Below are 72,089 nucleotides of genomic sequence, written 5' to 3'. Positions count from 1 at the left end.
GTTTTGCGTGACGACGTCGGTTGCGCGTAGCTAGGTCTGCTCAATGTGACCGTCGGTGCCAGGCGTGACCCAAAGAGCGATGTCGTCCGCGTACAGGTTGTGTTGGAGATCAGGGATGTGGTCGAGCTTGTCGGGAAGCCAGCGCGAGGCGAGACTAGAGACAAAAGGTGACAAGGTGGCACCGTGAGTGGTACTGCAAGATACGAGCGCGTACGTCGGAGACGGAGGTCTCGTACGACAATTTCGGCCGTACGGGCGCTGTACGTGGCCGGGAAATAGTGAACCAAAGCACCGGCAAGCGAACATCTGGCCAATAATAGCTGCTCATTGCAATGTACAAAGATCATAGGTTTATAAATAAGCACACGTAGACGAAGCTGATATTGTACCAGCGCATAAGTGGGGTGGGGCTCAGAAACAGACAAGCGTTTACAATATTACTTGCATGAGGATAACATTCAAGGAAGACACGTGCTGCAATATCGCCGCTTGTAAACATGTATTCAAGAGGCTTCTCATTCATATGTGCTCATTTCTCAAGAGTGGGTGGTCACTGAGTTACTTAAGGTGATTGTGAATTGACGCAATTGCACCTGAATTCCAATATGTGTAAGGTCCATAAATGAGTGCCCCTGGGTGGCCGCTGACAACGTGGACCGATTAGTCATTTCCGGCAATTTGCGGAAATGTGACTGTGACATGAAACATAAGCCCGAACAGGTTGAGTTGATTTTGAAGGGGCCATGTAAATTTGAAATGTGTTTGTGCATAACATAGAAGGCCCAATTGAACGTACTTTGCTCCAGTAAGATCTCGATGAGGGCTAGTTGGTTCATATATAGAACTGAGGTTGAACAGCACGAATAAAACGAAGACACCAGGAAACAACTACCACAGACAAGCTCTTACTGCCCACTTGAAGTTTATTTGACACAGGGGTGACCTAAATAATGGCTATGGGAGTTATTTAGCAGGACATTGTAACAAGTGTCCCTGCACTCCCATATTTAAAAAATGAAATTCACAGAGAAAGGAAAACGTAACAGGGAAAGCGAAATAACAGATGATCATTACATTAGAAAGGAAGGAGATAAATTTTTAACTGCTCCCTGTCCTGCCTTGTCTGAAAAAGAAATCGCTTTTCTGCATGAAAGATTATGCTGTTGCTCATTTGCAGATGCATTTGCGACTGGTGTACGCATGCCTATGCTGAAAAAGGTATGGAATGGCTGGAGAACTTAAAATAGACTTCCAGTTGGCAGCCAGCGCTTCTCTCTGGTATTTGATTCCTCGTGTCCTTGTTATATTCGAGCTGTTCAACCTCAGTTCTAATTATTTTGCTCGCTTTGGAAGCTTGCCCAGAGCATTACGTCATTTTGTCTTTATTGTCATGGTTCGATTACTTTGGGTGCACTACGTATGTCCTTATTGTATTAAGATCAAGGAAGGATAGACTATAACGCCAATAAATTGAATATACAAGGGTGTAAGTTCAAGGGTTAGATATCATTGCGTGCCTTTCACTATCTCCTATTAGTTACACACATGTGAAGTGGATGGGCAGAACGAGAACAAGGTAAAAGCGGGAGCCAACGTTTTGACAAGTGGATTTGTCATTTCTAAGGCAACATATGCTTTCCTCGGCGCAAGGCATATGTCGCCTTGAATAACACAAGGAGGGAGAGGAGGAAAAACATTTAGTAAAAGAAGAACGACAAGCAGGGGTTATTCCGCTTGTGTGGGTAGGCGCCATCAGTCAAGTGCTCCTGCGGCTCCTGTTGTCTCCCGGGCCCGCCGCTCCAGTTGCTGCTGGTGACGAGGGTTCCCGCTAGTCAGCACGGCCTCCCACGGCTCGGGTGTAGGATAGAATATGTTCAGGGCTGCTTTAACGTTGGGGTGCGCCCATGTGGTGTCATATAGGGAGGCGTAGTCGTTACAAAGGGGTCATTTGTATGAGTACAGTCTAGGCTCTATTGCTTAAATGGGGATATATGTTAACTGCTGTTGACTGTTGACTGTATATGTAGACTGCTTCAATGGGGGTATATGTTGGTTTGTAGTTGTCGCCATGTTAGGGCGTCTTCACGTGAGAGGGTCTTGTGCTGAGGGGAGTATTGTCGGCTTTCCAATCTGTGGTGTCACAATATCGCGTTGTATTGTGAAGGTACGGGGTCCATAGATGCGGCCGTATCCCTCTCTTGTGGCCCCCGGGAGGCATGAGCTCGGGCTACAGCGCACTCACGCTGATTTCCACGGAGGAACTCGTGTCCTGCAGTCCGTACTACTTCAACATCAGACATTTGGCAGGCTTGTTTGAGGAGTCGGTGGGCGATGGAGTGTAGTCTGCTTCTCGCGTAACTACGGCAAACTACATGGGAGTCCGCATTAATTGTGACGTGCTCGTTGGTTAGAGTAGAGGTGATGGCCAAGGCGATTGCCGTCTCCTCCGCTTTGAGGGCGCCGGCACGGCGCACTGTCATCGTGACCACCTCTTTAAGATTATGGTTCACAACGCTGGCTGTCATGGCTCCTTTTGAGGGCTACTGTGCAGCGTCTGTGTATATTGTGGTGGAGAGACTGTTATATGCTGTATGGAAGGTCTTTGTGCGAGCTTGGCAATGACAGCCATGATGTTCCGCGTGCATGGGTCTGGGGATAGGGGCTACCCTAATGTACTCCCGGATATTGCGGGTTGGATAGACTGCTTGTTCGTGGCCTTTGCTGCGTGTGGGGTAGCCTAGGCACGCTAGAACTACCCACTTGTCGAAATGGTTGTCTCCACCTTTTACCTTGTTCTCTTTTTATGAATCATCTTGAATTTCCATCTCCCGCCTTCCCCGTGTTTTGCACACATGTGACGTGTGTGATATGCCATCGTCTGCTTTCTCGAAGAAATAATCGGCGCCCAGTTTTATAACGCTGAGACGTGCCCATAGAGGAAGGAGAAAGAAAGAAAAGAAGACAAGCGGGATAGCTCATGTAAATAAACTTGACCTACTAGGCAAGAGGGATGAAGGGAAAGAAAGGAAGCAGGAGAGCTAAGTTTAAAAAAAACGAAAGGAATGTGAGCACGTCAATCTGATTAAGTGCACATCAATGTATGTTGAGTAGCCGGGAACGCAAAGCAGTTGATTTCAGTCTGGGTTATGGTTCTCCCCCCAACAAACTGCAATTCAGCGCAGTCGAGATTGGCTTTCAGGTCACACTACAATGAGCACATCACATAAGAGATCTCGGATCGTTATCTCGCAGCCTCAGAAGTTTACAGTTAACATTTAGACAGGTTTTGTGAAATTTATTTTTCCTTCGAGGTATTGGCCATTGCGCAACCATCCACCTATGTATTTCGGCTTAATAAACACCGAACCACTAACTACAAGGGAGCCGCATAAAACATATGCTTTGAGAGCATTTTTCTTCTGAATTTCTCATACTCACAAAAATTCTATATGTTATTCTTATGGACAGGGAATCACTGATGCCATCAGTGGAAGTTAACAGAAATATTTGTCGGTTGAACAAACTTAGCCGTGTGGGCCACATCTCGTCCGCTTATTCGACGTTTCAGGATAGCGGAGTCGTATTTCCATCAACGTCGAGGCAGCTCAACTTTGCAGCAGCGGTGCACTTACCAGTAATTCCAGGTGTGCATCTTCGCGGCGAACCATTTTTACCTGAACCTTGCGAACGGGGTTGACAGTTTATTAGACAAAGCCAAGTTCCCGGTCAAAGCGTGATTGCTGCGAACAATCGGCAGAGTAGCGAATAAAGAGCAAAACATTTATGCATAAGAATCGCCTAACGAAGCAGCTTTTAATTTTGCACAGCTGCCATGCTCCATATTCTTACCCGCTTTAACATTTCTGGCACACATGTCAGCTGTTTAAAGCGGTAGTCGTACACTGCTACTCACTTCAATACATCTTTTTACATACTAATACATACATACATCATATCATACATACATCATACATACATACTCACTTCAATACAGCCGACAACATAAGCATCGGCAACAGTTACACGTACTACGTGTAACGCACACGCTGACCTACGGTGAACAATCGACATAAAATGAACCTCGGAAGCATAAATGCATTACAAATAGCACTGCAAATTCTGTGTGCGAACGTGGCAATCTGGTGCAGTGGTTAGAGGGCTTGGTTACCACGCAATGTACCCGGGTTCGATTCCGAGGTTTTCTATGGTTGTGTGATGTATGTTATCAATATCTTTATGTGGCTCTCTGGTGTACGCGATTTTTTCCAATGAAAAACGTCTCATTGCGCCGCATAATGTTTGATCCCCTTAGTCAAGCAGGAAAGGCTTGATGGGAAATAGCTCATAAAAACTTGGTGCTATGCGGGCCATTTCCTAAGCAGCCCTGCTCTGCAACGGATGGGGCTATTGCATAAGAGAAAATTGGATGGGGCCGCATAAAGTAGGCTGCAGACGCAGTAGCCCACCTGCGGTGAGCCATTTATAAGCGTGAAAGTGTTGATCGACTTTCGGCCTTCTATGGGCTGGTTCAATACCCGTGTCACACAGGCAACTCGGATCTCCTTCAAACTTCCTTCCCTTAAAGGACCGCAAGGGAGTTTCACCTAAAAGGAGTTAGCTCCCTGTCACACGGCCTAGAAGCAAGCTTTTGAAAGCTGCCGCTGGGGGCCCATTAGGCGCTGCTCACCTCGTACGCAGTAATGAAAGAAACAGGTTATATATTGCTAAAAAGACAAAAATTCTGAGAACGCCCGGTTCGAGAGTCGAATGTTGCTGCTCAACACAAATACCTCCGTCAGTGCTCAAATACTATATTATATGCAATAAGAACACTTATAATTGCTGGTAAAAGTGAAATTATTAAAAATGAGGGTGCTTTCTTGACTCGAAATCCCGGAACGCTGGGAACAAGACTACTCCCTCCAGTCTCCAAGGGAGATCTTCCATATCCTTTCGCTAGGAACTTCCTTAAACTTCCCTTGCTAAAGCACTGCCGTGTGACACGGCGCGCACCTCCCTCGAGATAAAGACTCCTTGGTTGAAGGGAGTTGAAAGGACTTTAGCCGCGTCCATGCGACAGGGGTATAAGCGTGTATTGACTAAAGGGACACGCTTGCATGGGCGCAGACGACCCTCCCGCGGAGTTTCCAAGTTTCCTGCTCAGCTGCCATCTTGCTTGGGCAGTAAAAGTAACCTGCTTCCTTCGTTATTATCGTTGTCTTCACGAAGCTGTTTTCCTTCACGGAATCGGCAGAATTGAACTCAGGCTTTTAAAGGCCAGCGCCCGCTTAGTCTACTACTTCGCCGCCAATACGGCAAGTAGTGGAACACAACCATTAGTCTCCAATAACTAAAACACTTGCTATTACACCTGCAGGCGTATAATCATCTCATAACCCCACTTCAATTTGTACAAAGTTGAAGACCTCCTCATTTGGAACTTGTTCAAGCCAGATGCAAGAAAGAAGCAATACGAAAGGCATTTATTTTTTCCAAGGATAACGTAACTTCAGAGTGTGACAATGGACATGGTTCTAATTTGCTATCTTACATGTGCTTCAGGATAGCTTCGTGCAGTGGGCTTGCGTACTTTTGCGTAATCGAGGCACGGCGTCCCGGTCACGATGATTTGAGGAGACATACATCAAGAGCATATATGTAAGTGTTCGGTTCAGGCATTAATTGAGGCCGTTCGTTTGAGGGTGGTATGCTGTCATGAACTTGTGTTTCATGGCAAAACAGCGAAGTAGGTCTTCAATAACCGGAAATAAAATGTAGCGGCCCCTGTCTGTGAGGCGCTGGCGACGAGCTTCGTGGTGTAAGATTGCGTCTTTGAGCAGGAAGTCTGCGAAATCGGTAGCACAACTGGTCGGGATGACTCGCGTGACGGCCTAGCGGGTTCAATAATCCGTTGTGACGGCGATATATTTATTGCCAGCTCGGGAAGTAGGGAAAGGGCCCAACAGGTAGAGGCCAACGCAATAAAACGGTTAGGCGGGTGTATCAAGTGGCTGGAGGGTTCCAGCAGGATGAAAAGCAGGCTGCTTGTGACGTTGGCATGGTTCGCAAGCAGCGACAGAACGCCGCACGGTATGGTAGAGTCCTGGCAAGAAAAATCGTCGCCGGACTCTGTCATAGGTCCTAGAAGCACCCAGAAGATCAGCGATGGGGACATCATGAAGCTGCGCCAGCATAGTTGCCCGGAGATGAGAAGGAACGACTATCAGCAGTTCATGCCCTTCTGTCCGCATATTTCGGCGGTATAAGATGCCGTCCAAAACGAGGAATAAGCTAAGCGAGGGGTCTCATGGGTCTGGACGGAGGTGGCTGATGAGCTCGCGCAAGGATGTATCACGTGCCTGCTCCTCGCCGATGGGGTGGAAGGCAGAGAGTGCACTCTAGCGATTACATCACTGAATCCAGGCGCATCGACGGGGTGTCAAGACAAACAATCGGCATCCTGGTGTAGGCTACCGGACTTGTACACCACTGTGTGGGTGAATTCTTGAAGACGTAGTGCCCAGCGACCTAGACGACCCGTAGGATCCTTAATGTTCGAGAGCCAAGAGAGAGCGTGATGGTCTGTAGTAACAGTAAAAGTTTGACCTTATAAGTACCGGCGGAATTTGCTCAGTGCCCATACGAGTGCAAGACACTCGCGCTCTGTAATGCAGTAATTGCGTTCCGCGTGTAAAAGCAGGTGACTTACATACGCAATAACTTTGTCACGCCCCACTTTGACAGTGAGCTAAAAGGGCGCCAATCCCAAAGCCACTAGCGCATCTGTAAGGGCCTCTGTTGCGGCAGGTGGGTCGAAGTGAGCAAGAATTGGCGGAGTAGTGACCAGGGGGATAAGGCGATGGAAGGCAGCAACTTCGTTTGGCCCCCATGAAAAAAAGGGGGGGGTTCCTCAAAAGTTCAGTCAGAGGTCGTGCAATGTACGCAAAATTTCCGACAAATCGACGGGAATAAGAGCATAAGCCTACAAAGCTGCGGACGTCTTTGTTAAAGGTCGGCACAGGAAAATCGAGAACAGCACGAACTTTTGCGGGATCAGGGTGGAGGCCAGATGAGTCGATGAGATGACCGAGGATAGTAATTTGGCGGCGGCAAAGTGGCGCTTCGAAGAATTTAATTGTGGCCCAGCAGCACGGAAGACGGAAAGAATAGCCGAAAGGCATTCCAGATGTGTTGCAAAGGTCGCCGAGAACACGACCACTTCGTCGAGGTAACAAAGGCATATAGAGCACTTAAAGCTATGCAAGAGATGGTCCATCACACGCTTGAAGGTGGCTGGAGCTTTGCACAAGCTGAATGGCATGACTCGAAACTGGTAAAGGCCATCTGGCGTAACAAAGGCCATCTCATGGTCCATGCCATCGATGTCAATCTGCTAGTAACCGGAGCGCAGGTCTATGGATGAAAAATACGTCGCACCATGTAGGCAATCCAATGCGTCGTCTATGCATGGCAGTGGACAGAAATCCTTTTTTTGTTATATTGTTTAGATGACGGTAATCTATGCAGAATCACCAGGTGTTGTCCTTCCATTTTACCAAGACAACAGGAGAAGCCCACAGGGTCAACAATGGTTGAAAAATGCGCTTGATAAGAATCTTATCAACCTGCTGTTGTATTACTTGGCCCTCGGCCTGTGGCACGTCGTGGGTTGTCTGTGAATAAGCGGTGCATCGCCGGTATGTATGTGATGCTGAACTAGGGAGGTTGGTCCCAAAGGCCGACTGTCAACGTCAAAAATGTCGGAATAAGTTGTGAGCATATGACGAAGATCGTTGGTTTGTGTGGGGGAAGGCCCAAGGCTATTATCTTGGTAATGGTGTCATGCGCTGTAGGCGACGTGGCGGAATGAGAATTGTAGGCGGCGCAAGAGTTGGGGGAAGACGGAATAGGCGAGTAGGAAGAAAGGTCTTACTCGTGCAACGGCGACAGTGTGGCGAGAGAGATCCTTCGGGGAGTACCTGAGGGCAGAAGCCGAAATTCAGGAGCGGAAGTTAAGTTTTGTTAGCCGATACGATTACTACGGTGTGAGGAAACAATGCGCTGTGCGAAAGTAAGGCACTGACACAGGGAATGACGACATAGTCACCATCCACTACACAAGGGTTGAGCACAGCAGTGATACAGGTCAGTTCCTGTGGAGATAGGCGAACAAAGTCGGCACAACAGGGCTGGATTGGTACGGTATCCGTAAGTTTGGTAACATCAAGGAAAGCAAGTTTGACTACACCATCCGGGCAGTCAGTTATACTTGAGTGGGGAGATAAAAAATCAAGGCCAAGGGTCGCATAGGGAGGGCAGTAGCCCAGTACATGGAATAATACAGATTTGTGGTGACCGGCGATGCTGACACGCGCGGTAGACATTCCCAGCACAGCAAAAGTTCCCCCCATCAGCGACGCGTACAACGTGGCACGCGGCAAGAGTGAGCACCTTCTTGTGCCGCTTCCAGAGATCAGCGAGCATTACCGAGATGTGTGCGCTAGTGTCGATCAGAGCAGTGACAGGTATGGCATCAACTTCCACTGCGATCAGGTTCTGACCTATCAGCAAGGTAAGGAGACGATTTGCAGGTCAACAGTCCAATGCAGCGTCACCTCTGGGAGCTGCATCCATCAATTCTACGGGGATGAGCGTACAGAATGGTGAGGTGATAAAAAACGATGGGGCAGGTAGAAGCGGCACCGACGATCGTGCGGTGACGGCGAAAGACACGAGCGTCTGAAGGACGCAGAAGGGCCGTAGTCATGGTATGACGGATCATTTCAAGCATGAAATGGCTGGTGCGGGTTGTCATTGTGGCGGTGGGAGCGTGGAACGAGGAGGAGCGTGGAAACGAGGGCTGACAATAACGGCAATTGCGAGAAATGCGCCCCACGGCGCTACTATGGCAACATATGGACTTGTCGTTTGCTATTCCCCATTGGGCCGGATCGTGATAGCTTGGAAAGGTCGGTGGAGGTCGATGAAGAGATGCCGGGCTAACTGGAGGGCGTGTCATGGAGCACATGGGTTGTATTCCTGCGTTGGCCAGTTCATCGCGCACAACTTCGTGGATAAGGGACATCGTCAATTGCGTATTCTCAGAAGGGCACGCTAAAGAACGTGGCAACGCAGCCTCGATTTCGCGCTGTACCATTCGGACAGCGCTATCTATAGTGGACGATTGAAGAGCCAAATGAACATCTTCGAACGACGACGTAGCGGCGGTGCTGGCAAGCCACGCGAACTGTTCGACAATGCGACGGCTCTTTGGGTCTTTGAAACGTCTGTGCTCACGGATAATTTCCTCTAACGTCGAGCACTCTTTAAAACTGAGCAAGTTAAATGCATCATCCGCGATGCCTTTCAGAATGTGCCTCACTTTGTCAGTCCCGGGCATACTAGCACTGACGCAGCGGCAACAAGCTAGGACATCAAGGATGTGCGCAACGTACGACTCCGTAGCTGTCTGATCCCGACAGGATAGATCTTTTGCTGCGACGCACTTGCGACCAGCGAGCTTGACGAAGAGGTGCTTGCATACGTCCCAGCTGGTCAGCTCTTCTTCATGTGTTTTATACTAGGTGCGTGCTGGTCGCTGGAGGTAGAAGAGAAGATTTGCGAGCATCAATGTCGGGTCCCTCGGTTGTGTGCAGCGACGTGTTCGTATATACCGAGCCATTCGTACATGTCGACTTTGTCGGTGGCATTACCACAGAAGTTGCCGGGGTCGAGCGGATTGGTCAAGAGGACTGACGGTTGCGGTGTGCGTATGCTGAGGCCCGGGTGCTCCGCGTGCTGACGCTGTGCTTAACCCTGCGGCCTGGTCATCTATCAGCATGGTAGGACGCCCGAGGACAAGCTCGCTGCGGAGTTCTCTCTTGTGCAATACCCAGCGCCTCCACCAAAAATGAAACAGGAAAAGATATAAGGTTAAATGGGACGGCGTGTGCTCTGCAGAACATATTGGCGGTACAACCAGTCTGGCCGAACGTTAGGTTAACCCCACTACGTCGCCTCTTTTGTCTTGTTGGTGATCGTCATCTTTGTGCCTCACGTGAAACCGCGGCAATACCTACTCCTCAAGAGCAGGTATCTTTCGATAAGCAACACAGCGAGCAGAACAGGGAATGAGCTCGTCTACGTTATGACAACGTTGCAGCCTTAGTATAAGGAGACGCTCTTGCAGCCGAGTGCAGCCAGGAACTGCATACCGATCATCTGGCAGCCTACCAAGCAGTCGATAAATGAAGCGTCGGGATTAACCCAGTGATAAACGCTGGGACCACACTTTTCTCTTTTGCTGGTTACCCATTTGTACGGAGTGCTTGAGCGGTGATATTATATATCATGTTTTTATTACGTTCAATGCTGTATGCGAGAACTGCACGAGCGATATGCAGCACATCACTTATTGATGACCTTTAAAGCAGCTCTAATGCACAACGTGTGCATTTTCAACAAAGGAAAGCTAGAGGGATGTTTCCCTATGAAGAGGAGCAATGACTAGCACCTGGTCAAGAGGTGGTACCAGCACAGTATAAACTCTACTAAGTCGTACGTATCTTACACGTGAGCAATCATTTGAGCAAACTCAAATTCAGAAGAAACAACACACTGTGCGTTTCGGTCCAACATGAGTCTCTCCGCAAAGCTGTGAGGCCAAATAAGAAAAGCATGCCACATGGCAGGTCATTTTCATGGAACGCATTTGAGTATTGAAATTTTTGCTCATTCAAAACAAAGCTGTTGTTCAGAGTCCTTTGAAATATATGCCAGAGCACTATTTCACCTTGGGAGCCTATGAAGCAATGCTCTATAGTTTGAGGCACATCACCATGGTGACAGTTTGCAGTAGGTACAAGGATACCTTTTCTATGCAGCCAGGTTTTCACACGCAGCCTTTAACTGTGCAATTCATGAAAAAAAAAACGCTTCTTTAAATGGGGATCAAGACATCTTGCGGGCTCGCTGAAGCACGTGTGGCCCTTACAGACTGGAGAACGTACAGCGGTAAAGGGGTGGTTGGAAAATCATTGTTATTACATCTTTGGACAGTCACTTTTTCTAAACTGTCCATGGATACTCATGAGAAATGAGAAGCAAAATAAGTGCACCGTCAAATCTACTTCAAACATAAAATGTCACACACGAAGATGCTCTAAATATTGGGATGAAACCACTCGGCTGGCCACAGCATTGACTAAATTAATTTGTGTGTATGATGGTACTGTATAGCATGAAATATCAAGAAAACGTTATAAACGAGCAAACTGACTGTCGCACACATAGACCGTTGCTACAGGAGTGGGGAACTCCTGTAGCAACGGTCTGCCATATGCTTTTCTAACTCCCGCTCAATATCTGTTTACTGCACAGAGATGCCATCCACGCCATTTTTGTGTTCTAGCATGTCGCCTTTCCAGTTGCTGAGGCCATCCTAAATTATGTTTTATTGTTTTACATGTAATGAAAACTGCTGAGCACGTCTCATTTGCTTTCATTAGTCTTCTTCTGGCGCTCAGCCTCTCATGTTTTCTCCGTAGTGTTTACTTCGTCTCAATTTCATATAAGATAACGTGGGACCTAATAACGAGGAATCCACGCCTACCCCCCCCCCCCCAAAAAAAAAGAAAGAAAACATTAGACAAAGCTGGACGAATCCAGCAGTAACAAATTAAACAGTTGCTTTATTGGGATAAGCGGTAATTCTGTATAGGTAATACAATAAAAAGACAAAAGTACTTGCACTTCACGGCCGCATGGCGCTACTTCTACAACCAAATTACACTCACACTTCACCCTCTTCGCAAAAGGAGGTTGCTTACTTGCACTTCCGAATCGATCGCTCCAATAAACACCGCACGAAGCAGTCCATGCTAAACTGCCAATTTTACTTCCCCAGTTATCACCTCACTACTTCGTAATTGAGTAAAACTGTAATTACAGGAAAATCGATCAGCGAAATAGACAAAATGAAGTGAAGACTACAGATAGTGATGTGTCAGTGGTTTCACCAGTAACTCGAAACCGACAGCTAGCAATGTAAATGCTCCCGAGGGCTAAGACTGCTTAGCGCCGCGTTTGTTGGGCTGATCATTGGCAACTGCGAGGAAACACCATACCATTTTGTTACAGCGGGTATATTGACACAGATTCCTGATCATGCATAGACAAAATCCACGGAACTATGCATTTCCGATGAGTACTGAAACCGAAAGCATTACTGCCCACTATAACGTCGCTGTGCGGTCCTTCGAGTTATGAACTCCTCGTGGGCAAGCGAGCGCACTGGAACGCTTGTCGAACGCCTCCTATATAGCACAATGCCGCTGCACTTCGATCCGTGACGCCGTGCTTCTTTTCCCAATTGCCCGATGCGGAAGCAGCGCTGGAGTTTTCACGACGCCTGCAGCGCGCCCCTGGCGGTCAGAACGTGCACAATGCAGCCGCTTCCGCGGACGAAAATCGCTACTGGTAAAGGCGTTGTGTGCCCTGAAAGTCGAAGGAAAACAAAAGGACGCCGACGACACTGTTGCGTATAAAAGTGCCGCAACTACGTCGGGATGAGGCAGGATGTATCCTTCTACGTCTTTCCATCTAAACTCTACGAATAAGAACGGAGGTGGCGTTGGATCCAAGCAGTCAGACGAGCGGAGTAAGTTCCCGTCTTGTCACCCTGTCAAGCGGTGTCGGGCTGGTTTCTAAGTCGAATTTCGTGTGTGTGCTAATAGCACTAATACTTCCGAAACCATAGCGCAGCGCGACGGGAGCCATAGTTGCTAGATATGCGAGGCAGGCTACCACGCAAGCATGGCAACGGCACATGGCGCATCCGTTAAAGAAACACACGTGCTCGCCGCGACACACTGCAAAAAATATATAAAGCTTAAAAAGCTTCTTTCATCATTTCTTCACGTGATGCGCTAGCTTCTTTACGAAAAATGTCCACTTGAAGTGGCGCGACAACGGAAATATACGAACTATAATACGGCCGCGCACGTGTCTGTCGTCTGGTCGAGCGGCTGCAATATTTTGCGATTTGTCGCCAGGGCAGCGTGCAACGCACTTTTTTCGACGCGCCGCCTATCCAGCGCTGGTTCCCCATAGTGTAATGGGGACGCACCCGAGTAAGCTGCGGTGATTTTTACGTCATCGCTTTCATCACGCCGGGCTCGGCAATGGATATATAGGTACAAGTAGCATTGCATCATAAAGCATAGTGCACTAGCTTGTTATCCTGAAAGCGCTGATTTAGGCTAGCCGGCAAGACACTTGACGTATTAACATGTAATCGTAGGTTCAAGATGCACTAGAGCCAGCATTTTACCTCTATTTAGTTACTTATTCAGTTACGTCATAGGCTGCCGAAGGAGTATTGCGTGAGGGGAGGATACAGGGAATTAGCAGAAAGAAAGGAGTACAAGGAAATTATACATTGTGGGCGAGTAAACATGAAAGAACCAATATTTACCAATATAGATAACGTAATAAATAAAACAAAACGACTGTGTGAAGGAGCAACAAAGGAGTACCAAAAAATATTATAAATGGTAGAAGGTGAAAATGACAGAACTAGTTTCTACTAATGTTAACGCAATACAATACAAACAAACAAATATATAAACTACCCAACTTCGCTAAAGGTAATTACTTAGGTAAGCAGTAAGGTTAGTTGTGATCAATTATGGAAGTATTATGTGTAACCATGCTTGGAAGGGTGCAGGGTGAAGAATGTCAACTGTATTGTTCGGTACGTTATTCTAATGCTTAATGGTACGTGGTAACGCGGAAGAATTGAAGGCATTGGTTCGACCGAAGATACGCTGGAAACTGAGATGATTATGCAAATGTCGAAATGTACGAGATGGACGAGTGAACTGCAGGGTGGACAGGTGCGTGCTATGGACTATTTTGCGAAACAGACAAAGCAATGCTATGGTTCCTGGTGATTCAAAAGATGAGAGGGATAAAGATGAGTTAATGATAGTCACGCTACAGTCGCGGTGATCATCTCCCCTAAAGAAGTGGGTAGCACAGTCTTGGACTCACTCGAGAGTCGCCTTTAGGTAAGCTTGATGAGGTTACCAGAGAGGGGCTGCAAATTCCAGTTGTGGCCTTACGTATGTCTGATAGGCCATTTGTGGGGTGAGATCAGGAGCATCGCGCAGGTTACGTTTAAGATAACCGAGCATACGTGAGGCTTTAGCAGTATTTTTTTTTCGATGTGCGCAGACCATGACAGGTTAGGTTTAAGGAGGATGCCGAGGTACTTGTATGGGTTATTAGTTAGAGTTAATGTTATTAGTTTAGAGTCATTTGCAAATACGAGCACCAGTGAGTAATACGGTGAAGATCCTCTTGAAAAGCGACGTGGTCGGAAGGTGAGCAAATTTGATGATGGATAACACATTCGTCTGTGAACAAGAGAATGGATGACGTTGTTTCGTATATAGATAAAAAAAGTGATGGTGCGAGTACGCTTCCTTGTGGTAAGATTCAGTTAATGTAGATCAGAAAAATAATGGTGCCAGTACGGTTCCTTGTGGTATAGCAGATGTTACATCGCCGATAATGCAAGTAAAGTAAGTTGGTCGGCTCGGTAGCTGTGCCATGACAAAGCCTCCTCATCCACTGACTTTGGCAATGCAGGTACTCGTGCCTACTTTCGCCCACGTCTTGCCAGCACTCTTCAACGTTTCTTGGGTCGTCCTACCACAGATGGAAATGCCGTTCTACAACGGGAACTACGGAGCCTTTGGTTTGGGCGCCTTGGAAGCGTCGATGAAAGCCGCGCTCCCTCACAGGATCCTCGATACCAGATGGAAAGCGCAAGCGGTAGCGACAACATCGTTCCTGCCAGCGTATAAAGAGCACCGCCTCCCAACTGCGCTTTGTGGGCTCGGTAGCTGTGCCATGACACAGCTCCCTCATCCACTGACTTTCGCACTGTAGGTCAGTAAACCATGCTACCTTTTTGCTAAAAAAACTATCTACTGTCTCGTACAGCTGCCGAGCCTGCAGTGTTGCATTTTTGTCGCGGGTGAATGTTTTGGCGTTATAAAATCCCTCCTGCTCTTGTCGGGCGATATAGAGACGAACCCTGGTCCTGACAAATTGGACTGTATTCTTGCTAAGCTGGAGACGCTGTGAACCGGTCAGGACGTTATTATCACCGATGTAAAGGACCTTAAACGTCAGGTGCGTTTTCTTTATATAACCATTTCTGATCTGATCAAGCGCGTAGCAGACCTAGAAAGTGTTTTCCAAGGTGTCGCTACTCTTAAAACCGATCTACAGTCTGCCCAATCTGTATTCGCTAAGACTGCTGCTCTTGTTACTAACCTTGAAGCTCGGTTAGATGACGCCGAAAATAGGTCATGCCGCAACAATTTGATATTCTATGGCCTTTGGGATTCTAATTTGCGCGAAACGTTCGTTGAATCGGAAGAATTGCTAATCCGCCATTGTCGTGACAGATTACGGATAACCTTGGACCCATGTCAAATTGAGCGTGCACATCATTTGGACCGCTACAAGGAAGGCCGTCAGTCACCGATTATGGTGAAATTTTTTTCCTCTAAAACAAAAGAAACTGTCCACTGAAACGACCTCAAGTTAAAGTGCCCCGATTTTAGCATCGGAGAAGACTTTTCCCTTCCTGTTCGTAAAGCACGCAAACACCTTGTCGCGTTTGCAAAAGCAAAAACCAGACCGTTCTCCCTGCGGTACAAGACATTGTTTCCCGGGAAGAAACGCTACACCTTTGATGCTGCCACAGAAACGCTTACAGGAATAGCATAGCGCTTACCTCACTATCATCACGATCCTAATCTTTGCGATACCGCCCGTCGAGATAATATTTGCCTCTCGGTTATCTGTACTAACATACGCAGCCTGGTTTCAATGAGCGATCTTGTGTCCAGCCTCGTGTCTTTAACGGGCAGGAACCTGCTCATCTTGAGAGACCTGGCTGACTGATAATATAAGCGACGCTGAAGTTCGTTGCAACCTACCAAACTTTAATCTTTTCCGTGCTGATCGCACAAACTCTCGAGAGGGTGGCATCCTTATTGCTACAAGCCATCAGCTACAGTCTTCCCACATCAACATCTCATCAGACCTTAAAACATTATGGCTCCTTTGTCGTGCCAGTCCAGTATCTATATTAATTGGCGTTTGTTATAGACCCCCTCATAATAGCCCCGAATTCCCCCGTACACTGCACAACATTTTAGAGGAACTTAAAACTAGACACCCTAAGGCACACATCCTTCTTTTGGGGGATTTCGACTATCCTGGCATAAATTGGGGTGCCCCTATTTTAGACCCTATCTTTGCCCCTATTGTGACCTATTTTTAGACAGAGTGAATCCCGTGAATGCATGGATGTCTGCTTAAATTTCAACCTAGCCCAACCAGTAACCCAGCGTACACGCATCGCCGGAGATACTGCTGACATTCTTGACCACATACCATCTAGCCAGCCCGGCAGCCTCAATGCTATTACTTATGTTCGTGAAATCAGCGATCATAAAGTCGTTCATGCATGCTTTAACTTCCCCCCAATAACAAAAGCAACTTGCCAAAAAACAATTTCTTTTTACAACAAAGGAAACTATGAGGCCCTTAACGCGGAATTGGAGGCCTTTTTTCCATCATATCACGAGTGATTTGACGAACAAGACATCCGCACAAACTGGTCAATGTTTAAACATAAAATGAATGAATTGACAAATAAACATAGCCCCAAATGGAGCTTCCGCGCTAACCACCACAAGCCATGGTTCACCAAGGCTCTGGGAAGATTATAAAATAAAAGAAACGCCTTTTCTGTAGTGCTAAACTGAGCAGAACAAACTGCGCATGGGAAAACTCTTACGCTGCTGAAAAGGCGTATTTGGTCACAATAAAAAACGCTAAACGTTGCTTTTATCACTTCTATTTGTCAAACATACCTACAGATAACCCGACTAAATTCTGGCAGCTTTTAGACCCCCAATCGTTGCGCATTTTTACCCTGACTGACTATTCTGGACGTGTTATTTCGGGCCTGGAGTGCGCTAACATATTTAATCCTGCCTTCGCATCTGCATTCACTAAAGAACAAAAAACCACCACTGCTAATGACAGCCAGTGACTCCACAAATGCAATGCCAACCTTTACGTTCTCAGAAACCGGCATATCCCTTCTTATAGATAAATTAAAACTTTCTTCATCGACCGGCATTGATGAAATCAACAAAAAGGTCTTGAAAAACACTCGCCATATGTCTGCCAAGTTTTTATGCTTGCTATTCTCGCAGTCCATTTCAACAGGTATCATCCCCTCGACTGGAAAGTGGGGAACCTCGTCCCAGTCCAGAAGTCAGGTAAAAAAGATTCACCATTTAACTGCCACCCCATATCGCTTACCAGCATACCCTGAAAGCTCATGGAACACGTCATTTACTCTTTAACAATGCAGTTTCTGGACTCAAATAATTTCTTTTGTTAATCAGAGCATGGATTTCGTAAAGGTTACTGCTGTGAGACTCAACTAGCCATTTTCGTTCACGACCTGCATGCCAACTATTACGCTAACCTCCAAACTGACGCATTCTTCCTCGACTTTGCTAAGGCATTTGACAAGGTACCCCATAACCACCTATTTCTGAAACTTTCCGGCCTAAACTTGCATTGTGACATATTAGCATGGGTAAAATATTTCTTGACTCACCTCTCCCAATCAGTCGTCATTAATAAACAAATGTCTAACCTATTACCAGTTTCCTCAGGGGTGCCCCAAGGATTCGTCCTAGGGCCACTTTTCTTTTAATTTATATTAACGACCAAACTCAGAATTTATACTGCCACATTCGGATGTTTGCCGACGATTGCGTTATTTACAAAACTGCTACTGACACCTTTGACCAGCAATCCCTACAAAATAACCTAAATCTGGTACAATGGTGCAACGACGGGCTAATCACACTTAATATAAACAAATGCAAATATACGTCTTTCCACCGTCGCAGTAATCACAGTAATCCGTTTCCCTACACTACCTCTAACGTTCCTATCCGACCCTGTCCAATCATATGAATATCTCGGTGTTCATCTTAGTCATGATTTTACGTGGAATAGCCATATCACGAATATTATTTGATCTGCTAACACAACGCTTGGCTTCTTAAAGACTCATCTCCACTCTGCCCCCCAGCATGTTTAGGTACTCGCATACAAATCACTAATTCGATCAAAATTAGAATACGCATCGCCCATCTGGTCTTCAAGACAAGTATACCTTGCTACTTCACTTGAATCAGTTCAACACAGGGCAACTAGATTGATTAATTCCTCGTAATCTTTTGATATCAGCATATAATCTCTGAAATCGCAGTCCAACGTACCTACTCTTGCGCTTCGTCGCCACATTGCTAGTTTATGCTTATTTCATAAATTATTTTATTCCGAGCTATTACAGGAACCCTACATCTGCCCTCCGTCACCACGTTTCTCTCTTCGCACCAGACATCAGCAACAGGTACTTCGACCACAAGCACGCACAAAAACCTTGTCTTCGTCATTCTTTCCCCGGACTGCTAGCGACTGGAACAGCCTTCCCCAAGAGCTTGCTGCCATCACATGCCAATCCATGTTCCTTAACCAAATTACGCGTGCACTTGCATCACAATAATCATTCTTCTTTGTATAACTCGTTCAAACTTTTTCTGTATGCTGTTGTTAACCGATACGACTTATATGACCTTATCTAATACCCTCACATGAGTGTCTTTAAGGAAATAAAGTGGAGTGAAGTGAAGTTGTCAACGAAGGTGAATTTCTTAAGGAATGACAAGAAATTTCTTATTAAGTATACTGTTAGGGAATCGATGTTTAATCATGAAAGTTTAGCTAAAAGACGGCAATGAGAAACGCGATCTAAAGCCTTAGAGAAATCTATGAAAATGGAATTTCTCTGTAGGCCCGTATCCATGTTTAGGAAAATATCTGTAATCAATTCGATTAGTTGCGTTTCACACGATAGTCCTGTTCTAAAACCATGCTGATGTTTAAAGAACTTGTTAGTTTCCTAATGATTTGCTATGTTTGAAAAGATTATGTGTTCTAGTAGCTTACCAGGAGCGGTTGTTAGTGATATTGGGCGGTAATTGTTAACAGCGCTTTTATTGCCAGACTGAAAAAAAGGGTACAACTTTACCGACCTTCCTGCCATACGGAACTTCCCCTGTTGAGAGGGACTGTTGAAACAAGCGTGAAAGGACTGTGCTAGAGGGTACGAATGCATATTCAAAAAGTTTTGAGCTTATAATGTTCATGCCGGAAGAAGTTAGCATCTTGATGTTGTTGATCCGCTCAGCAACACCAGTGGGTGTTATATTGATAGGGGCCATGTATGGATAATCCATATCGATAGCTGTTAGTATTTTCAAATGGTCTTCTTTTGGAAATATGGCCGTGAAGTAATTGTTAGAGAAGGATGCTGAAAGCTACCATGCAATTTGCAAGCTAGAACTATCAAGTAGTTGGGAAATGTCGAAATTTTTACGGGGAGAGATTGTTTTCCAATTTTGGGGGGGGTTGTTTTGAAACAGTGATTGCAGATTGGAAGAGAAATACTTTTGCTTCGCTTGACGCAAGGCATTGCAGTAGGCTACATCACAACACTTATATTTGCTCCAAGTTACAGGTGTGTCCACACGTTTGGCAGTCCTGTAGAGAAGCTTCTTTTTATTTTTTAGAGTAAGAACAGCTTTACTGAACCATGGTTTCGAAAGGTTAACGCGAAGTGAAAACTTTTGTATATGCTATGCACATGGGCTAATTCCATTAGCTTTTGTTTGTACATCCACCTATTCTCGTTCACTGCCTGCTCAGAAAAAGTTGCCATGAATGACGACGTGAAGCTTTACAAACCATTGTCATAGCGCTGACGTTTGCTTTTTTTGTAATCAAATACTTGTTTACTTTATAGGTGACGTGAGCATGAAGGTGTGTGAGCTGTGAATTGTAATTACCGGTGGTCGCTCAACCCATCCGCAAAAGTGAGTGTTAACCTTCTCGGGAGTGGACGATAGAACAAAATCCTAAATATTATTGACAAGAGTTGGTTGTTAGATTAATTTCGCAAGTGAAAAATCAAGTGTTAGCTGAACGAACTCACAAGGTGCACGCGATTGGCCACGCAAGTTTTTCCAGTCAATGTTTGGAAAGTTAAATTCACCAAGAGGAAAAATGTCAGCTTTCTTATATTTGGATCGAATAGAGATAATGTTATCGTGTATTTCGGAAATTAAACTGTAGGAGCTATCGCGTGGTCCGTAGCATATACCATAAATTGTATTCAACTGCGGAAATAATACACACTCACAGAATTTCGAGACTCGAAGGCATCGGCACAAGAAATCATGTGATATGTTTTTTTTTATGACTAGCAATACCACACCACCTCTTCCGTCATCCCTGTCTCCGCAATAGATAATGTAAACGTTAAAATCGGACAGAACTTCGTCATCCGTTATTTCAGAGCTGAGCCAAGTTTCCGTGAGTACCCATATGATGCATTCACAGTCATCTAAGTAGGAGGAAATTTCGTTGCGTTAGGAAGAATGGTACGAATGTTAGTTAATGCTATGGATAGGTGCAAGGGCACGAGATACTCGTGTCAAGAGGCTCACGCAACACCTGGAGCGCCAGCATGGCCGGAGGTGTTCCCTTTCCCCCGCTCCTTTCCGTCGGGGCAAACACGTGCCGTGACGTCCAGTGAAGGGAAAATTTAGGAGCCGTTTTTTGCCACATACGCCGGCTTTGTGCTGAATGGGCCATTTGATGATTTCACATCAACAAGTGCAATAAGAGCAGAGACATCATTTAACGAATAGTGACCACTGCCGAATCAATAGGAGGCCAATTACCAATGGTGCATAAAAGAGCTCGGTCCCTCGGTATTTGTGCTTACCTTTAGGGGGAGGTCTCTAAATTTCTTTGATGAAATTCCTTCAGAGGTGGTCCTGAAACAGAAAGACAACATTAATGCAGGTAAATATTTGCAATCATAACTGAATCGGCGCATCTTTAGATGCTCAACCGTTCAGCGCTGTGGAGAACGTGCGAGTGACTACACAGCCCATCTCTTCTGCATGGCGCAGGTACGGATGAAGTCTCCGCTCGCCACAAGTTACGCACACAGTGTTGCATTTCTATGTGGCCGATGATGCACCCAAGCTGGCTATCTGAAAGACAGCTGTGCGTCACTCTCGTACATCTTGCAGGCATTATACCCAGCAGCGAACCAGTCCGCACACTCCTACTCAACGCACGTGTCTACGAGCAAATAAGGAGCGTTTCAGAGGCGAAAGAATTGCAAATGTATGGTCATCCTTCCCGGTGAACATAATTCAGCTCGCTATTCTAGAAGCTTGGTCAACATTTGGTAAATAGAGGCAGAAAAGTGCAAAGTGACTAAGGGTAATGCTGCCATTGCGTCGTCCGCATCTTTCTTCGTTGTCAGTGGTCCTCGTCGGCATTCACACTCTGGGAATCATTAAAATTCTAGCCCAGCTTCCCGCTCTATTAGCGTCCCAGCCCTAAACAAACACTCAAAAAAACTGAATGCATAAAGCACATCGTAAAGCTGTTGTTTGTTCAACGCAAACAATAAATTCTTCGCTTTTAAAGTATATGGGACATAACGCATATACAGCGTGTCCCAACTATCACGAACCAAGATTTCAAAATATGCCAATGCAATGTACCTGGGTACAACCAAGGTAGTCTTGTTTGCCGTGGCTTGGAGAAATTCAGATTTGTTTTTGCATTCCGCCTAATTACATAATTACTTTTCATTATTTATTCAACTTCTCAAATATTACAATTGCATCAAAAGTGTCAATGACAAATGTGCAGAGCAAGATGAATATACCTGATACAGCTTTCTGTTGCTCAATACGTGCGACTAGAAGCACGACCAAGCGTGAAAGACGCTCGCGAATAAACGCAAAGCGCCTCGAGCGCACAGCCGCGTGCTAATATGCACATGCAAAATAAGTTATCCCTGAAAATATGACGATATTTCCAGGAACAGTTTTTAGGAAGCCCATGCATATCTATACATTTACAATTCCAAGTCAGAAGTAATTCCTCAATCAAAAATGTGCATGCAGTCAAATATTGTTCTTTACTTACGCTCTCATGTCGCGTGACTAATATTGTGACATATACTTTGGCTAACTCTAGTATTTAGTAAAAAGAAATGTATAATAACACTCTGAATTACGCTCCCTCCTCAAGTTGTCGAAAGCCCAGGAATAGACATTGTCTTCCCAGCGTCACTTATTGAAAATAATGAAAGCCGCAAGCGCTTTTTGAGGTCACCAACCTCGACGGCAAAATTAAACATACAGCGACTCAATAAAAGTGCCGTAATTCACCTACTGTGATGAAAGACAGCCTCTACCGGGACGTACTGCACGATACGGAGCCGAGCGCGCGGGAAAGCAATAAGAGATGCAGTCCATTGACTGAGATGGAAAGGATTTCCCCACGGAGTCTACACTCCTTGCGATCTCTTCGGGAAAGCGGCAGTGCGCCATTTTATGCTTGAGCTGTCGGATAAGGCAACGCCAGGTTCGTAGAGGACGGCGATTCTCGGTGAATGCACTCGGAAGTAGAGTTCTGGGGCGGTGGCCAGCCACGGCCTCCTTCATCAGTGCACTTCCCTCTTCCCACCTCTACCCACCTGTTCAAGTTCATTTCGTGCGGATGATCACAATGGAGAAAGGGCTCTAAGAATACTTGTATAGGATGGGCAGGACCAGTGGTGCGGGTGGAGCGATGTCGTTCTTGTCGCCATCGCTGCCAGTACATCCATCCGGCTGGGTGATCACTGTCAGTGCAGCCCACTGGACAGGGTCGCGTGGCCATCCATTTTGCGGCAATTATCTTTTCGACCTATCACGAGAGGGAAGCTGCCCGCGATTATCTTGTCTTTATTGTCTTGTCTTTATCTTGTCTTGATCTTCATGCGGAGATGTTTAGTACCTAAACTGCAATCGGAAGGCTAATACCTCACCTATAAGTAGTTTTGGACGATCGCGAATTGATGCGGTTGAGAGTAAATAAATAAATAAATAAATAAAATGCAGGAAATGAGGCTGCACCGCTAACCAAAATTAAACTATTGATGCAGTAAAATCAGAAGCAAAAGAATATATCACGCATATTCATATTAGAATTATGTGATAATGCCGGATACCGCTTAAACGACCCCTTACCAGGTCAGGCCATGTTGAGCTGACAAGCGCAGAGCATACATTGCTCGATAACGATAGTGTCTGCAAAGTATTACATCGCTACGTGCCGCGGAAAGATCTGAAATTTCAAATGGAACACCGCAGCCGGAGGATGACCTACTCGCGTCCCTGCGCCTACGTACTGGTGTCCGCAGTGTGACATCGTTCGTGGTGACACGTGACTTCGATAACTTTTCAACACATCTGTCATCTATGTAATGTGTTGCTTGAATTGACGAATTGAACTGTAGCAACACACCAACGGAATGTCTGCGTGGTGTTGTTTTGCTTCACACCGAAGCGAGAAGCCCGGACTGCTTCTCCCACGGTCGTGCGGTAACGTGAGTAGGTGCCAAAACTATGCCATTTTATACCGTGTTCCAGTGCGTGATCACGCTATGCAATCCGCTTGTGCAGCCTGAGTATTTGTGTAGTACTTAATTATACTGCTAGTCATGTGTCCTAGTGCAAAGCGCGCAAAATCGTGCATTGCGCGAAACGATAACAGCTCGCGCGCAACGCCACCAGCGGAAATGCGCATCGTCGGAAAAACGAAAAAGGCGAGGAGAAAAAAAAAAGGTTAGGGTAAAGCCCGTGACGTTTGCGTCACGAGATCCTCGAGATCCGGCATGGGAGAACGCAGCCAAGGAATTTCGGTTGCGAAAGCTAGACGGGGCGAGTGGAAAGACAGTCGCACTGTGCAGTGGAGCTCGCCTGCTGAAATCATGGGTTTTCGGTACTGAAATGTTTCTATCTCGGCTATTAATGAGCCGATTTGAAAAATGTTTGATCTAGAACGCTCCCTAGAGGACACGTAACAACTTCCAGCGTATAACCAATTTTTTTATGGGGCCTAGTGAGGGACCCTTAAAGAGGAAGCTTTAGCTGGGGCCCAATTCCGACGGGGCCTATTAAAATACACGTAAAACGGAGAAACGCTATTCCGAGACAACCAGTGGGCCGATTTTAATGAAATTTGTTGAATTTGAGAGAGAAAGCTACATTATAGTAACTGTTTCAACGGGAATTTCAATTAAGGCCTGAATTTTGTTACAGATATTTTGAAATATTTACAAGTTAGAAAAGTTTGAAGAACGAGATTTACAAATTAAAAGCTCTGTACCAAGACCAGAAATCGCGGTTTTGTGAACGGAATCTATTGTAACATTCAAAGTGCACAAATTCGATATGTCGATTTATATCCTACGTGAAATCATTACGTTGTGTACAGGTGTTCTGCAAAAGTTGTATTCCTATCGTATTAATTTTTTTTTAGATTCGTGTGTAATCTGACAATTTTGTCCGCTTTAGGTGTACTATTAGGCGCAATTAACAGAATTGGGATATCAATTTCCATTGCTGAGTTACATAGTTGTCAACTTGACAGTTTTGTTTACTAAAAATTTGCGATTTTCGCCAATTTTAATAAAAAAATTGGCAGCCTAAATGAGAAATTCGAAGCCAACACTTACTAGAAGTTCTTACAACAAACCTTGTAAATTTGGTGTAGTGGTTGCCGAGAAAAATGAATTCTATTTCACTTCGGGCAGCAGAGGCAACGGCAGAAACAATCGTGTATCGCCTGACCATCATCTTTGCTTTGCGCAGAACCAGCATTGCGCCGACTATCTAGTGACTAACATCGACTATCTACACTGCTGCATCTCTCGCCCTGCTGGTATTCTTGATGGACATAAGACAACACCCCCTTCAAGCCTGTTATAAAAGCCCAGCCTGCCGACGGATGCTTCCCACTTGGGGCAGCAGAGGCAGCGGCAGGAACAAACGTGTAGCGCCTGACCATCATGTTTGCTTTACGCAGGTTGGTTGATTTTCACTGTATTTAACAAGTAACCAACTGTAACCACCGCACGCTAAGGGGAAGCGCACCAATCGCACACGCCGACACCACCCTCCTCATCCGGTTATCTACTTCACTGTGCTGGCTCGGCACTATCGAAACTTTCTCCATGTGAGCGTGCTCCTCGCCTCTTCTCTGCCAACTAGATAAGGAAAATTTCTCAAAGTAGTCAATGCTATTCGCGTTGAAAGCAAAAGAGAGGGACATTCTACAATTGAGATGCGCGTTGCAAACAATGCTGCTGGTTACCGCTCGATGCATGCGTCGATGGTTATGTAAATTTGACGTAAGGAGATTAGAATAAAAACAGATTGGCATATTTTTACGTTATAGGGCTCCAAGACGAGGCATGTGTACGCTGCGGAAAATATCCAGAAGCCACTCAGCACATCTTTATGCAATGAGAAGGAATTCCCCTAGGGAAACCCGCGAGGAACATGCACCTTCTAGGAGCGCCTGCACTTGAAGAGAACAGTAGCGTGAACATTTATTCAATAATTTACTCATTCCTAATTGTAGTAATTGCAGTGCTTCGGTGCGATAGCCTAGCCACCGTCTACTGGTTGCGTCAGGGTGTTCGCAATGAAAAAGAACAATGGCAGTTTTCACGTGAAATCAGACAAACCTTTGTCTTCAGTTCTACATTGCGCCACCGACAAGTAGTGTATAAACCCTGACGCGGTACCTACTTTAAAAGGGCTTCGTATACAGGGTGTGCAAAATTCTGCTTCATGGTTTTGTTTAAATTAGGCACTGCGAGGCACGCGAAGATCACCAGTTATCAGTCCAGGTGGATACAAAGTGAGATGTAATTATCCCTGTTAGCAGCCCAATTATTTGAATATTGAACTTTTTATTGACAGCAGTCTGTGTGTGTGTTTGTATTCAAAAGTTAGAGGCAGTCGTGTTTCTAAAGAGGTTAACTTGGAAGAATTCTTCTAGCATGTCTGTGCTCCGAGATATACGACTCTACATTTTAATTGTCGTTTGCATGACTGCACATGCAAGAGAGTAAGGATCGTCGCAAAGCTCATCCCTGATGTGACACGGCTGTTCCAAGCGGCGTTTAGTCTAAACACAGGACGGAGGCAAGGGCAAAGATGATACCTGTTCTCCAGCTCTCGGCTGGCGAAATAAAGGTATTACGGCGCGGTGTCCCGCCTAGTTGATGCTCTTGATTTCAATAAAATTTAAATACTTGGAAATCAGCAGTCACTTTATTTGCGTAGTCCAGGAAAGAAGCATACCTGCTCGTCTAGTCACCATTACGCACTCGCACTGCCCCCCTGCTTCGCCGCTCGCGCTATTATCTCGGCATGGCAGCGGCCGCCGTCGTTACAGGCTGCGTGGTCGTGTGTTACGACAGCGGTAGCGGGTTCTTCGATTTTTCTAGTCAGCCAGTCGAGAGGGCAAGCGGGACAGTTATCATATGTGCCAATTCAGGCCCCCCGTTGTCAGACTATTGGCTACACGCAAGAGGCGCTACCCATCAGGAAGGAGCTTTGTGCCGATCCTAACTCCGTTGCATGAGTACTCGCGCGAACGACAATAAAAATTTGGAGTCAGATGTCTCGGAGCATAGACACGCCAGAAGAACCCTTCCAGCTGATACTGTGTTGAAACACAACTGCTTCGAAGTTTTTGATACAAACATACCCAATTACCGCAGTCAAGAAAAAACTAATAATTCAATTATAGTTAACTGGGCTGCTGACAGCGATAATTATCACCTCACTTTGTGTCCACCTGGCTACATAAGTTACTTGCACAGGTGTTCTTCGCGCGCCTCCCGGTACCTAACTATGAGAATACCACAACCCTAATTTTTAACACTCTGTAAATCGCTTAGCATTAAAATGGCTAAAGTTGCGAAATAACAAGTAGCTGACGGCAAAATTAAAGGACATCAACATATATCTTGTGGTGCTTATGGTGCGCATATATCTTGTGGTGCGCAAACGGTGGTTTGTCTTAGGGGAACCTTCGCACTGTTAAGTTTCGTAGTGCAAATGATAGACATTTTTGCATCATATACCAACTGCCCCCGGGCCACGTGAATCCGAACATGGTTAAAACCGTAAACATCCAAGGGAGAAGAGAATGACATAATTGCACCTTGGAGGGAAGCGCATAATAGAGTGCTTGGGTGTTTTACAATCGTCCCAAAGCTTAGAATTGTGTGGGCAGTACTAGTAACGTTACAGCAGTATTGTGTTACGCTAATCTACTCTATTACACGAGGCAATAAAGAAAACGTAGCACAGAAGGATCATAAAGTGCTTGAAATAAGGGACTTCGACTATGGATTTTGCATTTAATGTGCGGTGCCATTTGGAGCGTGCAGGTTTAGTGATGTAGGCGAGGTGCTGTCTTCTCCGCTCGCTGCAACAGAACCGTGCGCCGGTAGTTCGCACGACAACTCCAGAGATCTGAATCATTCCAGCACAGAAATCATACGGGCGGGTGTAAAATTACGCTATGACAAAAGCTCCACAAACGCCACCCATCTTCTCTGCAAGTCATTGACCTTGGCATAAAACCAGTTCCTGCCATGGCAGGGTTCATGCTTAGCCGTGAGTCCTTTGACTGGGTTTATACTGAACAGAACTTAGTTGTTCTCGCTTGTGGCTCTCTTACTAACTGTTTACAATGTTATTTTGCTCTTGTTTACTTTTTTTCAATCCCCTTGTGGGTGAATGTGCAATTTGGTGCTATAGGCCTAGTCAGGCGACGTTTGTAGTCTCCCGCATAACGGCAATCAGGTATTGCAAATACAAAAGATGAAGACGAAGATGAAATGTGATATGCTTAAAGGCGTTATGACACCACCGTCCGGACAGCCTCTTTTTTTAAAGTCTAACTGAGAGGTAGACGGGACAATATATGTATACATGCTAAAAAAAGGGACTTTCGGAGCACACTTCGTCACCGTACTTTAGCTTCAAGCTCCCCCCCCCCCCCCTAGCTACACATACCGGCATTTTGGCAAATGCGATGTGGCGTCAATAATTGTCGGCCCACTACGGCATAGCCTGCTGCGAAACATTTAGAGACACCAACGGACTTTACCCAGCGCACGCTGCGGCTTTTTATGGAGCAACCCGGGCGCCGTCGTTCACTTGCGCGAGCATTTCCTTCGCTTGAGCGGTGAAAAGCAGCACTAGACCAACGAGACACATAATATTTAAAAACAAAAATATGCATGGCGGTCCTGACGTACTTCCAACTACTGCAGTCGCTGTCGATGGCCTTTCATATCGGCTCCTGTTACTTCGAGAAGGGCGTTTACTGGGGTGTGTTTCTGTTCGTTCCCACTGCGTTTCACTCGACTGCTGTGTGGTTCAACTGAGATATAAAAGAAAAATTGCAACTTTGCCTGCACTAAATGCCCTCAAATTCATCTAGCTTTTTGTGCAACGTGCATGGGTTAACATGCAATGCATGGTTCAAGCTCCCAAATTTGTTGATGATGATGATGATGTGTGGTTTTTTGTGGCGCAAGGGCCAGGTTTGGCCAAAGAGCGCCATGACAACTGGTAATGTTGACGATGTATTATGGAAGATGTGACTTGGCTGTAAAGTTGCCTAAAAATATCTGCTGTAAAGTGCGTAAACTTAACTTGTTATAAAATTATGGCGATGACAAATGGCGAATACTATGAACATTAAAATCCATCGTAGAAGAATGATGCAAAGTGGAAAAATATAGGATGTTAAAATTACTTGGAGCACTGCTGCCTCGCCAGAGCCCTTGAAACACAAGGGCCTAGAGGCATGTGCGATACGAAAAAGCTATCGCAGCGGCATCCTCTGAAGAGAGGACCCGCTACGAACATGTGGGGCTAAAAACATGCAAGACAACATCTTTCAAAAAGCTTAGTACTGCGTTAGTGTCAAAGGTTCTGGGCCGAGTAACATAACAGGATGAAGGGGGTTGTGCTGTCGGTATGCCAAGGGAAAATGTTTCTTTCTTTCATATTCGGCTTCCCACACTCCAGGACGACGTGGAGGACGGTCAGCCTCTCCCCGCATCTACCGCAGGTTGGAGGCTCGTTTCCCGTGAGTAAGAAGTTATGTGTGCCAAAAGTGTGTCCTATTCTTAGACGACAGAATAGGACATCTGTCCGGCGGGATTTTGTTACAGGAGGCCAGAAACCTAATTGTGGCTTTATTACATGCAGTTTATTATTTATTTCTTCGTCCCACATGCGTTGCCAGTGGCTTCGTAGTTTCCTTCTTAAGAAAGGCTTCAGGTCTGTCACAGGGACCGAAGCAGTAGGATTATCTGCATGCAATGAGATTGATGTGGCCATCTGGTCAGCTAGAACGCTTCCCTCGATGCCCCTATGTCGAGGCACCCAGCATATGATCACATGTTGGTTAGACATATATGATTTGCACAGTGCGGAGTAGAGCTCATTAAATACTGGATTTTTGTGATTACAGAAAGATATCAAGGCTTTCACAACACCGAGGGAGTCCGTATATATAACTGATTTGTGGAGTTCTGATTTATTTATATGCTTTACGGCCGGCAGCAGTGCGTAGGCCTCAGCCATAAAGATACTAGTTTCCGGGTGCAGTACGTCGGATTCCGAGAAGGATGGACCGACGGCTGCATAAGACACCCCGTCGTTTGACTTTGATGCGTCTGTGTAGAACTCCGTGCAGGAGTATTTGTGCTGGAGTTCCCGGAGATGCATCTTGATTTCAATCTCTGGAGCATGCTTTGTGACTTCCACGAAAGATATATCACATTGTATGAGCTGCCACTCCCAAGGAGGTAGCAGCTTGGCTGGATGCATTAGGCGAAGCTCGAGGAGTGGAACGTGCATTTCTTCGCTAAGCTCCCTCACACGCAGCGAGAAAGGCTGTCTTACGGACGGACGATTGCGAAAGAGTGTAGCACATGTCATGTCATTAATGGTATTAAAACAGGGATGTTGGGGGTCTGAGTGGACTTACAGAAAATATGTATGGCTGATGTATGTTCTCTGCAGATGAAGTGACCACTCATTTCATTCTACATATACACTTTGTATGGGACTCGTTCTGAAAGCGCCAGTGGCCAATCGGATTCCTAGATGGTGGACTGGGTCTAGCATCCTTAGTGCGCTCGGGGCGGCAGAGTGATAAATCACGGCGCCATAGTCTAGTCGCGATCGAATGAGGCTTTTATAGAGATTCATTAAGCACTTCCTGTCGCTACCCCACGTAGTCTGGGATAGAAGTTTGATTATGTTCATTGTTTTTAGACACATTTCTTTAAGATGTGTAATGTGGGGGACGAAAGTGAGTCTGTAGTCGAGTATGACACCTAGAAATTTGTGTTCTTTGTTTACAGGTATCTGTTGTCCACACATTTCTAAGCACGGATCCGGAACCAGGCCTCTCTTCCTTGTAAACAAAACACAAGAACTCTTATGAGGATTAATTTTGAATCCATTTTTCTTTGCCGACCCTGACACCTTGTTCAAACCATGCTGTACCTGTCTATCGCACACTGCGAGGTTACAGGATTTGAAACCAATTTGAATGTTGTCCACATAGACGGAATACAATACAGCCGGTGGTAAGCATGCACGAAGTGTTGTCATCTTAACAATAAAGAGTGTGCAGCTGAGCACGCCACCCTGGGGTACACCTGTTTATTGTGTAAAAGGACGTGACAGGACATTGCCAACTTTTACCCGGAAAGTGCGATTGGACAGGTAGCTTTTTATTACGTTTAGCATATTACCACGAATGCCCATTTCTCACAAATCTCTCAAGATTCCGTAGCGCCAGGTCGTATCGTACGCCTTCTCTATATCGAGGAATATCGATAAGAAGAACTGTTTGTGTACAAACGCGTCCCGGATATTTTCTTCAATACGTACAAGATGGTCAGTTGTGGAGCGCCCTTCTCGGAAGCCACACTGACAGGGATCAAGCATTTTTTTCTGTTCAAGGAAATGGATGAGTCGCTGATTTATCATTTTTTCAAATACCTTGCACATGCAACTTGTGAGGGCTATCGGGCGGTAGCTTGCCAGTGAGGAAGGATCTTTGCCTTGTTTTAAAACAGGGACCACAATGGCTTCTTTCCATGCGGTCGGGAGGTACCCTGCGTCCCAGATAGTGTTAAAAAGTGTAAGTATTGTAAGTTGTGTGTCATTGTGTAAGTTTTTGAGCATTTCATACATGATTCTATCAGATCCTGGTGCGGAACTCTTGCATGCGCTCAAGGCCGCTTTCAACTTGGCAGCACTAAATGGGCAATTATAGGGTTCATTCTGTCGGCATTTATTGATGAGTGGCTTGCATTCTTCTATTTCTTTATATTTCAGGAATGATTGCGAATAGTGGTTGGAGCTTGATACACTCTCAAAGTGCTCCCCAAGTGAGTCTGCTTGTTCAAGCAGGGTATCGCCTTGTGAGTTTACCAGGGGGAGTGAATAAGTTTGTCGTCCTCTTATCCTGTTAACCCTGTTCCAGACTTTCGATTCCTCTGTATAAGAGTTTATGCCCGATAAAAACTTTTGCCAGCTTTCTCTTCTGGCCTGCCGGCGGGTTCGCCTGCCTTGTGATTTTACTTTTTTAAAGTTAATAAGATTCTCCGCAGTGGGGGAGGCGCGTAGCAACCCCCACGCTTTGTTCTGATATTTACGTGCGATCCTACAATCGTCGTTCCACCACGGGACACGCCGTTTGCAGGACAGACCATTTACTTGTGATACACATTTAGATGCGACATCTATTATGAAGGCTGTAAAATATTCGACAGCAGCGTCAATTTCTAGCGAGGACATGTCATCCCACGAAATACAAGATAGAGTTCGAAATTTTTCCCAGTCGGCAGTGTCAATTTTCCACCTAGGAGCCTGTGGCGGATATTCCTTTTCTTCGGGTGTTCTAAGCAGTATTGGGAAGTGGTCGCTTCCGTAAGGATTGTTGTTAACTTGCCATTCGAGTTCAGACAGTATTGACGGGAAAACTAGGCTAAGATCAATTGAAGAAAAGGTTCTGTTTGCGAGACAGTAATAAGTGGGTTCCTTCTTATTCAGCAGACACGCACCGGACGAAAAAAGGAATTTTTCAACGAGACGACCTCGCGCATCGATACGAGAGTCTCCCCACAAGCTGCTGTGTGCATTGAAATCACCCAGAACAACATAAGGTTCTGGCAATTGATCTATAAATGATTGGAATTCATGTTTCGTTAATTTGTGATGTGGGGGGATGTAAAGAGAGCTAATAGTGATAAGTTTGTTTAGAAGAACAGCTCGAACCGCCACTGCTTCAAGAGGCGTTTGTAGCTGTAAAGGTCGACACGCAATGCTTTTATGGATGATAATGGCAACGCCGCCCGATGATGCGACACCATCATCGCGATCTTTGCGAAAAGTTATATACTGTCGGAGAAAGTTTGTGTGTTTTGATTTTAGGTGTGTTTCCTGTAAACACAGCACTTTTGAATTGTGTTGGTAGATGAGTTCTTGGACATCATCAAGGTTTCTCAGAAGACCTCTGACATTCCATTGTATAATTTGTGTATCCATATTTAAAGTGAATTTGTGCTGTGTTTACGGGAAAGGAGGTGATGCCTTAGATTACAGAGCTATTGCGAGGCCCTGTAACCGGGGTTCTGCCTTTTTTGGAGCGTTCGAGGGAGCCTCGCTGCTCCTTGGGCGCTTGGGGCGCCGTGCGGATAGGTGGTGTCCATTGCCTCTTGTGAGGCGCCGGACACGCGCTCTTGAGAACGAGAAGTTTTGCGAGAGAGTCTCACCTCCGAAGGCGAGACCCCTGCGCCCACCAGCCCGGGGGCGGATGGGGCTCCCTGAGGGATTTGGCTGCGCCGGCTGTTGCCAGCGCTGGAAGGGACCTGGGAGGTTGAGGCAGCCTCGGCTGCGCCCACCTTCGGGGTCGATGATCCCTTCTCCTCGGTTGACGGAGCATCGCTAGCTGCAACCGCCGCGGGGGCAGATGGCGTGACTGCCGACTCACTGTTTGTGGGTCGGACAGCCGCCGGAGGCCGTTGTGGTGCTGCCCCCTGACGCGCCACTTCGGCAAAGCTTTTCTTTGGCAAGTATGCTACTCGCCTTCGTGCCTCTTTGAACGATATGTTCTCTTTTACTTTTATGGTTACAATTTCTTTTTCCTTCTTCCAGGAGGGGCACGACCGCGAGTACGCGGCGTGATCCCCGCCACAGTTTACACAGTGGGGAGAGTTATCACAAGCTTCAGTGGCGTGTTCAAGGGCACAGCATTTTGCACATGTTTGGCGGCCCCGGCAGCTCTGCGAACTGTGGCCGAAACGCTGGCATTTGAAGCATCTTAGGGGATTTGGCACATATGGTCTGACGCGGAGCTTGATGTACCCGGCCTCTACAGACTCGGGCAGAATACTTGAACCGAATGTGAGTATCAGGTGGTTCGTTTGAATTTCTTTACCATCCCTTCTCATTTTAATTCTTCGGACATTGACAACATTCTGCTCACTGAAGCCCTCCAGGAGCTCAGCCTCTGTCAGCTGAAGCAGATCGTCATCCGAGACAACGCCGCGGGTGGTGTTCAGAGTGCGGTGTGGGGTTACTGTCAATGGAATATCCCCAAATGATACTAGACTGGGCAACTTTTCGTATTGTTTCGGATCATGGAGCTCTAACAGGAGGTTACCACTTGCCATCCTTGATACCTTATAGCCTGGGCCAAGGACATCAGTTAAGGACTTGGAAACTAGAAAAGGGGAGATGTCTCGTACTTGTTTATCGGATTTTTCTGAATGGATCACATGGTAACGTGGAAAGTTTGGTCTTTGACGTCCAAGGAACTGGAAAACTTCATCGGTGCGCCCTCTTTTGTGAGGGCGATCAGGAAGTGGAGGGAAAGAGGTTGCCATAAAGGGATTGAATTTTCGGCAATAACGCCAGCCACCCACCGTGGAGTCCTACAAGGGGACGCTACAGGGACTGTAAGAACAGGTCCTGCAAACGCCAGCTGTACGTTATCACTATAACCAAATATGAGATAACCTAGGTTGGTTATTCACACAAGGTTAACCCTTGCTGCCTGGAAAATTAGAAGTGAGCGGAAGCTAGGAGAAGACAGGAAAGATGAAAAGTGAGAGAAAGACGAAGCCTGGAGGGAGAGGGAGACAGGAAAAGGCAACTACCGATTTCCCCCGGGTGGGTCAGCCCGGGGGTGCCGTCTACGTGAAGCAGAGGCCAAAGAGGTGTGTTGCCTCCGCCGGGGGGCCTTAAAGGTCCAAACACCCGGCATCGGCTCAACCCCCAGGATCCTCTTTTCCCCGGACACGGCTAAGCCGCGCACGGCTACACGGGGGAGGGTCCAACCCTCGTGTGCTCGGGTACGTGGTGTCGCAACACACCAAACGCCTGCTGACGCAGACGCCCCTGCGGGGTCCCAAATTTGTTGTCATGGGCTCTTTAAAGGTCAGTTTCAGTTTTATCTGACTATTTAATATCGCGTTGAGTTAATGTCCTTATTCAAAATGAAAATAAGGGAACTTCCGGGGTTTTCACATTTCGTGCTATGGCATATCCACTACATCACGCTACGACCTCTCAACCACCATGCCTTACTAAGTTTAGAAAGTGTTTAGCTATTATGAAAAAAAAATTCGCATTTCACTCAAACCAGCCGTAGGTTTTAGCTTGTTCACCAGCCACATTTAGCTGTGCAGCTACGAGCATCCCTCTAAAGGAGCCGATTAGGTCGTCTTCGTTCAAAGGGAACAAAATTTGTGAGCGACTCCTGAAGCGTTGCGGTTACCTCTGCCGATTCGTCAGGGTTCATGCTTCTGCTGTTAAGTTTAATGCCCTCACAAAAACTTTATCTCACTATTTGGCACAGTATTGTACTACCTAGGACACCCTCATTTGTATGTAATTGTTGCCGTAAATTTTTGACTAAAGAATAATACATTCCCCTCCTCCCCACTGCCAGGCTCTCTGACAAAGAATAACTATCCACTTTAGATATTCGTACTTCCGGATTGGTAGGTCTAGTAGTTCGGCCAATCTGTCGAGACGGTTCTGGTGGAATCAGTGATTTCGCATGGCGACAAGTTGTTTTGGTTCGGGTGGCAGTTTTAAGTTTCCTCATGCCCCTCACAGTTCATCTCGTCCCATAGCCGCTAATCGCTGACGTCCACACTATGACAATTGCGCACTAGAAAGCTTCTGCTAAGACATGGAAGCAAACTTTAACCAAAAGGTAGTGCCGGCCCTCCCAGTCTGCAAAGATCAGCGCGTTTACCGTGTGCGAGAAGGGCTGCCACATTATTCTTATCCCCGTTTCCGCCACATATAAGTGGGCTCCACACTGAGGCAAAGGCCGAATATAATGAGCTGAAATTTTCGCAATGCTTCTTTGTGACTTTTCTTTTTTTTCTTTGCGGGTTTCGCGGGCAAGCATCGATTTGTTTTCCTCAGGGCTCAACGCATCGCCAAGAGCGCTGAAGTAGCTCACGGCTAACAGGGCGTCTGTTTACCGGAGGTAAGCATTGTGACAAGGGGCTTATTCCTGAGCGTGTCCCGAGATTGAAGCAATGTTTGTGTAAGCTTCAGCGTTCTTCGGCAGTGATTACGAAGGGCTTATGTTGTACCATCCCGGCACGGTTGTAATGAGCGAGACTGATATGACAGGGGATCCCGCTTACTTCAGGAAACTTTGCAGACAGCACTCGAAATGATGGCGTTATTTATCAACAGAAACTGGGATATGGGAGTGGCTGAGTACGCCCTTTAGCAAGTAATCTCGCACAAGCACGTGAGCCGGAAAATGGGTTTATGCTATATGGACTTGTATTTTATTTTATCTCGGGATACTGTGCGCGCGAAGGATTATGAAAATGCAATTAGTCATGCTAAATCGCGCAGTGTGACGCTGCCTTCAAAAATATTTAACAGAAAGAAAGGAACTACGTGACCCTTTCATATCATGGTAAGCAAAACATATGAACTGTGAAAGAAAGAAATAACTACCATCTAATGTACGCATTACAATATGGAGAACTATTGCCTTATCACAAAGTAACATATCGAGTATCTGTACTTTCTTAATTACTGTACCTCAGCTATCATAAATTATACCACGACGCGCAGCACATTCTGAGAATGCCACAGAAATAGATTATTTACCCTTCTTGGCAAATTTATTTCCCGCGAGATTATACACGCTTTCTTCCAACTACAAGTTTGGAGCTGCATCGGCTTCACAGATACACAGCTGACTTGAATATGTTGCAAGTATTCCTCATGGTTCAAGTGAGAGTGCCTCGACTGCGGCATGCAAAGCTCTGACTTATTTCTGGAATGCTAGTTGCTACTTCACTACCAGATATATATCTCGGTGAGCGACAGACAAGAAAAACGAAAGCGTATTTTTTTTTCTTGTGCGAGCGACGCAAGAAAGCAGCAGAATACAACGTTGAATCCCATATTTACCTGAACTGTGTTAGCGCTCACACTGGCTAACAAGGGGTGCTATAACGTAAAACTATTCCAAACTTTTCTATTCCAATTCTGCTATCAGCCCTGCACGATTGGTCAAAAACTTTTTTCGACCACGCCCACTTCACCTGTCTGTGACGCGACGGCACGGAAACCGCGATACCTCCCCATCTGATATGATGTGTACACACTGATTATGCATGATTTGACAGAAAAAAGAAAAACAGTTATTTCTTATTTGACCCCTTTCGCCATTAGCACTCGGCTATTGGTAAAAAGATTTCCGGCGGCACCCACTTCCCCTGCCTGTAACGCGACGTCACAAAACCGCACAAACTCACCGCGTCAAAGTGACGTGTACGCGATAAAGATGCATTAATATGCCGAACAAAACTGAGTTTTCTTCGGAATAGCCGCAGGCTGCCCCGTTCCGAAAGGAATAAAAGATGGCTGCCGCTTATCGCTGCGACGCTGGCTACGCGCACCTGTCGGAGAGCATGGATGTATTTGCGTGTAATAAAACTTCTTGCTTAGCCGTGTAACGTGTTCTAGCCCTATCGGCGCGTTTACCACCTCATTCTGCCAACTCTTTTTTGCTGAGGGTCAGTTTTAGCGTCATTCTTAAGCTTCCATTGCATGCCGCCGAGATTTTCGACCAGTCACCACAAGCTAAGTAAGGGAAAGCCGACCAATCGCAGACTCCGGCACGACCCTCTTCATTAGGTTATCGATTTTCAGTGCACTGGCTCTGCCCCAGTGAATCCCTCTCCATTTGAGCGTTCTCCTCGCCTCTTGTCAGCCAATTAGATACGACAAGCCGCTCAATGTAGGCAATGTTATTCGTTTTTCGAGCAAACAAAAGTGACCTCCTATGAACGAGGAGGGCGTTTGATTGGTCTGTTCAGACAACCCTACGGGTGACCGCCCGGTGCTTGCGTCGGTGGTTACGCAAATTTGACGTCAGGAGATTGGAATAGAAACATATTGGAATAGTTTTACGTTATAGGGCCCAAGGTCACTATACAGGGTGCGCGAACTAGCAAGGGCATAGTTTTTATGTAGGATGCACCATTTTATGCATAAAAACTGACTACACCTGCCATGCGGTTAACTTGGCCATCCCGAGAAGTTTTCCATTTGTAAAATTTAAGTACCTATTGTTCATTCGATAGCTAACTCTTGTAATACAGTTCTAATGATAAGCAATCAAGAACTTGTGAACAATCAAGCAATATTTAACTAACCTTTCCAGGGAGATGCAGTATGCTCACCCTTTTCTTCTTTTTCGAATATTCAGGAAAGTCCTTGGAACAGGGAAAATGCCGCGTGACTATGGGCCCACTAGTGCAAGAAAACAACGCTATCACAGAGGTTAACTGTGAGTTGCTGTTCATGATCTGCAGAAATGCAGATGTGCTGAAGTCGTATACTAGTCACTAGTATACGAAGTCGTATACGTAGTTACTTTACTCGATGCACTATGTTGCACGTGCAGAGTTCGATTAGCAATGGGGAAGGGGAAGTTTGTCCATTCATTGTGATGCCCGCAGCCAATTTTCGCGCATGTGGTTGAAGGATGTGAATGAAACATTGTATATTGAAGAACCGCTACAAAGTCCACAGCTAAGTAAATAAAACTGAATTGCACTTTCATTGCGAAGAGTCACAATTGTGTGCGCAAAGTATCATCTATCTTGATTTTCTGTCAATAGATTCTGCGACACTTTTGAATAAGATTACGCATATTCCACAAAATTATTGCCAGGGCATCATGATCCATCACTGCATGGCCTAATAAACGTTAGTTCGATCCCATGCGTGCTTATATACCCATGCGCTCACTTCAACCGTACTTGTGGACCTTCTTGGTTCGGAAAGGTTCGCATATTTCGCGACTGTTCAACTAAACTGGCGTGACAAAAACAGCAGAAACAAAATTAGTCAAAGAACATGTTAAGAGAACATTCGCCTCCAACGGCATTGTTAACGCTTCATTTTTATTTATTTATTTGACCCGCATGACGACAGACGACGGCCGTATTGAGCAGTCCCATTGCTCTTGAAGAAGCGATGGTCCGGTGCCCATAAGCCAACTTGCGGACGGAAGCTGTTCGTATCAATGGCGGAGGCAGGTGCGGCCTCCAAACGTGCGTCGGCATCGGCGAAAGCAAGAAACCGCACCTGCGGTATGGAGCTCACGGCGACTTATCGAGTGCCCTGCTCTCGCCTTTTATCGCGAGCTCCTGTGAGTCGCCTAATGTGGTGTCTTCCATTAGGGACAATGGACAGCGTTGTATGCGCTCTGGTGCACTCGCCTTATAGCTCTTCCTTTCAGCCATAATGGCTCCCTCGCCTCCCGTGCGGCACTCTCTCCTGGAATGCGTAACTCTCTCTCCGAGGATTCTCGAAGGTGCCGCCCTTAATTCCCACGAGGTTTGGTATCGAAGACAAACGAGTACGAATGTAGAAGGCAAGGAACATAAAGCAAGTCCCGTGGCCTTTGGCTACTTGGAAGCAAGCTCGAGATTAGCGCTTTTGTCTAAACACACGGCCCAAGCTTATGCACCCTACAAGGCTAGCATCTCCCGGCGAATGAAATATTTATGGCCTTAGGCGAGAAAATCAAATTAGGGGGAAAGCAGACGACTTTTACTGGGCCGCGAAAAACTAAGCAGCCATGTACTGCTTCACAGGTTTAACCATTTTCAGGCGCTGAAATAACAGCGTTTCGTTGCTTTGCTTTTTTAACGTCTACGTGAAGCAGAGGCCAAAGGGGTGTGTTGCCTCCGCCGGGGGGCCTTAAAGGTCCAAACACCCAGCATCGGCTCAACCCCCAGGATGCCCTTTTCCCCGGACACGGCTAAGCCGCGCACGGCTACACACGGGAGGGTCCAACCCTCGTGTGCTCGGGTCCGTGGTGTCGCCACACACCAAACGCCTGCTGACGCAGACGCCCCTGCGGGGCAGCTATGCAGTGAGGGGACGATTTAAACAAAAGCACTGAATTTTTATACGAATTATGCAGATCCCATGTTTTGTAGGAATCGATGTGCGCGAAGCTTTCTGGGCAATTTGCTTCGATTGACGATAATTAGCGGGGATGTTGACGGCGAATATTTATTTCTTCATTGTTTTGTCCAACACGAGAATGGTGAGTTGATTTCAACTATAGTTTGCAAGCACTGCTGCTCTTTGTCTGCCTATTACACAGAACACAAAGGGAGAGGCTCTTATTTGAGGCATTGTTGTGTGCCATATTTCAGAACCTCGATGAGGGTTCATCCTTCATTGCTACACATGGCACATTGGATTTCGGTAGCAGTATTAAACTTTGATTGATTTATGGGGCTGTATGTGTCAAACCCACAATCGGATTATGAGGCACGCCATAGTAGCGGACACCAGAAAAAATTTGACTGCATGGTGTTCTTTGAAATGTCTCTAAATCTAAGTGCACGAGCACTTTATTATTTGGCCCCCGTCGAAATGCGGCTTCCTCGATCGGGATGAAATCCGCCACCTCGAGCAATGCCTTAGCACCAAAGCTATCGCGGCGGGCACAGAAGTGCGCCTTGTCTGTCGTACATGTTCCTCTTTTAGTCCGCGTCCTCTTAGCGCTCTTTTCTTCAAGTACGCAAAACCAACTCGCCCACATCAAGCTTCTGCTGCTTCAGAAGTGCTGGTTTGACCTGCGACCGCTTCCGTAGTGTCGCATAGATCCTGCCGTGCGCTTTGTTAATGTAGCTCTGCTTTTGCACGTCGTGCGTTAGTTGTGCGCTTGACATATTTGCATGGTGTTTTTTTTTTCAGGAAGACCAGAAACGCACTGTGTCGTGCCTTCAAATTAAATTGATTTCGTATGCCCACAACTGCTGTCGTGTATATAGTAGCAGTGTTTCGCTGCCTTCTCGCGTCATCTTTCTCCTATCGCCACACACACGTTGTACGGGAACTAAGTGCAAAGCTTGGCAAGGTTGTTATGCAATGGTTTCGCGACTGCGTTGATTCTATCACTTCTCTATCTTTTCTCGACGCTCCTATGTACCATTGTATCTTGTTACCTTCGGGAATTGCACGTTAGCAGAAAGGTACGCACTCTAGTTCGTGCAATGCTTTTGGGGGAGTAACCAACAATAACGGATGTGAGGAGGCTAATGTACCGACGTCCAGGGAGCTCTAAAGTGCATTGTGCACACTCGACGAGATTTAAAGGTCCAAACGAGTTTATCGCGTCTTCCTTTCCCTATGTGACGCCCCTTCCTTGTATGTCCACGCTCTGAAGCACCCTCGACGCGATGTGCAAGACAGCCGCAGCAGCCCCTGTAGCAAAGTGAAACTTGAAGGAAGAGGCAAAAAAAAGCTTCACTGTAAATTAACATTTCTGCACGATGATAATGGAACAAGCAGATCAGAGGCTTTGGGAAAATGATTTTGAGGCAAGGCAGCATGTGATGTCCTCAGTACGTGGCAGACGACAGTGACCGTTATTAAAGATTGTTATAAATTTTTTCACAATATTTTGTTTTAACAAACCACGAGAACTAGGCACTGCCTAAACGCGCCAGCCTCTCCTTTTCCTTCATGCCAATTAATAAAGAACATGCTACAACAACAGTTGAGCGACTAACAAATACCTGACAGAAGTTGCGTAAAGCAAACAAACTCGCAAACTCAGTGTAAGCGAAATAGTTAAGTTTCGTTTTACCATTGGTCATCTATATGTGGGGCATACTGACTGTTGCTTTATTCACAGATTATTTTGCCATATAGGAGGGTTGCCCGGTGTAACATCGTCCACGATTTAAATTTACTATCGGAAGTGCGAGTGTCTGCTATATTTGCTTAGATAGAAGTTTATTGCAGGAATGGAAATCAAGTTATTCAGCTTTGGCATATGAATAGTAGGGGTCGTTGATGCGTAAGCTATTTCTATTGACGACCGTGTTTTGGCAGCCTTTTGTTGCTCGGTGTTTTCTGTAGACATACGATAGGGTGCACCTGTTTATCTTATGCAATAACCTAACATTACTGGGACACCAATCCAGAGTGCGCTGGCTAGTTTCATAGTTTGACACTAAATATCACAATTTGTGGCTACTAATTATCAAGACTAATGTCATCAGTGCTGGAGGGCTTTTTAGTAAAGCAAAAATATGGCCCATTGTAATGATTGACCTTAAAATGATAGCAACTTCACCACCGTTAGGGCCATACTCTTACTACTAGTAAAAGTATGCTAAGAAAAAACAAAACAATAGATGCACGCAAAAGCTTCCTTAGGAGTTAAGTATTCCTGAGTATTGTGCTAGTTGCTAATTTTCACGCAGGTTGGTGCCACTATCAATGTTATGAAACTTGATTTGGCGAGTATATACGCTTTTCAAACCTTATCGGTCGTTATCAACCTTATCAAACAAGATCCAACCATTTTTAACTCTTATCGGACGTTATCAACGTTATCGGAATCGATGTGAGCATTATCAACATTATTGGCTGGTACAAACTTGATCGCAATCGATGCCATCGTTATAAAACACTTATCGGTCCTTGTAAATACATCCGGCTTGATACGATTCTTATCAGTCCTTATCGGCACTTATTAACCTTATCACAATGACACCGACCGTTATAGGCCCTTATCGCTCATTGGCGACTTCCCAAACCAATCAAACCATTATCTACCGTGATCAAACCCATGTAATTTCTCATCCCTGCTTATAATCCTTTTGAACTCGTTGGCTGCTAATTACCCACCGCCAACGTTTTTTCCATTCGAATTTATTCTGTTCGATAGATTAATTTCCTTCTAGCAATATGTCTTACGTGAGTAGGCATAGAAATGCTTGCGTATTTAAAGAGCAACAATCAGCGCAGCTAGACAGTGCCTGCTGCCGACAATTGCGAGCGGAAGCGCGGCACAGTTTTGTGTTCAGAGCAGTGCTAAGCTCTTCGCTTCTGGCCGGATGCCATAAATCATTTGTGGAAGATGGGTGTTGTAGTGCAGCGCTCGTGATCCACCGTACACGGCTGTACTGCAACGATCACTGGCAGCACTACAGAGATTTGCATCTGCACGCTCTTGCTAGATAAAGGTCCGTTCACTGTATATGTAGGGCTATATAAGCCCAGATTTGAATGAATCTTTTTTACAGCCAAACTGTTAGACTCAAGAATGTAGGTATATTCGGTAGCGCGTCCTCTCGGAACAAAAGTACCGTTCAGCAATTACAAAAAAGTAACTCTCATCGATTGCAGCGAAAAACGTATATATTCCTTGGTATCACGGATAAAACATACAGTACAGCATTCGTTTCTATATGCAAGCATAAAACAAGCATCCAAACCATATCATTGATGAGAAGATGCTCCTGATAACAATGTGAAGCAGGTAGCACTCTCCGCGTACATTTCCCGGTAAATATTACTGTTGCGTAAGCTGCCGCGGTGACAGCAGCTTGCGACGTGGGCCGTGCCCTCAGTAGCTTTTCACACGTAAAAGAATCAACTTAGTACCTCATTTGTTTACTGTTGCAGCACCGCTATGTATAGGCAGCACAAACGCAGGACTTCCGAGGAGCAGCATGAACACGAGCAGTGGCAAAGGGAAAAAGAAATGGCAACACGACTAGTGCCACCGTGCTGCCAAAATTACCATTATTCCTTAATTCGGTCCAACCTGCGTGTCTGTAAACAGCACAGAAAAATTTCCGAAAGGTTATCCAATTGAGTACAAATAAACACAAGAGAACTGAGTCCAATATGGAAAAGAAAAAATGCAGTATGTTTTGTAGCATGTGCTAAGACAATAAGACATCTTTAGAAGTCGCATCTGTACAACTGCAGTCGTAAACGCAATGTGTTGCCGGCAGAATGAAAGTGACGAAATTTTTAAAAATGCCTTATAGACATATTTCTGTTGGTGCCAATATGGATTTAACGTGTCGCATTAAGGGCGGCATGAGATATTACGAAAAACTTTATTTCGTAAGTTGCCTTGTAATGAACATTGTATAATTTTCCGTACGCTGATTTGGATACTTCAATATACTTGTATAAGCACTGAAGCTTTATGCGTTGCCTATGAAGTAGCATTCCCGATGCACTGGAGCGAGCTTTTAATATCAGATAGATCAACATACCACTTAGTAATCGTAAAAATTAGGCATGCACTAAAATATTATTTCTAGTTTTGTTAGGCAATATGCCCTTTATGTCAACAAATATATGTGAATAAGGTATTGTAATTTTCATTATGTGGGTGAGCAGCCATTGTCTGAATAAAAATAAATTAGGGGGTTTTACGTGTCAAAACCACTTTCTGATTCGGGAACACGCTGTAGTGAGGGGTCCTGGGAAGTTTTACCACCTGGATTTCTTTAACGCGCGCCTAAATCTCAGCCCACGGGTGTTTTCACATTTCGCCCCATCGAAATGCGACCGCCGTGGGAGGAGTTCGATCCCGCGACCTCGTGCTTAGCAGCCCAACCCATTGCCCGAATAAAATAGGTTCGAAATTTTTCGCAATATGAAGGGACTGATGATATATTTCCAGTTTACAAGTTCCATGAAGCTAAGCGTGAAGGGCACTATCAGCCAGTTGCATGGCTTCAGAAATTTACGATGTCATGCTCTAGGGTGCTTCAATGCTCAAGCCTACACGAATCACTTCAATGGAAGCGCATGAACGTACCTTTTGTTTTGCGAATTATGTTTGCATTGAACTGTTTGACTAAAAGAATAAAATTTTCAGCGACTAAACTGTGCGTGGGTGCCTCCAAGCACAACGCGCCATATAGTTTTAGGCAATTGAATGGCCTTCTAGATTTCAAAGGCCTCCTAGCGACACTACCGCTGGCTACGCAGCTGTGCAGAGCGATCAACTCCTTTTCTCCCACAAGTTTCCCGACCGGTCCCTTACGTGCAAGCCAGCGCGCGGTGAGGGAGGCGGTGGTCGGGAAGCCGCGGGAGACGCCAGTGTGGTTGAATTGTCGACACGGCTTAGGCGCGGATCGGCAGGCTGGAGTCGAAAGGCGAAGTTCTTCAGTGCTGCGCCTTCGGGGAACAGAGCCCGCCATAGTCTTCGGCAGCGAAGAACCAAACAGCCAGGCAGTGCTTCACATCTCAATCTCGACGAGCATTTCACTGATAAGCCCATGTGTTACTGCCTGCTTTTAGAACCTTCCGTCAGACTATCTGATTTAATCGGTCTTTATCCTCCGTTAACGTAATAATCGCGACTTCTTTTTTTGAATATTCACTAACTTTAACGTATATGCTGTTGATTGCCACGTGTATCTTTTGTTTCATTTTATGAATTATATGTCATCACGCGCTTGGCTTGTATTGCACGTAATGGGAGAGTTTTGTGTGTTCTTCACACCTTGCCTTCGGATAAGCGTTGCATGATTCTGTTTAGCTTATTTACGAAGTTGTTCAAGTTTTATTCGTTATATAATTTTAAACAAGCCATTTAGTGTTTTTACGTTCTATCACGTCTCATGCATCTTGTCCGCGGTTGCTCAGGCATGACCTTATCCCCGATGAACAGTCGAAACATGCTTTAACGCTCGAGAGGTAGGCTTGTACCTGTCTCCATTCCCTCCGCACAAGAGAGAGTACAAAATTACGGCAAAAATCATACTAGAAGATTACGCGAGACGATTTGAAACATCTCTAGCGTGCATGTGGGGCGAAGCCCGAAAGAAGGCATGTCGTCCTCATGTCGCTCGAGGACCACCACCTGTGCAGGGCGTGGCACGCTGACGACGTACGATCGGAACCGCGAGGGCTCGCAGACCTTTCATCCCCCGACGAATTCACTTTCCACAAAGTGCTTGGTAAACTACGCCTCTACGTCCCGCAAGCAGACAAGCAGGTCATTGTATGTAATGGTATTCGTTTTTAAAGCAAACAAAAGTGTCCTCCTATAAACGAGGAGAGCGTTTGATTGGTCTGTTTAGACGACCCTGGGGGTCACCGCCTGATACTTGCGTCGGCGGTTCCGCAAATTTGACGCCAGGAGATTGGAATAAAACCCTCTTGGAATTGTTTTACGTCGTAGGGACTCTGATTCAGAATATCGCTTTTCTTTTTCGCAAACTGAGCGTGCCTCGAAGCGTGATAGATGCGTGTTGCCAAGCCGCCTCAAAGCTAGGAGAGTTCGAGAAGATGCAGCAATCGCAGGACGGCTGCCACTGCTCCTCATGATAGACTGGTTGCTACCATGGGAGGCGCAAGATGAGATACGATGAGATTCGAGGCAAGTCAGATAGGTATATCCGCAAGCGGGCCTGCGTGTAGGGAGCGGGGAAGGGTTTCGAGAACAGATATTATAGCATTTAGGAACAGCTAACACTAATGAATTTGATATCCCCATTGTGAATGTGCTCTCGATGGCATACATAAGGACGTGTACATATTGCTTGTTGAATTGTCTGCAAGGAAGCCCTAGAATTGGTGTATTATTGGAATTAACAAATTCGCGCACTGCCGGAAGAGACAAGAACAACAAACCTTTGGAGTTACTTGTGCGGGTGGCCTCATGCGACTTTATGTAAATGCGAACTACTTGCCGTCTGCGCGCGGCGTATATTGACACTCGTGATCCCCGTTCGACGAAGTCATTGTGCTTGCACGGGTAGTACAATCATTTTGACTTCATCGGTTCCGCGTGAAAAACAAAGCCGTTTTTTTAATTTTTTAAATTTTTTTTTACAGAAATATAGGCTAGGTTGTATCTGGGACTCAAATAAAGAGGGGTACGTGAAGACGTATTATGCATAACAGAAACGGTGCATGGGCACTGGGGTACAGAAATGACATAACAACAAACGCGTAACATGTGTTCACACAGTAAAAAACCTTACATACCCTAGCTTATGTAAGATCTGACGAGGGTCTTACAGTCGAATTTTGCAATCATGCTCGGTTCCTATATGTTCTGCGGCCCGCTGGTTTTGTAGCGAATGTTTGCGCCCTACAGTAGAGAAATTACGGCCCTGTTGGTGGCGCCCAAAACTGCCCTGTGTTTGCAGCCTTTGCCGGCCCGTAGGCTCCCTATGGAGACTGACGCGTCCTGCTGTGGTCAAGCAGTTATGTGTCCCTCTGCCCGAGTCTCTTCGCGCTATTTCTCTGCCGTACTTAGAAATACGAATCCTTTGCGGCACTATCAAAACATATAACTGCTACGAACCGAAACTAAAGGCAACTGTCAATATATTTTTACACGAGTATATGACCAATTAGCTTAACTTTGAGAACACGTTCTGAGCAACACGATTATTAAGTTGCTATTTTAATTATAAACGTTTTGAAATTACATTTAGAAGTTGTGTCGTCAGTGTAGATTTGAAGTCAGAAAGTTATAACAACATCCTCTTACTTTTGTTATGCAGGGTGTTCCAGCTAATTTTAGCCAGAGTTTAAAAATGTGCCGATGGACTCTAACATGATACGACCAAATTTATGTTGCTCACATCTGTATGTAGTGTGTCACGCTATACAGTGAAAGCTCGTTCATTCGAACTTCAATAATTCGAATTTATGGATAATTCGAACTGTACGATTTGGTCCGGCCAAGCTCCATAGAAGTCTATGTATAAAAAGTACGTTAATTCGAACGCGAGAAGGTTCCCTCACGGATAATTCGAACTACGCTCGCCTGGCACACGGCCAGAGAAACGCGCCTACTGCCTACACACAAGGCTATATTGCCTCCGAAACGGAGAGAACGGCGAGAGAAGGCAAAATCGGACAAAAATCTAACCGACGCGGGGTCAGCCAGAAGGCAGCGGCGGCTGCCGCCTCTCCGTTCTACGTAACCTCCGAGACTTCTTGCCCGTTGCGAATCTCGGAGGCTTTGCAAATCTTGTACAGCAGTTAATGTTGTGCGGAGATGGCACGGCAAGCTCCAAAAACACAGCGAATCAAGTACGTCGCAGCTGCGCTTGCAATCAAGAACCAACGAATCAGGGCCTTCGCCACCTTCACATGTTCAGCGTCTTTGTCTCGGCAGTCTTCATCGGTTGTGCACCTCTGTTTTCTGCGTAGGAGATATCGGCCGTCGCGATTCATTGTGATGGTGTTAAGCCTCGGCTAACGTTCGTTTCGGTGGACATCGGTGGTGCGGCACAGTCGGACCCGGAGCTTCGACTTGAAGATGGCGTGTGCCCGCGGCACACGCCATCACTTTCTGACACGCCAAATTTCTGACATGCCCTACTCCTTCCAAATCGCAGTGTACTGTTGCCCTCCTTCACTTTCGTTAGTTCGAACTTTCGTTAATTCGAACTGAAGCGGCTTCCCCTTGCGTTTCGAATTAACGAGCTTTTACTGTATATTGTATTTTGCTTAATTAGGTAATTAGTCAAGATTTATTAACCAACTTCTGAAGCAAGGGAAAAACTCCAAATAGAAAGTTGCAGGGTGGTTTGCAAAACGTCCGAAAAAAGCAGTTTCTGTCTTTCTATCGATTAATTACTAGTGTTTTTCTGCTTACTGCGGATGAGCTTGAAATAAAAAAAAATGGCCAGGCTCAGCTTGGATAAGCCAAGAATGCGTTGCATATTGCGTGAGTTGGGGCTCAGCTTTTCCTCCGGCTGTCGTGACGTCACGTCACGTGGTTGCGCTAAAGGTCAATGGTGGCTGCCCGGCCGGGCCGAGGGCTGAACTGATTGATTGCAATATGCAACGCATAAAAATAGAAGCAACTTAATAACAAACATAGCAAACTTAAAAGAGAATAGACCCACATATGAGACGCGCAGCAATGAACAATGACTCATACCCTCAATGGTGGCTGCCCGGCCGCGCCCAAGGGCTGAACTGAGTGATTGCAATATGCAACGCATAAAACACCACGTGACAAGCCCAAAACAACAGCATGTCAGGTAGCAGGACAAGACAAAGGTGCAGAGCACAGCCTGGACAGTGGTTCTCTTCCACAACAAGGTGCAATTTAGTGCAGTCATATTTAGTTTCTGAGCCACACCACAATTAGGGCAGTCACATAAAAGACCTCGGATACTTGTGTCGCAGCCTTAGAGGTTTGTGATTAACACTGAAGCATGTTTCGTGCAAGAACGCTACTAGTTTTCCTTGAACAACTATTGAACAAAACAGGGCGCAAGTGAAATAGTTTCCTGAGTTGTCTAACATTAGGTGGAATTTATTTTTCCTTTCAGGTACGACGATCGCATAGATGTGCAGGAGTCACCAGGATAAATAATTTTGAACAAATACGAAGTATATCTGACGTGTTTTCGATGACGAAGCAATCATGCCAAAATGAAGTACATATATGAAGTTCTCTTTTTGTCTTGTTGGCAATGCATATATCGAAAACGTCCCTTACACTTCTCGGCGTTCACCCAAACACTGCTCTGCAGGACAAAATATTTTTGCGTTGCTTGACTCCCAGAAGAATTCTTCAGTTAAAATACGTAGGTTTTCTTGGAGCACTTTCATTGTATCTTTTCATTAGCTCCGAGCAATTGATGGTCTATGTTCGTAATTAGATAACCTATCTATAGAAGATGGGACCTTACAATAAATTCTGCATGTGTGTGTGTTCTGTTTCTGGTATTGTACTTTTCTACTATTTTACATAATTTTGACTATGAACAAAACTTTTTTATTGAATAAGAAAGCGATGAACTTAGAGGCCCAGATTTGTCGGTCACAACCACAAGTAGTTCATTCAAGTTCATGCGTTATGCTCGTTTCAAATTTGAAATGCTGTAGGTGCGAACAGTGCCTATCAGCTTTTATATTTCCTGTTGCAGTTTGTCTTTTACTTTTGCTGCCAGAGGTTGGTATAGAAGTCCGCATTATATGTAAGGAACTTGCACTGAAACCATGCTGTGCGCTTTGTAGTAAATAGGTCATTGTCCCTTGAAAAATATTGTCACGTAGTAGTGACGGTGAAGAAGGCAGCCAAACTGTGATTATGGAAACTGGCGTTTTATTGGGCGAACTTGTGCCCTCAAAAGCAGGCTATACTCAAAGAACAACGGTAGCGGTGAACAGATTCGGCGATTGTCGAAAATCTGATCAGTGGGTGAAGCGCGTCGGCTTTTATAGATCAGTCGTCGAATGTTCCAGAGTAACCGCTGGGACCCGCGTGTCTTCCACAAAGGTCTACACTATTCGCGTCGCGCATAGATGCAATCAGATTACACAAGTTGCGGGGAAAGACAGCGGATGGAACCATCAATAACATTCCAGAAACTTTTTTTACATTCAGGCGCGTCCTGCGCTGTGCGATAACATTTATTAGTTGGTAAGTAGTCGCCCGATAAAGATAAAGAAGTACACGTGTCAATATGTTCTTTGTCTAAGTCTGCGTGAACATTTCTGCATCATTCTACAGCATGCTTTTAGATTGCATGCAGAGATGAAGTATACGTTCCGCTAAAGCATACTTCACGTGTCAAGAGAAAGATTTGTGCTTTTAACAACTCTGTATATAGGCCGCAGTTCATATAACAAATATAACGAAGGCACAGGCAGTGAACTAATGCGCACAATAACTAAATCCGAAATAAATCACTCCGAGTTAATTAGGTGTTCAAGCTTGCATTCCATCTCACCTGCTTGCAGCCACTTCTTGACAAACCTCACTTTGCCTGATGTACAGCACAATAGCGTCATGCTTCCTAAATACTGGGCAAGCCCTTTAATACAGTCGGCATGTTTTCTTTCTTTTTTTTAAATATTCACATAAGTAAAATAGTTTGTACATGAAACGACTCGTCTTCCGCACGGAGAACTGCTTGCATTCCAGATAGCCAAGTGCTCATGGCGATGGTGCTGATAACACAAATGTAGTACAAGGCACAATCTGTAAATTGTGGTCATTTTAAGTTAATTTTCCGCCGGAGGCAACTTGCAAGGCTAGGAATGGAATCGTTGCCAGCTGCTTCCATACGGCGGCTATCTCGCGTCTGGTTATACCATTTCAAGCAGCCGAATCGTTCTTTTGACGACAGTCACCACAGTAACCCGGTGGCTTTAAAGCTTCGGTCCCACCTGTAGTATTCCGATGGAAATGCAGCAACGCTTTTGACAGCTTTTGGGTGTGCGTTAAATAGCCCCAGGCTGTCACAATTATTCCGGAACTATCCAGTACTGCGTCCCTCGTGATCCGCAGCAATCAGGGGATGCTGAGTCTCACAACATAAATTATTTAACCACGCCTCGATTTCATTCCTCCCTCCCTTCTCTTAACCTCGACGGCACTGCAGCTAGGCCGCGGTAGCTAATTGCACTGTCACATGCACCCGGCAGGTTAATAGGTCAAAACAAAGTAGAGTGTGCAAAGCAGTGAAGCTACTGAAGTTTGCAATACAGTTACGGTAGTCTCAGATACGGAGATACTGACGCACCTTGCGGCTTCAAAATAAACACTGTCACTGTCTCAATAACTACGACGGAGCCGCATCAAATGTGCGCTTCGAGAGAATTTTTCTCGTAGCCACAAATGCGATATCTGCCGTTCATACGCGCCGGGCATCCGTTATGCTGTCAGCGGAAGTGACAAGCAATATTTATTGGTTCGACGAACGTTGACGTGCTCACAATATCCCACCTGCTTATTCGACGTCTCAGAATACCGGAGCCGTACTGCCGTTGCAATGTCCGGGCCACGCAACAGTGAAGCAAGTGTTGCATCGTTGCAGGAGTGCATTTTGGCGGCGGATCATGTTTGGATGAACCTTGCGAACGAGATTGAAAGTTTCTCAGACAAAGCCCTGTTAAACAGCACTGCAGCGAGCAATCCGTAGCACAGTGAATAAAGGCAAAACATTGAAGAACAACGTTCACCTGGCGAAGCAGTTTTCTCTTTGCGCTGCTCGCATGTTCAGTAGTCTTATCCCTCTTAGTCTTTCCGCCGCACATGATAGCTGTTGAAAGTGGTAGTCGTATACTATACTTATTTAAATACCTTTTTACTGTCACCAAACATAAGGATCACCAACAGTTACACAAGCTATATCTATGCAATACACGATCGCTGGCGGTGAAAGATCGGCGTATAACGACAGCTTCGGAAGCACAAATGCATTTACAAATAGCTATGCGAATCCTCCGTGTAAGCGTAGTGATGGGGTGTAGTGGTTAGGGTTGTCACGCGGTTTACCCGGGCTTGATTCCCAGTGCGTACATGTTTGTGTTATGTGTGTTTCAATGTTTCTGTGATTGAGCGCTACTTATTTCCTATAGTGTGGTTATAAGCTAGGTGCACGAGAACGAAAGCAAAAGAACACTAGGCGTCTCCTATATATAAAAAAATTCATAAAAAAACTCCCATTGGGCTGCATAATATTAGGTGACATAAACTTGGGCCCCTTACTACGCCGCACAGATTTGGTCTGAAATACCGCATAAAGACGTGGCGTGTATATAGTGTTGCACCGCGCGTCGCGGGTCTGCCAGACGGTGCGGGGATCGCTGCGATGGCTTACTATATCGCGAAATGAAAACACGTACATAGCTGCGGTCTAATGTCGCGTTAAGGAGTATCGTAATCGTCGGTGAATTTTTTATATAGGACATGCATTTTCCTAAACGTTTCAAGTTCGCGAGAGCAAAAGAAAAGAAATGACAGGGAAGTTAACCAGGTTGTAACCGGTTCGCTACCCATGATTGAGAAAGAGAAGTAGGGAGAAAAGGCAAATTCCGATTTCAGGACAAGTGAGGAATGGAATTTATACCTATGTAACTCTCTAATTAAATATATATATATATATATATATATATATATATATATATATATATATATATATATATATATATATATATATATATATATATATATATATATATATATGTGTGTGTGTGTGTGTGTGTGTGTGTGTGTGTGTGTGTGTGTGTGTGTGTGTGTGTGTGTGTGTGTGAATCGTATTACTATAAGCCGCACATAAATTGCGACATTTAAATTGCACAGAGATTATGTATCCTACACGGCTTTATACTATACCACCGTTTTAGTAGGACTTTTGCGCAACCATCTTAAACAATGTAAGAAGTTCAAACAAAGTGTCAATACACATATGATGCCTGTTTTCTTCAACGTGGTGCAGTTTGGGTAACTATGATATAGATTTTTGGTGCACAGTTATGAATTTCTGAAAATTGTTGTTATGCTTTTGAAAGCAAAGCTCGACAATTTTGTAAAAACTATGAGGCTCTCAATCAAGAATCTGCTTACTGCGTTTTGTAGAATTTAAATTCGTCCCTCTATAACGGAAGATTTCATTAAAATTATTTCAATGGCTGCCTAATATTTCTACGTTGAACATGTGCCTCGGGGTCGGCACCGAGGTTATGCTCCCTCTTATCGGCGATATTGCATTCTGTTGTACTAGCAAAAGATTTATTTGGAAATTGATCAAAACCGAAGTTAGCGCAATGTGTTAGATGGAGTTAGCAAATTTGTAAGCTCACAATTGATATGCAGCCGCGTCTACAGTAATCTGTAATGACTGATGTATCCAAGTAATTTAAGTTGCAAATGGCAAGTATTGTATCAGGTGCACTTAATGATCGAGTATCTTGTATCCGTAGCTCAAACTGGTATCGCTTCACTATATGGCACCTGTATGCCGAAGTATCTTGACCCAGCCATGTTGTACACGTAAAATTAGAGGGCGACTGCCGCGAAACGACGAGCAGGCAGGCTGGTGTGAGACCTGGTAAAGTAATCACACGTTCCACGATATTACTGCATGAGGAGAATCGTCGGCAAAGAAAAAAAAACACGTGACGTCAACGCCAGAACACAGGAAGACATCGATTAAATGAAACTACACTTCAAAAAAGCATGCTCTCTTAATTCATGTCTTAATTCCTGCTTCATTCTTGTTTTTTTTCGCCTTGAATATGTGCAATTACACAGAATTAAAAGTTATGTGTTTCACAGTCTCTTGTTCAACAATGACGTGAGACAGCGAGGAATCACTGAGAAAACCGGCACCGGGGCAGCTATGAAGCCAACGCGGCACTGTTAGTTTTGAAGCCTTCATCTTCGTAAACAAGACGCCTTGCCTTAAAGAATTCGGCTACACGTGCAACCATATGCGAGCATACTATATACTGTATTGCGACTATGGCGCAGCGTCATGCAATCTGTGATATATTCTACAAAACTTCGCAAAGAAAGCGTTTAAGCAAACATGTGGCCGGATTATTTGTCCAAGTTTTCTTTGTCGATGGAGACGGCGCTGAATACATCTCTGTTCATCGAAGACATGCTTCCTCACCACGCGGCTTAATTTCAGGGAATTAGAAACTTTATGTTTTATTACTCAATTTATTTTATTACTCAATTTATTGAGTTATTTATCACTCATTTATTAAGTTATTTGTTACTCAATTGAAATAATGGATGTCCTGCATATAAAACGCAGTCGGGTGAAACGTGTGATGTCGACAAAATTTTAAGCAAATTTCCTGTCGAGAAATCCCAGCAAACGACCCATTCCTTTGGAAATTATCTTCGCCGAACGTGGCTGTACCATTTATGACTGGTACGAACGTGCTTTGCCGCTTTGAGTGGCGACTTCGTCGATGTTGCAGTTTTCCATTAGGCTGTATTTAAGCTCACTACTGTATACGTTGAGTCTGTGAGTGTGTTCCAGGCCCATTCTGAGAAGGGGAACTGCTCCAGCATCTATAAAAGTGAGCTGCACAGTGAAGCGACAACAGAGCTTCGCTTTCTTTGTAGTTAGCTCCGGTTATGTTGTAGCTTCCCTCACCTTTTATTGACTAATGTCGCTCGATAGCACACTGATAGCCTTATCGATTCTGCACGCCTTTGCGGAACTTTAGCAATGATATCTCGTGCCCGAAGATGCCATTGTGGACGTACGTACATTATTTCTCTTCTTAATGGCAGATATTACGTCTTGCTGTGTTGTGGGTAAACATAAAGCCCCTCCCAGAGAAAGCTCTAATACTGTCATAAAGGAAGCTAATGACATAGCGTAATTTCCATTCATTATTAAAAGGCGGTTGTGGCTACGATGACATAATTTTAGTCATCATACTGGGTGACGGCTTCTGGTCCTTTGATGCGCCATTCACTACAGCATCACAATATCTTCGCTAGTGATTTCCGTCACGCTTAGTCTACTTGAGCGTGTTGTGTGTGAAAGAAATAGAGAGATACCACAACTTCTTAATCTGCCCGGATATAAGATGCACAGTGTTTAAAGATAACATCATCACGAGAATCATTTAGTAAGCTTGTTGTCATTCCTTTGCAGTAGTTCCTAATTATCCCCACTTTTCCTAATATTTCTTCATATATTTTTTGAGCATTGCATTTTGTAAGATCGGTCCTTCCCAATGGAGCCCGGAATGCCAGACGTGCACTTGCGAACATTGTTAGAAGGTATTTTGATCTGATGGTATGAGGTTTTACCTTTATTGTATACCTAGAAGACTTCCTTCTTGTACAAGATGTTTAGCTAATTTGGCTTCCTTACTTTGACCCCGTCCACGTTGTAATCTTCAAAGGTCTCATTTTTCTTTTCTCTGGCCCCGCGCAGGTTCTTTTGCGGAAGACGGGTCTCACTCAAAGATCCCTAAAGCCCTATTAAACGAAAAAACCTGTACACTTTGTTACCCAATTGTGGCACTTGTCCTTGCCAGCGCACATGGTTCGGTTAACTTGAAAGATCTTTGTATTAGTTTATGAGCTTTTCGCAACTTTTTCTGAGTATTCGAGATTCCATCAGGCATCAAATTACAATGGGTGGGTATATCTTCTTTTTTAAGCATCTTTCGGTAATATACTCCAATCTGCACCAGCGTTCCAGCACAGCAAATCCGTACAAAATTGAACAATGTCAAGCAATAGCAGCGACATCTGAGAGCAGGGCACCTCTACAGACTGTAGCAGTGAAACATGTTCGAAGTGGGCGTAATGAGATTCGTTGCCCGAATGAAGTCCCCAAGAGAGGGCGTTTGGCACTTCTCACTGGTCCGGTCTCGTTCTAATATGACATGAATGAGACAGGCTCATCCGTCTCTGTCGTGCTACGAAGCTGAAAAGATTAACGGCAACGACAACGATGAGTGCCACACGTTGACAGGTCGCACTGCGTAGAGAGCACCTGCTGACCACCGGCACTTCTGAGCCATGCTGAGGGCTGTGGTTAGCCGCTAGCTTGCTTGTAGGCGAAAAGAAACTGCTCAGAGCACTACAAAGTGAGTTGGTCATATATTGATAAATATGCTGAGCACAAAAATTGTCGGAAAAAAAGATTTGTGAGATCGCGTGTCGCTTTGTCATGCGCTGCTGTCCAGAGGACCGTGTTTCTAGTACTCGGTGTTGGCACCCTGATTACAAACTAGGAGTCTGCACCCGTGCATTGGAAATATACCGTAGGTTAAGCCATCGACAATAAATAGAGAGCTATCAAAAAACTTCGGTGTGACGCGCATCCGAAGAAAGCAAATTCTGCCAAGAATATGGCTAAATATGTGACTAGATAAGCATAAGGAATGCGAGTGGCATTCTTTCCAAAGTTTTCTTATAACCGCAGGTATTTATTGAAGTATGGCTGGAACAAATAAAACACAACAGGATGGTCATTTTATTTTGTATTCAAAACTTTTTGTGAAATCATACTGTCTTACAAAAATGAAGTTCGGTATTTCTGTGCTCTTAAGGACCACTTTTTTAACTATTTATGGTCAACAATGTATCACTCTTCCTCTTTTTCGCAAGTCGGTGTGTACGCGGACACGTTTTCTCTCGTGCGCACGTACGTGCCTCTATATGCGAAATAGCCACGAAAAATGCCTTCTTCACGCTTTTCCCCGCTTCCACTCACTGTTGGCTATCTTAAATTGCGGATAAGCCTAAATCGTAAGAGTAATAATAGTGTTTTTGCTTCAGAAGAGTTAAGAAAACTGCCTAATTCGTACTGGTCAGACCTCCGGCTATAGATATAAACTGCAAGATCATTTGGTTCCTTTTCTTTACAAGTGTGAGGTAGAGCTTGGTTTGACGTTGCGCACTTGAACCCAAGCGTGACTTTTGAACATGGGCGGGTCAATTCCAACCTCATGCAGTAAAACGTAAAATGACGTGTGATGAAACTCTTGTCTGAATTTCGCTGAATGAAATGAGCACTGTGCACTTTGCGACGAGTCAACCTAATTTTCTATTGAAATGATGGCATAAGATTTTGGCGACTTGTTTATTATGAACGACAATGCGAACTGCGGTACTCTTTGCACGTAATTTGAAATCTTCAAATTTTAGATTCGTATATTTTTCCTACATCCTGTCTCATGGATTAACCCTTCGTAGTTGAAATATAAAGAATCTATCCCAGGTCATACATGTTTATTTCGTTTTTGATAGACAACCAGTAATATATATAAAGCCGCCGTGGTTGCTTAGTGGCGATGGTGTTCGGCTGCTTAAAACGAGATCGTGGCAGCAAATCCCGGCCCCAGCGGCTGCGCTTCGATGGGAGCCAAGTGCGAAAACACCCGTGTGCTTATTTATATTTAGGCGCACGTAAAAGAAACCCTGGTGGACCAAATTATTTTGGAGTCCCACACTACGACGCGCCTCGTAATGAGATCGTTGGTTTTGGAGCTTAAAATCCCATAATTTATTAAATTTTTGTAGCCTGTCATGTATTTTTTATTTTAACAGATACGACATGTCATTAACATAGCTTTCATTTTAGTATTAAAATCAGATGCTCAAGCAGGACACGTTTCTCTCGCCTTACGACGCGATTGAAGTGCATCGAACGAAGACGACCGCATGCAGACATTTCTCTAGAAGAAATATGCAATGTCATATTGCGGCCCCTGCAGCCCCATATAGCTCGCCGAATACCCATTTCTTTTTCTGGAGCTCTTGCAGAGTTCGAGACGTGGGAATTTATTGGGAAGCATTTAGAAGTAAGGGACATTCAACAGCCTGCAGTAGCAATTCCCAGAAAGAGGGCGGAAGGCGGACGTACGCAATTACTGCCCGACAGGAGTGACGGGCGTAACTGAGGCGGCGCATCGTTCAACCTGCATGTTGGCTCCAACAGCGACAAAAAAGTCACAATTTCACGTCGAAAGCGACAAAAAATGCGGAAATTCGTTTCATTCACTTCGCTTTATCACACAACGTGTGATCCTCACCACATCAAATTAAAAATACAAGGTAAACAATCACCTTCTTTTAATGCACCTTGCCTAATTTATTTATTTTATATATTTATTTTTGTCACAACACTGTCAATCACGATAGGCATTATTACAGGAGTGTGCACATGATCATCAAAAAGTACAATGGGAGAAATATAGCAAACAAGAAAGTAGCATAAAAAACGTGGGCACTTAGAATCATTGAATTACACATTGGTCTTCACACAGCTGTTCTTGCGAAGTAGAAAAAACTAAGTTGTGGTCACGACTGTCTCTTTTAAATTATTTGTAAATCTTTCTAATGTAGGTAGTAGTTGGCAGGTAGTGGCAACACAAGGCAAATTGAAAAGAGCTTAAAAAAACAACTTTATTTCTGCATCAGTGGCGTTTAGACATCTTCAAGCCACAATATGATATATTCAGAATAAACTGCTCCTCTATGGCGCAGGATATGAAGTAGGCGTTCATAAACATATTTCGAAAGGAAAGTGCGTCGTCATGCATGAGTCTGAAAGTGCCATTAATTCAGTGTGTATTTTGTGCTCTACACATGCATGAAATGATTACGAAACGTTCCCGCTATCATTTCTGCCTATCGCTGTCTATTTCTACGTGCCTTTTTAATAAATTACGCGGAGTGCGTTAGGTCCTACGTATTTGTTGGATTTGTTCTTTAGAAAAGAGGATGACAGCAAGGTCCCGACCGATATAGCGAAAACATATATGCGAGAAATAGTATAGTATGACAGAATGAATGCTCTCTCAAACAAAATGGAAATGTGGACGACGTTTTGAGAATACCGTGTCTTGGTGCAACAGCGGTAATACAAATATATATATCCGTATTTTCTCCCTCCACTCTAGCACTCCTACAAACAAACAAAAATATGCGTTGTTCTGCTATCGCAAATACTAGAGACCAGCGGAGCTGGGGGACGGCCAGTAAAGTAGGGCCCAGCCGCGCACTTCATTTAACTTTTGCTGAGCTTCGCCAAGATCCACTGCTCTCGGGTGTTTTAGATAGCAGAGCCACGCAGAACATTTTTTTTCTCCAGCGAGAAGGAGGACTGAGGAAGCGAGCGCGCAGTATTTATTGGAGAGCAATGACGTCACACCACCTGTGTTCCCACCGCCCCGCTCCTTCTCTCCCGCTAGACTGCACCCACCCTCGCCGCGTCGCTATGCTGCGCGATGCTATTTTTATGCTCTGCTTTCACTCTTCTTCAACTCTCTACCCCAGCTTGGCGAAGCTGCGGACGTCAATAAAAACCTAGCGAGGTTCTAACAGGTCCACTGTAAAAATTAGCCTATTAAAATGTTACTTCGATGTTTCAATTCGTGAACGCGAGTTAGGCGATAGCGTATGGACGCCGCGTCCAAGCACCAACAGAAAGGACGCGAACGCGGTCACATATGCTACATTGACCTCGGCGGTGCGACGCCTGGTGTGCCGCGGGGAAAGCGCATTTTGCTACACAGGCAAAGAAGGGACGCCGTGAACATGCACAGCGAACACCGTGGCGTCGAAGCAGAAATGGAAAGGGCGCGACTACGGCGATTCTCTTCTTCACCTCTAGGCACTCCCCATCCCCAACCCCCCGGTACTCGCTTCCCTTGCGGCGAGTACCTGTCTGGTTGGTCTGGTCTGTCTTTCTGGTCACATCAGCTACCTAGGCAAAATGAGACCAGCTACCAGCAAAGCAAATCTTCATTTCATTTCATTTTACTACTCTCAGGGGCAGTCAGGCTTTAGAGAGAGGAGTGGTAAAAAACAATAAAAACAAACACGAACAGGAATGGTTACAGCGGCTAACTAGTAACAGCATCCTTAGGTTTCGCAGAACCATTGATGGTGACAACAGAGGAGGGCAGGTGATTCCAGTCCGAAGCAGTTTTAAGACGAAGGAATTCAAGTACTGGTGTGTCCGGCGCTTTGGAGCATGTACCTTGAGCTGGTGATCTCCACGAGACGATATGTACACCGGAGCATTAAACAGGGATAGATTTAGTGTATCGTTAGTGTAATGTATTTTATGAAACGTGCACACGCGAGATAAACGACGTCGTATGGGAAGATCTGGATAATAAGGTGCTTTTTTTTCCTGAAACGCTAGTATGATGGGAGTAATTAGGCATTATATATCTAGCAAAGCAATTCTGAACTGATTCTAACATTGCAATGAGAGAGTTAGTGTATGGATCCCATTCTGATGCAGCGTGTTCAATCTTCGAATGCACTAGTGTTTTGTACAGCAGCAGTATTAAAGGGATCGCGGCAAGGGAAAAGTTGCGACTAATGAAACCAAGCATGTGGTTGTCATCGTTAGCAATATATGCAATATGTGACTTCTAGGACAGATCATCTATTTTTTGAACACCAAGGTACTTATACTTGGAAACGCGGGTCAGTGACGTGTCATTAAGGGAGTATGAGCACAGAGTGATTGGCTTAGTCATGCGTGTCATTCTCATTAATTTACAATTGTTGATGTTTATTTTCATAAGCCAAGTATGACACCAAGTTGCAATATTGTTCACATCATGATCACGAACGTGAGCACGAAGGTGCTGCTGTCTCAAAAGCTGGCATGGGTAGTCCCTAACAGCACTGCCATCGCGGAAATTAGACACGGAAAACAGTCGGAAGTTTCGCTGGCCACTATCTGTCAGAAAGACGCGTGGGAACCCATCACAAGCTAGAAGCATGAGCATGCAGCCTTCCATTTGCGTCAGTTTAAAACTGCGATGTCCAAGCATTCTACTGCAGTGCCATATGAGTCATAAGCAAACATTCAAAAAAAAAACAGCGTCAGCTATTATAGTAAAATAGTACTCTTTCCGCGTCATTCATTTGTTTGGGACTGTCTAGCGCGTCTTCAGCAGGCATAATTTCTACGGAGATTATTGAAACTCTCTCGAATTTAATAAGAAACGCTAGATAGTAAACAAATACTGGGGCGCTATAAAGTAAAGCTATTCCACACTTTTCTATTTCAATTCTGCAATCATTCCTCCGCCATTGGTCAAAAACCTTTTTGAACCACCTCGCCCCCCCCCCCCCCTTCGCATGTCTGTCACTCGACCTCACGAAAACCGAAGGAGCTCCCGATCTGATATGACGTGACCGCACTGATTATGCACGACTGCAAAGAACAAAAGAAAAATAGTTATCTTTGATTCGACGCCTTCTCGTCATTAGAACTCGGCTATTCGTCAAAAGGTTTCGGGCTGCACGTACTTCACCTGCCTATCACGCGACTTCACAAAACCGCGAAAGCTTACCGCGTCAAAGTGACGTGTATGAGTTAAAGATGCATTAATATGCCGAACAAAACTAAATTTTCTTCTGAATAGCCGCAGGATGCCCCGTTCCCATAGGAATAAAGGATGGCTGCCACCGATCGCTCAGGCACTCGTGACTCGCACCTACCGGAGAGCATGGGTTTATTTGCACATAATACAACATTTTGCGTGGCCGTGTAACGTTTGCGACCACTTTCGACACGTTAACAACCTCGTTCTGCCAACTCTTCGTTGCTGAGGATGCATTTTAGCGGCCTTAGCCTTCCGTTGCATGCCGCCGCGATTTTCGACCAGCCACCGCAAGCTAAATAAGGGAAAGCGGAGCAATCGCAGACGCCGGCACCACCCTCTTCATCCGGTTATCGATTTTCAGTGCACTGGCTCGGCCCCATTAAATCCCTCTGCACTTGAGCCGTGTTCCTCGCCTCCTATCAGCCAATCAGGTAAGACAAGCTGCTCACTCTGGGCAATGTTATTAGTTTTTAAAGCAAACAAAAGTGACTTCCTATACACGACGAAAACATTTGATTGGTCTCTTTAAACAACGCTGCACATCACCGCCCGATGCTTGTGTCGGCGGTTACGCAAATATTACATGAAGAGATTGCAATAAAAACATATTTGAAATGTTTTACGTTACAGGGCCCCTGAGCTTGCTTCAACGACGCCCGAAGCACGCGACAAAGGTTCCCTGGTAAGTGCAATACTGCACCTACCAACACCACATAGACTTTGCGCTGAGCAGGGAGCTTTTTGCGCCCTCAGAACAGAAGCAGGACAAGTGGGTCACGTACTGTTGCGCTTTGCATACGTTGCTGTTAGTATAAGCTGTAACTGGGGCATGTTCGTTATATATGGTTTCACGCAAAGGTATTATATTGCACAAAACCAATACAAGAACAGCTTTAAAGATGAACGGGACACACCCTGCTCTGAGAACACGTCTGATGCGTGGTCCACTTCTTTCTGCAGCTTTTGTGTATTGGTCTTGTGGCGAATAGCTTATTTGTCACAAGTAACAGTCTTGTGTTGGGGCTCTGTTGTCATCATTTTTAGCGCGGCAACATTACCGCACTTCGCAATGCCAACGAGGCCAAATGTCTACAACGGCGAAACCCTTGTTGCCCATCTCAAATAGAAAGAAGAAAAATAAAGAATTTATTGAAAGGTTTGCAAGTTATTCTGGGATTGCACGGATATACCAGCCTAGGCGTCGGCCAGAAGCGCTTGAAATCTGGCGGCTTCTTCGGCCCGCTGGAAAACCCAAAGTTGGTCTTCGAGGGCAGAGCTGCACAGCGTAGTCTCCCAGCGCTTTCGGTTCAAGGCTGCGTCCCCGTCTGGAACCCTCTTTGCTCGCAGTCCCACAACATGTGTTCCAGAGTTGCCCTGGCCTCACAAAACCTACATTGGTTTGACGAATAAAACTCTGAGTAGCGTAGATTCAAGGTCACCGGGTTGAGAAACGTTCTTGTCTGCAGTTGTCGCCAAACGACCACTTGTCTTTTAATCATCGTCTGGCGTGGTCGCAGAAATTTGCACCTCACTAGTCTGTAGCGTTGCGTGATTTCTCGTCAACTCGTCAGGTGATCCTCCCACTGCCACACCTCGCCCGACGTGGCGGCCGAGGCGGCGGTGGTCCGTAATCCCTCGAGCAGCCCCGCGCGCGGCCTCGTTGCCGGCGAGTGAGGTGGTGTGGGCGGACGCTCATACGATGAAACTTGCTTATTCTCAGTTTTTCTCGCAAGTACACCTGGCGACAACTTTCTCTGGAAGTGCAGCGAAGGCTACGCAGCCGAGTAGCTCCTGTTTTGTTACGCGCCTGCAAGTAGTTCCCTACAGAAATAATATTAACGCTATACAGGTTAAATAAATATGTTACAGTAACTGGTACTTTCTTAACGCAAGATAACAAGTTAATAATAAAGAGAAGCACTCCCGTGTCGAAGGAATTTCCTTTCACACTATTCCATGCTTCGCGCTTTTCTGTCCTCCGTATCTCTTCTCCTTCACTGTTAAAGGAATATGACGTCCCCGGGTCGCAGCACCTCGGTGTTGCCTGCCGACCCATCTCCACTGCGTTCCGTGACCCCAGCAGCCGTGCATCTTGGGGAAGATTTGTTGAAGGAAAGGCTGTCCACGCAGGCCAAGGAAGTCGTGTACAATTTTACGCAGCAGTATGCAAAAGCGACTCGCAGCTGTCTCCCACAGACGCATGTCGGAAGGGGAGCGAGCTTACTGGGGTTAGCGAAAGCAGTGTGTAGCGGATAAGTGCGACGTACACTGTGGTACCTTGAAGTCACAGAAGCGCAAACGGCCGCGTCTCCCAGCAGCACGCAGTAATGCCAAAATCGGAAGAACGAGACTGGAACTTCACGACAGTTTCTCCCTCGCCGCTCTACAAAGAAAAGTGCACCAGTATCTCCTGCGAAATGAAATTACAATAGCCGCGAAACTTGCTCGATATGCGACCTGTTAATGACATGGATATGCCTAAAATGTGTGTACGTACAATGCAAAGGCCACTCAAGGTCATTGGGTTTTCTTTTAGCAAACGGAAGAGAAACACTGCTCTCCTCAAGAGAAACATCATCTAGTGCTGAGAGACATGTGCAGAGTACTGGACCAGTTGGACAATCGTCCACTTTCTGAACTAAAAGATTTAGGCCAACGCTCCGAAAGAACTTCCACGTTGAAGGCCTTACTCGCGCTGTTAATGTTCTTGCGGTCTACGGGGCTCCACGACAGACTCTAAGAATTCCGCCCCTTGCCGCTCTGTAGTGTACGCGCTTTGTTCGTGCTCGCCTCCCTTTCTTTCTATTTCCCCCTTCCACTCTGTTTCTCTTTTTAACCCCCTTAACCCTTCCCCCTGCGCAGGGTAGCCAACCGGAACTACCTCTGGTTAACCTCCCTGCCTTTCTCTGCATTATTTTATCTCTCATTCTCTCTCTCTTGTGGCAGCGGCAGTACATGGGTACCATCCAGAAACTTCGCACCCAAAAGTGCTTTGTACGATAATCGACCCCCTTTTGCAAGTTGTATATTGCATGGACGAATAAGTGATTTTTTATCACTCCGTAAACCTGGAGGTTTAATTATTCCGTAAATAAGATTTGTTTTCTGACACGCAAAAGACACGAACAGCGTTTGGCTTTAATTGTTTGCATAAAAAGTGGTAACGCCCAAGCTTTAGCTGGTCACAGAAGCGCTGTGTGCACAAACGCAAGCGTTGTTGCTTGACAGTTCGTGGCGTTTTTTATACTCGCGAAACAGACATTAAGGTTGCAAGTGGCGGCGTTTCTTGTGGCCGCATATCTCGCATCACTACATTTCGACGCCCGCTGTTTAGCTCACGCCAATCACCTGGCCAGCGTTTGTACTTTGCGCTGAATATGATGCTCCTCTCATTGCCTCTCACAAACATGCGGTGCCTGTATATTGCTTAATGACAATGGCTGATCAGCGAACGTTCACTCAGTCCTTCGCCCGTCATGAGAAATTGTGAGCTGCGTATGCCTGGCGATATTCTGGAGTCCTTTTGGTTGTTTGTTTCTTTTCTTCAGGCACATATACTACCTTGACGAAACTTGGGTCAACGAAAAGGTCTGGGAGGGCGTGAACGTCGTTACACGCGAGGATTATTTTCCTGAAGGTCTGACAACAGGCCTTTGCGTGCCCAGCGGCAAAGGTGGCAGGCTGATCCTATCGCACGCCGGTAGCGAAAATAGCTTCGTAAATGGTGCTTGCCTCGTTTTCCGAGCAGCGAAAGAATCTGGTGACTGCCACGCGAAATGTGTGGGCCAAGGTTGGAGAAGTGGTTCTCTGAGCAGCTCCTACGAAACATCAATCCACGTAGCGTTATAATAATGGGCAATGTACCCTACCAAAGTGTTCACCTCGCGAAAGTACCGACAGCATACTAAGCGAGAACGGCATCGCGTTTTCTCAGGGTCAAATAAAGCCAGAGTCGCTGGAGCTCGTCAACCAACACGAGATGTTTTCGCCCCATCGCGTGGATGAGGTCGCTAAGGCTGCTGGTCTGGACGTCATGAGGCTTCCTCCATACCACTGCGAGTTGAATGGGGTCATACTGATTTCGAGCCAAGTTAAAGGTTTTGTAGCGGCTAACAATACGCATTCACCCTTGTAGCTGTCGAAAAGTTGCTGCAGGAAAGCATAAATTTTCTAATGGCAGACAAGTGGCTTAAGGCGTGTGCTCATATTTAGAGGATCGAAGAGGAATTTAGGTAGCGTGACGGCATCATTGACGCAAGCCTCAACATTCTTGAAATTTCGCTCGTATCAGATACGAGCACCGAGTGATGCGAGTGATAGTGAGATGAGCGGAATGGAAGAGCCACTGTGAATGTGGGCATGGTCGTTTCAACATCCGTAACATTGTGTTTTGTGCTTGGGCTTCTGCCTCAAGCTTTTACTAATCAAGCGGCATAATAAATAATTGAATCTGAGGTTTCACAGGCCAGAACCATAGTATGATCCGAACGAACACTCTGGAACACCCTGGCGGAAGCTCCACCCTAGAACAATGTGTACACTTTGTTATTTTTAATTGTGAAAGCTTCCTTTTGAAAATAACCAAGAGGGTGTGGAAAATATATTAACTGCGTTTCTTGACGTGCATCAAAATTTAATGTACGGGCTCTTTTACATTTTGCCCACATGAAAATTTGGCGGCAGGGATCGAACCCGCAAGATTGCGCTTAGCAGTGCGTAGCCACTAAGCAGTCGTGGCTACTGGCTTTGTTTTGTCATGGGGGTTTCTCTGAGGTCTCTCATTAGCGTACCAGATGTGGGTCAAGTATTACCGCTTGCACTCGTAGCTGCAAGGCATGTTAGAATCATCTACACTTTTTCGGATGTATGCCTTGTTTGAATAAGCATTGAATTTAAAAAATTGTGTCTAAAGAATGCCAATAAAACCAAGACATCTTCGTATATCTAGATGAGAGATGATTTTTGAAGGCTACCCATCTGTTTCTGCTTCTATATCGTGGGCGCTTTCTTGTGCCATTTCTGATGAGGTAGGTATTCTCTTTTTTTTAGGGGGGGATGGAGGAAGGGTGATACGCATATCATGATGACGAATGTGCTTTAAAATAGCTTCTCCACGATACTGGTGTGTACTGCGGTGAAATTGTTTTCCAATCGAAACAAAAAATAATACCTGCAGCCGGAGGTCTCTGTGATGTTATTGGGTACAGGATCACTCTAGAAAGGGACAGAAGCAGCACGCAAAGCACAAACACGCAATAGACTTGTATGGACGTACTTAACACATTTGAAACGGCACACACACGTGACAGTTCCCCAAAATCCATTCTAGAAGACATGCAGCTTATATATATGGATTGGTCAAATCTAATCTGCCTACAGTTAGGGCAGAATAATGTGTCGCCATGTCGAAGACGTCGTGGAAGCGGTGTCGGACAGCAGTGTCGGACAGCAGTGCCGGACAGCAGGGTTGGACCTACTCGTTGGGCTCAGGTGGCCCTGCACCACAGTCGATGTACCGGAGCCTCCGCGTGCCCAGTTTGCCGCCGGTGGGATTTGCGCTCGGGAGCACACAGCAGCAGCCACGGGCTCACTTCCACAGCTGGCGGGGTAGCCTTGTGGCCGCCCACCCAAACGCTCGTTCAGCGAGGCTCAGGACCGCCAGCCCTCTTGGACCAGTTGTCCAACGGAAAAACTGGGCGAGGTAGCCTCTCAGCTCGTTACATCGTAGATTCGGGTGCAGACGTAGTGACGCGGGCGGCAATAGCTCCGTAGGGCTGGACGCCCAGCGAGAAAGCTCTTGTTTCCTCGAACGCTGGATCTCGCGCACTGCTCACGCCACGGGCCACACTCTCGCGCCACGCTTTTCGAGGCGCCACTGTCGACGCCCACAAGTTGGTGTCGATGATGATGATGAGGGTCCTTTCGCAGATGTTCACGCGTATTTGCCAAGAGTCGTTGTCCTCTTCGCCCCTGCACGGCGCACTGCCTTCATATGTTTATTTTTCCTACTTCCGCGTACCATATATTATCACACTCTCAGGTGCACATCTGAGATAATAATACACTACAACCGTGGCCAAGTGGGGTTTCAAGTTTTTATAACATGCTGCCTACACTTAGTACACGCGCAATTTCTCTCTTCGCTTCACTGCAACACACCGTATCCTTCAGCGCGGAGGTCTCAGCTGAGCATCTGAGATAATAAAGGCTAGAAGCGTGGCCAAGTGAGGTTCACAGTTTTTATGAACGCGTTGCTTACACTGCGATGGCGCGAAAATTCTCACCCGCTTCACTGCAATACACTGAATGCTTCGCCGCATTAAAGAGATGCAATGTGAAGCAATCAAATCACCGTTTTCTTGTTTTTTTTTTGCATAACTAATGATTCATAGGAAGCTCGGTGTTTTAGTAGAATTTCCCGCTTGATCTAGGCATTATTCCAATAAGAGACGAGACAATTACGTGCTGGCCACGCGCTTTTCCTTCACGCTCAGCAGGTATAAGAAACCCCTATCACACGAAGTAGGGGGGTTGGTCAGAACTAAGCCGCGCACGTGGCAGCAGGAAAGTGCTTATGGTTTGAAGCATGCTTTGAAGACTTATGGGCGCACATCTGCAAATAAATGCACGCTTTTCATTCCGCGTGGCATGCACTCAGTCACTGTGTATGGCATCCAAATATTTCGGACAAGTGCGTGATCAGCCTAACGTACGCGGCCAAACGTATACATACGCATACGTAATGAATTCGTATACACTACGTATACGCAATATATATGTATTATTACGTATATATATATATATATATATATATATATATATATATATATATATATATATATATATATATATATATATATATATATATATATATATATATATATATATATATATATATATATATATATATATATATATACACATATATATATATATACATATGCCTTACCTGATCGCACTAGCATTCTCGGCAATACGCACTTTAAACTGCAACAAAAACTTCCCGTGCCCTCGTTATCATTGTGGCCTCAACACATGGTGATGATGATGATGAACAAGTCTTATTTAACGGCACGAACCCACTACGGAAGATAGGCCTTGAATCGGGTGGTAATATGACTGAAAAATAAAACAGATTAGTTAAAAGACGAATAACATAATAAAGGAAAATGAAGGAATGATCTAAAATGAAAAATAATGTTTCATAAATGAGATAAAGTGGTGTGTAATACGATAGTCAGCCTTGCCTTGATAGTAGTAATAACAAGGACTTGTTACTGAAATAGATAAAATAAAGGATATCCTTCAACATGTGCAAGTTAAATTTTGAAGAATATGAACATTTTAACTGCGAATTTGTGTTCTTACTTTTCGAATTTTCTAAAATGAAGTCGATGTAAACCAAATAGCGAAACTACGAAATATTAAGGAAATCTTTTTGTGTCACGTAGGAATTTAAAAATGCCTTGGCAAACGATCCTGTCGCTGTATCCTAATACCGTTGTTCGAAGGGAGAGTATAAGAGTACTGCTTAGAGGCAGTTATAGATTTACAAGCGGAATCTCTACACATCGTTTCGATGAGTAGAAAACCGCCGACACGATAATGAAAAATCACGGATGGATTCCGACTCATCGCAGAGGTAGCATAAAGGAGATACCGCCAGACCACATCTGTGCAAGTAAAAATTAAGTGTTTGAATAGGGTAACGCGGATTTATATATAATACTTCGAATTTCTGGTTAGGACACCATTGTCGGTTCCAAGAATAATTTAGATGCATGAAATCTGTAGATTTTCGTAATGACCGGCCTTTTTTGTCTTCGTTCAAAGAAAACTGCCTATATCTGGCTGCAGGGATGTGCGCAGTTGCCAGCAGCACAGATACCACCTGATCTGTTAAAGAAGCTCGTGCTAAGGAATCGGCTATTTCATGGCTTTGCTTTATGACCATGCCACCGCCGTCTTCCTCCTTTGCAATGTGGCGCACGTCCACGTTCCGCATGAATGCTTTTTAAGCGTCGCTGAAAAGGGAGCGGCGTGGGTTTCGGCAGCGAGGCGTGGCTTTGTCAAAGTCCTACACACAGCCTTTGCAAAACCTTCTACATGCGCTTCTTGAAGCATTTGAAGCTGCCTCCCATGCCTCGGATAGAATGCAATGCAAGTGATGTTTGCTCCAATCACTAAATGGGTGTCAGTGCCCACTGCTGCATCAGGTTCACAGTGGCGACAACCCAGCGTCAGAGCGTAAACAAATTTCAATCTCGGAGGCAACGTCGGAGACCGCGGCCCTGGGTGACGCCATGCTACGGAAGTGGCCTGTGGTGAGAGCAAATAGGCGCACAGCTCTGACCCCCTGGCGCCTAGGACATGCGTTTTTTACTACGCTGCCTGGCCGAGTCCACTAAGAGAGCGTACTCATAGCTGCCGTACTTCCTATGTACGTCCCGTCCTCTCTTTTCCCTCCTACCCTTGTGGTATTCCGGGTACATGTTCCTCGGTAGCGAAGGGGCGACTAACCTGGCCCTGACGTTGCTCGCTACGTCGACTGTGACGCCATGTTGACATCGTGATACCCGATGCCTACTTTTCTAGAATTTATCTACCTGTTCTGCTCTTAGAAAGGCGACGGTACTGCATTATGCTCTGTGCCTCTATCAATTCACTCAGCGCGTTCTCTGGACCCAGATCGAGTAACCTGCTCCTGCTCATGTTGATGGGTAACCCTATGGCTTCTTTCTGAGCTTTTCTGTTTAAGCATTCCATCTTTGTCTCCTCCGGCGCCTGCCACTAGCGTAGGGTGGCACGAATGCCTCCATGAGTGCTGAGGTTTCGCCTGAATCAAACGCTTTCTCGTAATCAATGAAAGCTACATATAAGGATTGGTTACATTCCGCACATTCCTCTATCACCTGATTGATAGCTTAAATATGGTCTATTGTTGAGTAGCCTTTACGGAATTCTGCCTGGTCCTTTGGTTGACGGAAGTCTAAGGTGTTCCTGGTTCTATTTGAAATTACCTTAGTAAATACTTTGTAGGCAACGGAAAGTAAGCTGATCGGTCCATAATTTTTCATGTCTTTGGCGTCCACTTTCTTATGGATTAGGATTGGGGTAGCCTTCTTCCGAGATTCCGGTATGCTCGAAGTCATGAGGCATTCCGTATACAGGGTGGCCAGTTTTACGTTATAGGACCCCATGTGTGCAGCAGGCTTTCGCCTTCACGTGTGAAAGCTGTGTAACCTGCTGCCAAATTTTTTTTTTACCAATGCCTAACACATCCAATGTTCGAACAGTTTTTCTGTCTACTAGTGACTAAATAATTCGTAAAAAATAAGCCATTCTTAATCTGTTTACATATATTCTCACAAATGAATAACAAAGGCACTGGTGCATTTACTGGCTTAGTGGCTGTACAGGCCTAATTGCCTGCATTTCTGGCTTTCCGCGCTTGTGTGCTATGCATCAACCAATCTGGCAAAATGCGCCGCTTTTGGTACGGGCCCAATACAGTGCATTAGGGAAGTGCGTAGGATGGGAAAGTATTAGATTGCGTTCGCGTGTTCCTAGCGAAATTGCTTGCGAAATTCCTTGGCCTTTAAGCTGCTGATAATATTGGAAATGCTTTTCTCCGAGACACACAGCAATATATCACACGAAAGACAGTTCACATTTGGTGATTCTCAATCACAGCGCCTTTAGCCACACCCTAATTCGTCTTTATATTATCACGAAATTGAACGAGATTCAATAGGTTTCTGGAAACGTCACGGATGCGAAAAACGGCTCTTTTTTGTGGTGTGTATGCTTTAACACATCTGCACGTATCCTGCATTATCGTGTTCAAATAGGGGGCACCCACAAATTTTGTACAACTAACACCGCAAAGACGCTCAATGTCCTAAAAATCTGAAATAATTTTTCACTTTGATAGATTCTCTGAACATTCACAATAATAAGGAAAGCAAGAATTATATGAAAGAAAGCATGTGAAATTGGTCTTCAACTTAAAGCAAACTCTTCTAAGTGGTGACTCCGTATTGCCTATTCTATACGCATAGGGCGTGGTAGTTCCGGTATACTGAAAACGCTCAGCCGGTTGTCCAAACATAAATTCGCAACCATAATTTGGCATCAATTCTATTGCGACCACAGAGCGGCTGCCGGAAGTATAAAGTTCATCTGAAAAATTCACAGCCTTCGGTAACAATACAGGCCACTTTCCCGTATTCTAGTTAACGATGAGAGGTCTATCTGGGGACACTAAGTGTAAAGGCACGCGCACACATTACAGGTACATTGCAACACTGTGTCCTCAAGCTAAATTGTTTTAGAGGACACAAAATCATTTAGAATTCGTAATGAGAAATAATATTGGCCTTACCGAAAAATGACGCAACGGTTATATGCCACAAGAATGCACGGTTGTCGATTTTTGTATGTATCATCGCAAGAAATGCAAGCACACTTTCTAGCATGACCTTGAGTTTTTCAAGTTATTGTTAGAAACGACTCGCTAAGACAGCTTGTGTTCTTCCTTTTGCTCCTTCAGTTTTTTCTGTAATGCGGTCAAGAAGGATTCCTTGCTTTACTTTTTTTTGCTCAGTGTCTGTCACTCTATAATATTCTACATGTTGCTTGCTCAATGTCCGGTTGCAGAACGCGTGTTTGCTGATTATTCCATCGTTTGCGATGGCGCCGAGTGTTCTTGGAGAAGACTAATGCAACACAGGGACAATGAAACAGCAGCAAAATTCTTACAAAGGACCAGCAGATATCTTGAAAAACATAGAGAATGAAATGGCCGCTCGTGCTACAACAGTCTCAGTATATAAGAACCTGGTAGACGGTATGCAGCGGGAGATAAAACAGACACCGCAAAAAATAAATGTTCATTTGGACAGAGTAAACGCAATGGTGGAACAAAGAAATAAATCAATCAATAGAAAAGCGTAAGCAGTTATCTAGGGATCATTAAGAAGTTAAAAAGTTTTG

Source organism: Dermacentor albipictus, chromosome 1 (genome assembly GCF_038994185.2).
Source record: "Dermacentor albipictus isolate Rhodes 1998 colony chromosome 1, USDA_Dalb.pri_finalv2, whole genome shotgun sequence".
In the NCBI taxonomy this organism is placed as follows: domain Eukaryota; kingdom Metazoa; phylum Arthropoda; class Arachnida; order Ixodida; family Ixodidae; genus Dermacentor; species Dermacentor albipictus.
This window is presented reverse-complemented; position numbering follows the sequence as displayed.